Here is a 72,089-nt window from a genome sequence, read left to right as displayed (position 1 = left end):
TGTTTGCAGAAAACCTAAACCCCTTGATGGGCACCCCAGGGTACCTGCCACACTGTGCATGGTTGGAAAGAGGGGTACCTAACCCAACTACCACAAGTTTCGAAGTGATAGACAATCAAATTCAATATGGTACATTTGTCCAGGATCACACATTTTGCCCTGTTGCTGAAGCTTAATTCATTCTAGGGTTTCCATTTGCAGATTTTACAATTCAGCCATAGGAGTTACCTCCTCGTCACTCCAGATTTACAACAGAAAGCAGTATCTATTAAAGGGCTTAATGTTATCAGTGTGCAGAATCTAGTACATCTCTGATCAAATGCAAAGCATACAGATCACATTATAAAAGTACCTGGCAGTAAATAGGAAATCTTTTTAGAAACAAGTTGGGTGAACTGGACACAAGACAATTACAAAAAAAGGATAGCTAGAAAATTAGTATAACGCACTAAAGCAAACTACATCATTTAAAACTTATTTTTGTGTTGTGTTCTGTGGAACAAATATCAAGTGTACGGAAAGTGGGGCACTCTAGTTACACACTAATATCTGATTTAACACACACAAAACTACTTCAAAGGAAATTGTTGTTCTGAAAAGAGGCAATAAAATAGTTTTACACGGTATTAGAAAGACACAAAGCATGTCTAAGAGCTTGCTTTCAGTCAGGGTACAGGCTGCAAATGTCAAATTCAAATGACTGCAATCTGCTGTGTCTATTTTAGGACTACCCAAAAGCAAGCAATAGCTGTTCTGCAAGTCTCAGGCAATAACAAAAACATAAAAAGGGACGTAAATAGAGGGCTTTTGGTCAGCCCTTTTCAACTACTGGTCTACTCATCACTCATTCTACCGCCTATCACAGCACTGAGCATGGGAAAATGGTATCCCACTTCAGCCTTTGGCTCACTTACACTGTGAGTGACAGTATTTTGCCTAATCACATGTGAGCATCTACCTAAAAGGAAGTTTACTTAAGTGCCAGGTAAGTTAGCAATTATGTACTTTGATAACGACTTATCACTATTCTGGGAAGCCCACCGGTATTAAATAGTGATTTGTTTTTTACTGAACATTTTTAATACAAGCATATGTCTACCACATTAAGGTGGCATGTTTTATTTTCTTTCTTTCCTTTTTGTATTTTTGTGGCATACTCGTTCAATAAAAAATTAACCACTGCTCCAGCTTGCTGAGACCATACCTATTGGCTTTGGCAGTGTTTCCATATAAAACCTTCATTATGGTGTTATCTGAACCTGTAAGCGAAGAAATATGCTTCGTTAACTATACACAAATATTTAGTATAGCCTGGCAAGCACTTTGTTTTCTTCAAGTCAAATGTATGTGAAGACACACAGGCAAGACCTTCAGCATGGAAGTCATCTTTGCATTTGCAGAGCCAGGTGGCGAACAAACAGCAGCAGTGATGCACCCTCCAGCATTACGACCATTCTTTAGGACCCTACAAAAAGCACCCCTCTCTGCTCGGATGATGACACCTTGGAGAACTTATTACATCAACCTGCTTTTGCCCATGAGCTCAGTCCCCTGAAGACCTTTGGGAATTGTAGTCTTACAAATAGCTGTATGGACTGCAATTGTGGAATCTCCACAAAGCAGAGGTGCCCAGTGTCAAAATCAGTCCTGGAACAGTTTTCATACCAGACCCTCTCTGCAGAAAGACTTGACCAGAGTGGCACCATCATGATTGGATTATGGCAGCACATCCTGTTCTGTAAGAAGCCCTCCTTCATGCAGCCAACCAGGAAAATGCCTAGGAGCAAGAATGACCAGTCCAGCCCGCGGTTACGCAAGAACTATGCCGGTGCTAAACTGATGGATTGAGCACCAAATAAACATGATGTGTTGGGCTTACTGCACCAGCTGCTAAAACAAGGGACTCAAAACACCATGGTCTTGAGCTGTTCTCAGTCACAGGGGCCACAAAGATTCGAGCTTCCGCAGGGCCACTTCCAAGCTCAGCCTAATCCCAGTGAAAGTCCTGGCCTTGAAAGGCACTTCTTCTACAGCCACAGTGCAGATTCTCCGCTGGATGCAGTGATCACAGAACTAGGATTTATGCCATAAAGTACGGAGCGCGAGGGAGATCCAACATCAAATTGATGCGGTCATCTAACAAATGTTAAATGATACTTCAGTCGGAACAGAGGGCATCCGGCCAGGCTAACATGCAAGGCTTTATCAATGACTGAGTTCAAAAGACTGGGGGTCTTATTTAGAGTTTGGCAGATGGGATACTCCTTCATGATATGGTGGACAGCTCGACCACCAAATTACAAGGGATGTAGGCTCCAATGCACGTGCGATAGCCACAGTACTAAGCAGTGAGATGTCTCCTGGGAGTTTAAAGTAAGGCATCTACTGGGGCAAAGGAGGAAAGCTAGCCAATGGCTTGCCGTGTGAGGGGCGTGGCTGCAGCGAATCACCCAGGCGTGAGGGAGAACGCTTTATCCGTGCAAACAAGCTTTTCGTATTGTCCCCACCAAGCATTGTTCATGTATCCAAGAGTCACTTTAAGCACTGCATCGTACACTCATTGTTACTATTCAGAGGCACTCTGGCTGTCCCCCAAATACACTAGAATCTTGGACTGTGTCTGGGCAGTGAAAGAAGAGCTGGTCCATCAAGTGGTCTCTTGGGCTGCGGCCACCAGTGAAAAGAAAATACAGGAAGATTAATTGGCAAAACTAATGAAAGTGCAGCCGAGCGTGCAGTATACAGACATGAAACTGAAGGTTTCTGTGATCCAGAACATTGCTATTCACTCATAGGCTCTAGGGCTTCCGGGTGGGATCTAGTGACATTTGCTCATAACCAGCTGAGCAACCACAGATTGCATAACCTGCTTTCAAACTATTTTAACTCCATTTAGGAAAGGGGTTTAAAGAACTTGCCACTAAGCATTCCTAGGGATTTAAAATTTTTAAAAAAATGCTCAGGTGGCTCTAAGCTGAGGTCAATAGATCTGCTTGAGATGGTACTTACTGTTGCCTTTGAGTGCAGTGACATTTTTGTTACAGAAATTTAGAGCACGATATTTATGTCAGAAGATATTTGACATTTAGTTATTGATATTCTGTTATACTAACCCAACTTTGCAGGTTCATCAAAGCAGAAGAAATGCAGTGCATTGGAAAAAAGACAAACACGTCAAAAGAGGTGCTCTGTTTGCTACAGAGAAAGAACCTGCGTATATTTTTGAAGTTGTTAAAATGGGAACCTAGAAATATCAGCACATTCACATGCCTTTAGTGTCGCCTCAATGATGCAAAATAAGCACAATCAATCATGTACCTGCTACCTAAATCCCCTTAGCAAACAAACGTGCAATGTGCAAACCCAACAACCTCTAGTAATACAAAGCATTAGTTCAAAGAACCAGTGTTGCAATTACTCACGGAAGCAGAGCTGGAATCTCGCAAGAATTTGGCAGTCTGTGGGCACACCTCTGACGCGTCTGTGAAGACAATTCGGTGTGTCGCTTTCAAAGACCTGTCAGGCATCAAAATACTGCAGAAAATTACTCCTCACCTAAACCTGCATCCCTTAAATACAGACACTCTCCAGATGTCACGTTTCGCTGCCACGAGCAGTGCCATTATGAATGATTACTTGGGAAGAGGGAATAAGTGCCCGGTACCTCATGGTACCCACCCAGGGAGATGCGAGAAGTCCACGGACTGAGAAGAACGAGTCTTCATTATGTTTACCAAAGATACAGCACCCAGGTAATCTCTGTGACTGATCGAAACTGGACACATGACATTCATGGCTCTTTTTTTTCCTTTAAGAGATGGGGCTCATTGGTGCTGATAGTCCATGTAGTTTATTCACCGGACATGAGACCCACTGTAATCTTACCAAGGTGAGTGAGATATGGTCTCTCTGTCTATTCCAATCATGGAGTCCCACTCTGCAACTCTGGGCAATAGCTTGCTTAATCTCCACAACGGCCCCCACAACGCTAAGGTTGCCTGGCCTCCACCTTGGGGGTGCCCAGGAGTGGACGCCTCACAGGGAAAGCCAGGATGGGTTCCACAGTGGTATTCGTACAAGCGCCTTGAGACCCTTGCGGGTGAGTAGTGCGCTTTACAAGTATCATTTTTTCTTACCCCCTGGAATGCACCTCTATTCTCATGTCTCATGGCTGCTTGCCTCATTGTCTCACTGTGGTCACATGGTTCTGTCCTAGGGCATTTGTCCACTTGTTGAGTTAACTCAAGGACTGGAGGTCCATGTAGGGTAGGAGTAGGGGGTGATGAGCGGTGCAGGATGACAGGGATAAGGTGCCAAAGAAGTAGGAACGCAGAAGGTGTAAGAAGGGAGAAAGAGATTAGGAATCAGAAGGCTAGAGGGCGAGTAGTGCAGAAAGAGCATGGAAGCGCTGGAGGTTGCGAGGATCCCGTGGGAGAAAGCAGAGAGAGGAGAATCTAAGGGAGATGTCAGGAGGTGGAGGCTGGCTTTAAGAGAAGGGGGAGCCAGAAGATGAGAGGGAAGAAGAGACAGAAGTTCAAGGCATGCATGGGAAAAGAGAGAGGGCTCGCTGGAAAGAAGAGACATGAAGGACAAACGGAGAGGAGACATTTAAACCTCTGCAGCTTTGTACTCCCCAACGTTTTAGTCGGCAGAGATGAAGAAATTCTAAAGAGCACATTTATTTCCAGTGCATTCTCCTCCTGGGCATCTTTGAGGGAGTGGGAGGTATGAGGGCTGACCAAGCTTTGTTGGCGGTGGCCACCATGGTGGCAAAAAGAGACAAAGCTTGTAGATGGAGATCTTCTAATCCGCCCTCTTTGTTGCAATGGCGTCGGGGTGCATTGGTACACTCGTCTAGAAAAGCTGGTATACGAGGCCAGGGGGTGCCCTAAGAAGTATGCTAAGATCTGGGAGTAATGGTGGAACAATTTTAGGCTGGGTCCACTGTGACACCCGTATTGGAAGTTTAGCTGGATGGCGATACAGTGGATTTGATGCCTTGTCAGTGGAGATTTTGTTCTACCTTTTATAGTCTAACAGCACTAACTGGATATGGTGGATGTTTTCTTATCACGAAACCATAAAGTTGGTAATAACCAAAAAAAATTCAATGTATCCAGAAGGGTGAAATGGCAGTCCTTCATAGGTGATAGGTCATTAGCTCAAGCTTTGTTGAGGTACAGCATGAGGGTAGATGAGACAGCTTCAGGTTGGCTCCCAGATGATCTCAGTCATTCTCTCCCCAAGGTACATGATGACTTCATAATGTTCCATAAGGAGAGTGCACTAAAGCATGCATTTCAGTCACCACAAAGTGGCACTTATCCCATCCTCTCCTCCAAAGGATCTGATCAGCTTTGCCTTTGGGTGAAGGCCACTACCTGCTGTTTGTTATTTATATTTGGTGCTCAGTCATGCAAGAGGGCGTTGATGGAGAAAACACCCCTGGCCAAGAACGAGCCGGGTACATCACAAATACTTTCACTGCTGAAAGGGTGCACAGAATTGTCCTCTGCTATAATCAAGTTAAATTAATGCCCACAAAATTTAAATCAGCTCTTCACAGAAAGACACTTGGAGGCCATGTTGGTGAAATAACTGGAGCCATGGCTCCTCTTTATGTGACTTAATTGAGAGTGAATTCCTTCTGATATCCAGAGCATCTCTTGTTGCCCATTACTCGAAAGTCCCACCATAATCAGCATTGCCAAATTAGGGCTGCCAACAGGTCAGTTTTTCAAAGTCATGTCATGAAGCAACCCAAGCTATCATCTGATGATGGTGGAGAGCTACACCTCATTTGGCTGCCTTTCATTACTCCTCAATCAGGAGACAAGAAAAATATATATAAGAGAGAGCACCAGCAGCCCAACAGTAACGAGAAATTAACCTTTAGGTTGTGAAGATCCCTGTGGCATCATCACAGAACAAAACGATGTGGCCACGAATCACTGCATGGCCCTGTATGTTTGCAACAACAAAACGCAGAACAATACTCCCAAGCAGGATGGAGCCTGTGTTTGTAATGATAGCTCAAGGAACCAGGGTTGTGGTTGGGGGAGAGATCATCGAGTAGATAGGGACAAGGAGAACGACTTGCCTTTGAATTGTCCTCTCATCTTTTTATCTGTTAAATCTAGTGTTTTTAGGTAGGAAGAAGCTGATTGCCAAGGCTAAGTAGGGCCAAACCCCACTGTAAAAATACAAATATACATAATCTTGACATCAATTTCTAATGCACACACCTCATTCCAAAGGGGAAGGCACCACCCCAGAAACCACAAAACCCAAGCGGGGAGACATAAGGGGTGGGCAAAAAGGATGAATTAAAGAACGTCAAATATTATGCCCTAGCAGGCACTGACAGATGTGGGAGGTGGAGAGGGATTGGGCAGAGTAGTGGCATGTAGTAGATGAGCCCCCATCAGTCAGCCAAAAAGTTATCTGTTGCCAACTTTGCCCTACTGCCAGTCAGCAGTCTCCTTGATTTACAGGTAGTGGTGCAAGTGAACCTGGCGATACTGGAGGCCACTTGTGGACGTAGGAAGAGCCTTCAGCCTATGCAATGCCAAATAGGTTAGAGAGTTTCCATGGACCTCTCCAACATAGGTTGCTAACACGGTTCCTTCAGGGAGTCAGACATGCTGCCGTGAACACCTGAAAAGTACACCTGCTGGGTCCCCTTATTTCTTAAGGCAGTACTGGGGAGGTGGCAGAGTCATGTGTTACAAACAGCAGGTCCCACAGCCTGGTACACCAAGCAAAACTTAATAATTCAGACTTCTGGCTGCTTTGCAAAATGGTGTAACAGTATCCATCATCAAAGGGTCTCTGAACTGAAGCCTTCTACAGCTTAGGGCAAAGGAAGGATTCCCTACTACACTCCTGAAGCTCAGACTAACGCCAGAGAACTCTAACCTCCTCCTTGTAGTTGTGCTCCTCCTCGATGGTCACTTGGGAATTAAATGGCCCCCTACCCAAGCCTCGCAGTACATTGTCTTGTTTACTTTTGACCTGAAGTAGATTGGAGTCTCCCACTAACTACGGACTTTGGTTGTTTCAAACTTCTCTTCCTCCATGAGAGAAGGAGGCCAAGGAGACGGTCTTGACTAGAGGAAGAATAAACAGTGTGTCCTCAGCACACAACCTTCACTGAACAGGAGAATGAATCCTGACACACAATGCTTAATTTGATCCAGTCTTATGCTTTCTATGAGGTGCAAATTTGCCCTGGAATCTCTTTGTGTCAGTTACTGTTTGAGGTAATTTGCCTTTATTACTGAGAGAAGCCTGTCACAGTCTGTCAGAGTGTGTCACTGATTTAAACACAGTAGTCTAGTCTCTTTGTGACTTTGTCACTCATCAATCAATTAATCAATCAATCAATTGTAAGCATACTACTCACCCATGAGGGTCTCAAGGAGCTGTGGGTGGGGGGCGTGGTGAGAAGCTCCATTCAGTCAAACAGCCAGGTCTTGAGTGACTTCCTGAAGACGTTTAGGGAGGGGCACATCTGATGTTGATCAGGCGCTCGTTCCAGGTCTTGGCAGGGATGTAGGAGAAGGCTCTTCCTCCTGTTCTGGCTCTGCGGATGCGCGGTGTTATAGCGAGGGTCGGGTTGGTGGATCTGAGGTTTCTTTTGGGTACCTGGAAGGAGATTCTATCGTTGAGGTATTGGGGTCCGGTGTTGTGGAGGCATTTGTAGGTGTGGGTGGGTATCTTGAAGGTGATTCTATTTTCGACGGGGAGCCAGTGCAGGTTCCGTAGGTGTTTGGTGATGTGTTCGTGTTGGGGGATGCTGAGGACGAGTCCGTATACAGTGTTCTCTATTGTCTGGAACTTGTGGAGTAGAGACTTATTGATCCCGGTGTAGAGGGAGTTTCCGTAGTCCAGTCTGCTGGTTAAGAGTGCGTGGGTGACGGTCTTCCTTGACTTGAGGGGGATCCATTTGAAGGTCTTTTGGAGGTTGCGGAGGATGTTGAAGCAGCTGGAAGTGGCGACCTTGACCCGTCTATTCATGGGGAGGGACGCTTCCTGGAAGTTGAGTCTGGTGGTGTTAGGGTCCTTGGTGAGGGAGAGGATGTGCTGGATGTCATCGGCGTAAGACACTAGCTGAGGCCGTGCTGTCTGACGATGGTGGCTATGGGGGCCAGGTAGATGTTGAAGAGGGTTGGACTGAGGGAAGATCCCTGGGATACTCTGCAGTTGATTTCTGTGGGTTTGGAGAGGAAGGGTGGCAGTCTGATTCGGTGGGTTCTGCCGGTGAGGAATGAGTGGATCTAGTCGAGGGCGGTTCCTTGTATGATGGTGTGGCTAAACTGATGGAGGGTTGAGAAAACAGGCGGCCAACTATCGAGCTGGTGAAAGCCCAATAGTACGGCGAGGGGAGCCGGAAAACATTGCTATTTTGCTCGCAAACACCATAACTAAAAGGTGCCCGGGTACCGGCACATTGATAGATGTTTTAAACATGTGGTGTGAAAAACTCTCCACTGGGAACTCCTGCATGAAAACCACACAGTGAGCTAAATCACGAGGGAGGTCCACAGCTGTGGCTTTTCTCTTCTTTAAATTGTGTCTCTTGGTCCTGATGAGAGCCCCTGCATTGATTGGGGTTTGAAACACGTAGACCTTTTTAAGTTCCACTACAATTGCATTATATTTTACGATCAAGGTTTTGGTGCACTCTAAAGATAATTGTAGATCTTTAGTAATTCTGAAATATTCTTGTGTTCATTATATGATACGTTGCCTTGTATGTAATTGCGTGCACCGTCGAATTTAAATTTAAACCTATTAATGCTTTGCTTGGTGGTTGGTTGGGCCTTCTATTAAGTTGGAAAAGTCATATTGGCCCAAAAGGACTTTGTGGTGTGTGATTTGTGTGGTGTTTGGTTGAATGGAGAGGGAATAAATGAGACTGTGTGTTTGTAGTAATAGTGAGAGTGTTTAAAAATAATTGTGTATAGAAGGTATTTATCAAGTTTTTTGTAGTACATGCTTGTACATATCCCCTGTATGTGTTTCGCAACTGAAAGAAATTTTTGAATATTGAAAATAAAAGCTACTAATAAGCACATGGTTGCTTGGTTTGGAGATCCTTGCACCGTTCATTCAATTGTTCAAAATTATTATCAGTATTGGCATTCTTGTTGGTTTCTTGGTGTGGTGGAATCTGACAGCGAGTGTGAAGTGGGAGACAGTATTGAATGCTGGTGAGAGATCCAATAGGACCAGGGCCGTTGTGTGCGCTTGGTCGAGGAGGGTGCGGATGTCGTCTGTTATGGCTAGTAGGGCGGTCTCAGTGATGTGGTTGCTGCGGAATCCGGATTGGGAGGGTTTGAGGATGGAGTGGTCTTCGATGAACCTTGTTAGTTGTGCACTGACAGTCTTCTCTGCGATTTTTGCTGTGAAGGGGAGGAGAAATATGGGAAGGTAGATTTTTAGGTCAGTGGGATCGGCTGAGGGTTTCTTGAGCAGGGGTCTGACTTCTGCGCATTTCCAGTCCTAGGGGAAAGTGCTGGTCCTGAAGGTGTCGTTGATGGTGTGATGCAGTTCTGGTGCAATAGCAATGGCGACTCTGTGGTAGATATACGGTGAGCAGGGGTCTGTGGGGGCCCCCGAGTGGATGCTTTTCATGGTCGAGGCTGTTTCTTCAGTTGTGACCAAAGTCCAGGAGGAGATGGTGGGCTGGCTGGCGTTGTCGGCGGCAGAAGTGGTTGTGGAGTCTGGTGTCTGATCGTATTGTTTTTTTAAAAAAATGTTATTGAAAATACATGAGTCAGTAGGATCAAATCAATATCATACACACAATATACGCTGCGGGCTTTCCGATTAGCAAAGAGGCAAAGCAAATAACAGAAAACAACAGTGACAGCCTCTGTATTACCCAATACATAGAAGAAAGAATACCGATGTTGCAATCCTTAATTAATTAAGGTGTGAACCTGTAGCCCTATTGTACAAGGATCAAGGAACTCTACCGGCTCCGGATTTCATGTTTCACAATCCAAATATTGCGAGACCGTGCCCCAGACTAACCGGCCAAGCTTCTTTTTACGATGGCCTTTAAGGGCATATAAACAGTGCTCCATATTATATACAGAGAAGAAACGTGCCCTCCAGGCCTCAAATGTAGGCGGATCTTGTTGAAGCCAAAATGAAGCTAAACTCAATCTATATACAGCTGTAGCTAAAAATATTTAAAAAGCTGGATGTTTTTTTATTCCTGCCGCAGCCGAACCCATCTCTACCCCTAAAAGAATCTGAGTGGCAGATAATTGTATAGGGACACCAAGAATCTCTGTTAGAAATTTCTCCAACTGCGTTAATAAACCAGCTACAGATGGACATGCAAAAAAAATGTGCACATCATCAGCAGATGGGTGTCCACACGAAAACATTTGCCTATTTGATCACCAATCCATTTAGACACCTTGTCTGGGGTATAGTATAGATTAAAGAGTGATTTAAAATGTTGAGCTGACAGTTTTGTGGACAAGAATAATTGACTGGCCAAGTCAATAGAAGCCTCTATTTGTATATCCTGTCTCCCCAATTGAATCCCCCATTTACGATTTTGTTCCTCCAGATCATTAGCCTTAGTACTCAACATAAGACCGTATAGAGTGCCTATCTGTGCTCCTACCATGTTTCCTTCTATTAGAGGATTGGATTGGATAATACAGCAGTTATTCACCAAGTGGTGCCAATTTGTAAGTACTTAGCAAAATTCTCCCTCGGCAGCTTATACTGTTCCCTAAGTTGTTCAAATGATTTGAGACCCCTTTCTGAATACAGATCTCCCACCATCCTTATTCCTTTTGCTCTCCAGTCGTGAGCCACATGATCCCACAAATCTAGTGGCAAAAATGTTGTAGATACCAATGGTGTGTACCACGAAATTTTCTCGAAACCATACATGCTCCTTATTGCTTTCCACACTTTGTACGCTGCCCACAAAACCTTAATTCTAGTGCGTTTGTAGTAACTCCCATCTAGGTGTAAAAACAAGCAATTTTGAGCTTTCACTCCCATTAGCATCTGGTATATGGAGGGGCATTCCGCGATATCGAGAGGGCCAACCCCTGTTAACAGAATACTCATGCCTTGGATCATACAAGCATAGTAGAAAAAAGTAAAATCCGGTACCGACCAGCCCCCTGACATTCTCGGTAATACCATATATTGCTGATCCCGACGGGCTTGCCCCTAGACCACATAAATCGCATGCAAATAGCTTGGAGCTGTGCCAGGCTCGCCTTTGGAGTTTCTAAGGGGACACATCTAAAGAAATATAACATTTTAGGCAGTATCATCATTTTTAATAAATTGTATCGCCCTACAAGGGAAAGATGGAGGCATTCCGCCTGATCTACCCCCGATAGGAGAGCCTCCCAGTTCGATTTAACCAAGGCTGTTGCGGAGACCCTGAGCTTGACACCCAGATACGTGACCTCCTGGCAAACCCTTGGGTCTGAATACGTTGGCATATTGGTGCATAACAACTGAGTTTTGGCCATATTCAGCTTGTAGCCGGAAACTGCCCCAAACTCTGCAGCTAGACGTTCGATCTCCTTCATCGCTATGGTTGGTCTAGGTGTGACAACAGCAACGTTATCCGCATAGGCGAGGACCTTAAACTGGTAATTCTGTATGCCTATCGGCTAAATCCTAGTGCTGAATTCCAGCATTTTTAAAAAGGGCTCAATATATAATGAAAAGAGAAGTGGGGAGCACGGGCACCCTTGCCTAGTGCCCCTTTGTATGTGAACTGCTTCCGACTCGAGTCCCATGGTGCAAATACGGGCAACGGGTTGGCAATATAATGTCTGCAACGATGTAATAAACTCTGGCCCAAAACCCCGACGCCTCATTACATCCCATAAGAAGCACCATGAGACTCGGTCGAAAGCCTTCTCGGCATCCAATAAAATTAAACATAAAGCCTCCCGAGTTATATTGGCATAGTCAAAAAGAGTTATCACCTGACTAACATGGTTTGGCGTGCCTCGATGCGGAATAAAACCGTGCTGCGTGATAGACACAAATGGGGTAATGACTGAAGCTAGCCTATTAGCCAAAATTTTTGAAAAAATCTTCCCATCAGCATTTAACAGCGAAATGGGCCGGTATGAGCCAGGTAGGTTAGCAGGTTTATCTTTATTGTGAAACACGACTATGCATGCTTCAACCCAGGATCTTGGGGCAGCCCCTTTCTGCGCCATTCTAATTGTTGCTAACAGGTCAAGCTTCAATTCGAAAAAAAAGGTTTTGTAGATTTCCAAAGGAAGCTTGTCTGGACCTGCCTCCTTACTCACCAACAGTCCATTCACCGCTGCTTTTAGTTCCTCTAACATAATTGGAGCATCCAGTCTTGGTGCCTCATCCAAAGAAAGATCTGCCGCGCAGTACTGACGAATGAGAGTGGCCGCACTATCCTCATCATACTCATCTCTGCGATAGAGTGAATCATAAAACTGTCTAAACACCTCTAGGATATCGCTTTCACTCTCAATGGACTGACCATTCGAATCTAAGATATTATCTATTCGTTGGACTGCCTCTCTCAATCTTACTTTCCCGGGCCAGGCATCTGCCACTTGCCACCCCATACTCATAGTGCAATTGTTGTTTAATGACCATGTCCTCTGCGATGTAGAAGTGAAATGCACACTGCCCCCCCCCCCCCCCCTTGACTCCCCTGCTCCCTCACTCTATCTCTCTCCCATGTCAACCTGGGTAAAATCCAATATTTGTTACCTTCCCCACTCTTAATTTTACTTTGCATACCGGTTACCAGTTAGCTATATTAACAATCATACAGGTACGTTAAGTACTTTAGAGACCTCAAAGACACACTTTTCCTGTATGCCCCCAATAATCACAGTTCGTTACTGAACATCAGGTAATCAGTCAAACTCAAAGGGGCAGCAGGAAGAAAAAAAAGAACAGAAAAAGAGGAAAAGAAAAAAAAGAAAGATCCTAAGAGAGAGAGAGTCTCAGTAATCAAAAAGGGAGAGACAGAAAAAAAAATGTCCAACGCTGTATGACAATTGCTGGAAAACAGAATATTGACTTTAGTGTTTCTGCCCCATGTCCATATCATTTAAAAAGTCTTGTGCAGCGGTCCCAGACGTAAGGTATCTAGTTTGACCCTTAAAGATGATTTCTAGTTTTGACGGATTAAGTAGGAAGGCCTGGGCACCGTTTGCTTGAAAAGGTGTAATTAACTTCTGAAGTTGCCATCGTTCATGAACCGTTGCTGGACAGAAATAGGGGCGTACAAAAAACTCACAACCCATACCAACCAGTCTTTTCTCAGGTCGTGCCAAGTCGTAAAGCGCCTCTCGCAACAGATAATTATTCAGGCAAATTAAAATCGCCCTGGGGTATGCATTTTGATCAGCTTGTCACTCAGTCCTACGGTGCCGCACAACAAATGGAAAAGTGATCGCCCTGATCACCTCAATTTCCCAGTTCCAATCACTGAGTTCAGGAAAGGCTCCCTTAAAGAGCTGTCTGATCGTTGAAGTTGTCGTAGAGGCTCTTCATTTTCAGATGAAAGTAAGATCCGAGCTTGTCGCAGAGGTTCTGGGAATAGATGATGTCCGTGGTTTCGCTGGGTAGCTTGGTGAATTCATGGATGACGCTGAAGAGTTCCTTTGAGTTGCTGGAGTTGGCGAGGATTTTGTTGTAGAGGAAGGTCCTTTTGGTGAATCTGATGCATTGGTGGTATTCTGTCATGGTGTTCTTGTAGGTGGTGTGGTCCTGAAATGTTTTGCTGTTTCTTCATTTCTTTTCGAGATGTCTGCAGGTGTGTCTGGCCTCTTGGAGTTCAGTGCTGAACCAAGTGGCCTTCCTGGGGTGCTGGCTGTTGGGGATGAGTAAGGATGCATACTTGTCTGCGCAGTTGGAGAGCCATTTGTGTTGTTCTCTGGCTGCAAGGTTGGCGTCAGTAGCAGTGGTGTCGTAGTTGAGGGTGGAGTTGAGGTGATCCGCCGTGACTTTGCGTCAGTTTCTTGTGGAAGGCGCGGGCAGGTTTCGGCGGCCTGGGTTTGTTGATGAGGGAGTGTACGCAGTGGTGGTCCGTCCATAGGCGTTGCTTGGTGTGGCTGAAGCAGATGTTGTTTCCTCCTGTAAAGATGGGGTTGAGGGTGTGTCTTGTCTTGTGGGAAGGCATGGTGACGAGCTGTTTCAGTCCGATGTTGGCGATGTTGTTTAGGAGGGTGGTGGAGTTGGGTCGCTGGGGTTGTTGAGGTGGAAGTTCAGGTCTCTGATGAGTATGTAGACCATGGAGGCGATGGCGTGGGGTGCTATGAGGTCGGTGATGGTGGTGGTGAATGGAGTGTGGTTGTCAGGGGGTCTTTAGGTGAGGGTGCCGCGGAGTGTGGTTCTAGGGCTGGTCTGAACCAGGAAGTGAAGGTGTTCGGCGGCGGGGAAGAAGTCGCTCGAGGTGGAGAGGCGAATGGATTTCTTGTGTGTAATGGTGAGCCCTCCTCCTGGGTGGTTGGGCGGTCCTTCCTCTGGATTTGGGATGGCATTGGCGACATCGGGTCCGGAGGCGGCATTGGTCAAGGTTTCTGTAACTGTCACTGAGTCGAACACCTGATTTGAGTTGACCTCCTACAGCCTTGAATTCTGTCTGACCTGCCAGATAATGTTGGTCAACTTCAAAGCAAAAAGAACAAGGCCTTACAACAGGAACATAAATCCTTAAGAAATCTAGAGACGAGATAGTGACAGTCACCCTCCACAACTAACCTCAAATGTCTCTGAAAAACAAAGGTCACTATCCAAAAGACATATCTTCGGCAAGAAATCCAATCACTTTTGATCCCTTATAGAGTCAGCCAAGAACTGACTGAAGGAACTTTATGATCTGGTCGAAACTGACAACAGCCCCACCCTCACATCCATATTCACTAATTTTGAAAACCCACCAAAGGAAGCAGAAGAATTTCTACAGTTGTTCAACTCCAAAGTAAAATTGCTTCTGCGCCATGACATCCACCCTCCCCTGAGGTGCAAATCCAAAGACACCTGGTAAATATTTAACACCATTATGGACGAAGACTTAATCAAAATTATCATGAAAACCAATCCCTGAAACCACTTTGTGGAAAAAATCTTTGGTAACATTTCGAAAGTACTTTATTATCACATGCTCCCTTTCTGGACCAAATTAGTGAATCTCTCTTTCAGCCAAGAAACATTTGCTTAATTCATGAAAACCGGACAAATAACCCCCTCCTAAAAAAAAACACCTGCAGATAGTAATGACCTCAACACCTATCGCCTGATCTCCTACCTACCTTACCTCGCAGAAATCATTGAAAGATGCATAACAGAGTAGCTCACTAAACACATCAAAGATAACCTCCTAGACAAAGACCAACCCGGTTTCAATCAAGGCTCCAGCACAGAAACAGTTTTAGTTCAGGTGGTCAATGAGGTACAACGTATCCTAGACTCAGGAAACCCCTGTCTCCTGGATTCTTCACGATCTATTCTCAGCCTTTGACACAGTCAAACATCACACACTCCTAGACATGCTCAAAGATCGAATGATTATTGGTAGTATTGTCCTTAAATGGTTTGAATCATTCCTTATGGGCAGATCACACAAGATAAAAATTTCAATTCCGGATGGTGGTTCAGCTAGGTGTCCCCCAAGGATCTATACTTGCCCTGACCCTTTTCAACCTGTTCATCAAGCCGGTAATAGTCCTCCTTTAGAAGCAGGGATTCTCTATCATCTATATGCAGAGAACACACAACTGTATCTAAAGGTCTCCTCACCAAACTAAATCTCGCACCTCGCCATCACCCTCAACTCTGTTCAAAACTGGATGACATCTCATCACTTAAAACTGAACCCTTCTAAAACCACATTTTTTCTCCTCTCCCCTTCGAAATGATCTCCTCCTTTACAATGTTGGATGGGTACACTCAACATCCCAACCATAGTGTAAAGTGCCAAATCCCTAGGAGTCATCCTGGACAAGAAGGTAAACTTGCAATTTCAAATCAGCGCAATGGCCAGAAATACCAACTGCATCTTTTCTGGGGCATCTGCAACTACATTCCAGAGCACTGTCTGGAATCTCTCACCCATACACTGGTGATCTCCTAAGTTGACTATTAGTACTTCCTCCAAATTGATCTTCCCAAAGTACATCTTACCCTGCTGAAATCTATTCTACACTCTGCAACACGCTTCATCAATGGGGCCAAAAGGAAATACGTCAACACTCCAAACCTTCACACTACTACCTCAATGGTGACCTTCAAAACGGAATAAAAAGCCCTCCTCCTTCCATGATACTTTAACTTAGACATTGGAGCCTATTTCCCTACCATTGAGAACATGCTACACTCCATGCACAGAACTGCACTCCCTCCACTCCATCAGTGCTACCAAATGTTTTGGTGTCGTATATGCCTACTCTCTCACTGCTGTACAAACGTAGTTGCATAGCTATTGTATAACTTACTTGCCTTCTTATGTAATTTTGTAATTCTAGATTTTATGCAACCTAGGGGCACATTACGATCGTGGACGGACTTGCGTCCGTCCACGAGCCCTGAGTAGGACGGAACGTCCGCATGGGCTGGGGCGTTCCCTCTGTGCAATTAGGATGTGACCGCCACCCTGGCAAGGTGATGCTGTAATTCTGGCCCGCACCCCCATGGAGTTACAGCGCGCTCTTACAAGATACCACACATTTATGGCTACTCTCGATCTAAAGGTGAACATTAAGAAAACCTTTGTGATGGTAGTAGGGTCGAGAACTAATAACATCAAGCCTATGTATCTCGACTCACAAAAAGTAGAGACGACCCCTACGTATCCTTACTTGGGTATTACATTTTACCATAAATCGAAGTCCGCCATAGATTCTAGAAAACTGTCCCTTATTAGAACAACTGCTGCATTATGTAAGTTTGCGAATAAACTGGGCAGGCGCCCAACTGTAGAACTTTAGAAATATACAGAGCCAAAAGCATATCAAATGCACTTTATGGGGCGGGGGTTTGGGGACATGCCAAGGTCGAGGAGCTGTCATCCCGAGCAAAGAAGTTTAAAAAGATCTGCCTGGCCCACTTAGAATCTCTTCGACTTGTTAGTGAGGTCTCAAAAGTCACGGTTCAGCACTCAAATACAAACATATTTTAAGATCCAGCCCTATCTAACCTACAACTTTACGGGCTATGAGAGATTCTTGTTAACGATGTTTAGACTGGACATCTTCCACCATCTGGTCACTTTTCCTAAGACCAACATTTGGAAAAAACCTCTTCAGCCTTGTCCCTGTGATGACAGCTCACCTCAAACGACAATTCATATCATACTGTTCTGTAAGTTTTACAAGGAACTGAGGCATTATTGCCTTTTGCCTATCCTTAAAGTCATGGGCTTACGTAGGTGCCGCCCAGCTTATTTGGCACTACAATTCTTAGACGCTGAACTTTTTGCCAGACTGGTAGCAATATTTCTGAAACTAGTTTTTAAACACAGGCAGAACTTGGGCTCAATTGTTTATGTCAAAACACGCTGCGGTATGCTAGTCTTCTGAAACTTAGATCCGGGTGTTAGACTCTTGGATCTTAGATTGCGCTATCTCAATATTGCTTTTAGCTGCTTCTGAGTTCATTTGTTTAGCAGCTCGTATACGGGTGGAATCGTACAATATGCAAAGACTTAACATACAATGTGAACGTGTCATTCGTTTTTAGATTGTTTTTATCGGTTTTAGTCACTATCTTTTTAATCGATTTTTAACTGCAACTTTTCTATTTGTATTATAATGTGCTTTTATGGTTGTTCTCCATGCACCCGAATAAAGCTTGAAAATTTAATTGAATTGACAACAGAAGGCAAATTATTAATTATTGGTGTATAACATGACTCAACACATTGAACCAAGTCCGTGTGATGGGGAGTAAAATAATTTGTGATGAATTTATGGCCGGTGAGGGTTGATTATAGTATTTCTATCACTGGTTACAGCATTGAAGTGTTTTTATTTGATGAAATACAGCTGTGTCTGTAACTGAGCATGTGTCTGTAGTGTCTGTCACTGAGTGATGCCCTGCAGCATGTGTCACTGAGTGAAGCACTGAAATTTCTGTCAACAAGCAGCACTTGAGAGTCTGCAGCTGAGCAAAGTGTTGCTGAGTCTGTGTCACATACAAGGCCACCAGACTAGTGTTATACAGGCCAGTACACATCATCTCTGCTCTTGAGCCTTACAAAGGGAGATATAGAGACTTCTAATATTTGGGAGGATGGAAGGAAGTAGATGCCCCATGCATGAAGAATGAAAGAAATACAGAGCCTGGGAAAGGTGTGTGGCATATTGGCAAAGATGCTGGGTGAGGAAGAGCAGTGGAGAAAAGTGACAGAAAGAGACAAGGTGTGAGGGAGGGTGGGAGACGGACAGACTCGGACTGGAACAGAAAATAGGCCCTGGTCTTTTAAAAAAAAGGGAGAACCCTTCTATGAATTTGGATGTATAATAGTGACCAACATTTGTAAATAAACTACTCTGCACTTCCTAAGGCCTTGGTGGTCTCTGGGAAGCGAGGAAGAGCAGGGATTTATGCTTCATTCAGGGCAATGTGTTATATTATTAGGGAAATGCAGAAGTAAAATTACCTTCCCTATCAAACAGATAACAACATCTACCCATAGAATGCTATTGGATCGTTGTGGCTGCATCCGAGTGGATTACAGCATATGCAATGTCCTCTCCGCATTCCCTCATTCTTGCCCCCCTCTTTTCCGATCCCACTTTTCCACCTCTGCAGCCCCTCTTAGAAGTTTAAGTGATTGTCATTCATTCTGATTTAGATATTGGGATTCACAGATGTCATGCAGTGCTTTGCAGCAGGCAGATTAATATTCCAAAGTTGTTTATGATTAGTCAAATCTGTGAGCAGCAGATAACACAAGGATCACATTAGCAACTACATTAACAAGCTAAGAAATATCTTGTAATCAATATGGTGCTAGATGGACACAGATCAGCAGATACATTCACTCCCTTATAGACTAAGCCAGTTTACCGGTAGATACACGGGCCCAGAAGACATAGCTGGTAAGATACCTTGATGGTCAATGTTCCTGTTGTGGTTGGGTAAAAGAGGACAACCGCGAGATGACATTTTTGAAACTTGTTTCTGTAAATTCTACCTTGTATTCATTTAGGATGAATGAAAAAGGCAGCGGGTAGTCCCATTAAAACTGCGACAAGACTGCAGGCTATTAGCAGTTTTAATGGGACTACCCGCTGGTTTTTTTTTTCATTCATCCTAAATGACCTCCGCCTCTCAATAATATAGTCTCTGAAGCAATCTATTTGCAGATAAAACTAACAACACCAATTTCGAAGATTCCTAATCTTAACTATGCTCCGATCCTTAAGAAAGCCAATTCAACCTTGGAAAGAATAGATAATTTACATTTATCGCTATATGGCAGGAACAATGTGTTAAAAATGCTGATCCTCCCAAAATGTATATACTTATTCAGAACAGTTCCATTGGAATTCCCGCTTGATTTTTTTAAGCAACTGGAAAAAATGTCAGGCAGATTCTTATGGGGATATAAAGGCACTAGGAGAGCTTATAAAAAAATGATCCTACCAAAGGATAGAGGAGGATTGGCTGTTCCATATTTCTTATTCTATTATTTGGCAACCGTGTTACAATTCATATCCCCTTTGATTGTGGGCAACAAAACTCCCATATCACAAGCACACTCCCCATTGATATACGAACTAGTGCTAGGTACTGAAGCTAACAATCATTTCTTAAGAATAATAGAACCAAGCTACTACAAAAAAAAAAAAATTAAGATTCTATCTGTGGCATATAAAACATGGAAAATTATAAAAAAAATTGGTTGGAATCCCAAAGATTATAAGATATACTCCCTTAAACTGACCACACTGTTTACCCCCTATATTTAGAGATCCGGTGATGAAAAGGTGGAATCATAATGGTATCTGCTACCTGAGTGATCTATACGCGGCTAACTCTACTGCTATATCTACTTTTTCTGAACTTCAACATAAATTTAAACTCCCTTCCCATGATTACTTTAAATACTTACAGATCTTTAGATTTCTAAATTCGCTTTCTCTAAATGATCGACAAGGTCTTAAAACAATTTTGGTGATAGACAGTCTTTATATCAAAAGAAAAATAGGGTATGTCTATAATTTATTTATGACTTTTCTTTCAGATGATCTCCTTATGATTCAAGACAAATGAGAGGAGAAATTGGGAGTAAACGACCTTTTGATAAAAGAATCAATCTAGACAGCTAATCTCATTTTAAATTCTGGGCGATCACGAACTCAACATTATATGGCTATGTGTGATCTATATTACACACCAGCTAAAGTTATAAAATGGGAGGAAACTGTTGGTATAACCTGCAATCGCTGTAATCTGATTGGAGCAGATGCATTACACATGTTCTTTTCTTGTTCTAAACTAGTTGGTATAATTTCAGAAATACAAATATTTATCGAAAAAATTACAGGGAGAACAATAATCCTCTCTCCTGAACTGAGTCTATTTGGACTATCAATAGATTCTATAGAAAGAGAACAACAACACTTGATTTTTATTATGATGTCTGAATTTCGTGCATGCATTACTCAGGATTGGATCAATTCGGAACCACCATCTTTTTCTATGTGGAGGGCTCGCTTACTAGCCAAATTTAATTTTGAACTTGCTATATATGCAACAAAAGGAAGAAAAAAGAAACAATTAGGGATGAAAATCTGGGCTCCGATACAACAATGGATCCATGAGGAAACGACTTAAATATTTGCCTAACTTTATCTGTGTTAAAAATTCATTGCTTTCTCCTAGAAATTCTTCGGTTGTTTTTTTTTCTCTTTGGTCTTGTTTTTTTTTTCCTGTTCTTTTTTGGAGAACTTGTTGTTGTGAATTCTGGTTATGTAAAATGTAATGAAACTAATATGTTTTTGTTTGCAACAAAAAATCAATAAAAAAAAAAAAAGACTGCAGGCTATGGTAAGTGGCAAGGAGTACCAATGTTTACAATAGAAAGGATACTGCAAGGGGAACTCTCACTTGCAGTTTGGCAGAGTTTAAACTTCTGGTTTCACATCCAGCAAAGTGTCACCCTGAGAAACCTGGCAACATCCTGGACATATCTGTGAGTTTAAGGGGTCTGAACAATGGGACTGTAATCCTGACAAGCACTTTGTTTCTATTGTATGAGATGGTGGCTCTAGTGGCAGATGTCATCTTAGGAAAAAGACATCAGTGGCAGCGCCCAAAGGTGGATGGCACAGGGCATTACGCATTTCTTCTGCATCTCCTAGAATTAGACGGGCAAATCTCTCTCACTTAACTGAATAAAATACATTATAACACAGCAAGTGGGGTGGGGCATTAATAGCAACATTCCTACACTGTATCATTTAGTGAAATATGTATTTCCACTAAGTGCATATGAACCACGTGCCGGCCATTTACTCCAACACAGAAGGAGTCATTCTCTGTCTATTATTTAGAATCTAAAATCTATATTTAGAATCTCTACACCCTCTCAGGTTTTCCCCACTCTCACAGACTAAAGTCTGTGAGAGTGGGGAAAGTGGCCAAAGTCTCAACAGACCACATCCCAAAACTGACAAGATCCTCCCCTTCTCAACTGCACTGCACAGAAAAACTAAAGCCGTAGATTCCTCACTCAGACTACCAGTCAACAGTACAGGCCCTGGACCTGGGCCTTTTGAATGCAGGAAGTGCAGTCCTGGCTGCTCCCTACATCCATTGCTACATTTAAAATCGGTATTAAGTGCCGCTGCTCGCTTGGTCACGGGAGTCAGGATATCAGATCACATCACACCCATCTGAAGACCCCTCCACTGCCCCCACACTGACGTCTTGCTTAACCCACAAAGCATTATAAGTTTGCAAACTTGAATGACAAACTTTGACTCACCAGAGGCCTTAGAAACACCAGGTAGAAAAACATCCAAGCAAGCTTTTACTTGCCTGGCCCACAGGCTTTGGAACTCGAGCCTTGATCTTATTAGAACGAATTAGAACCTCATTCTCTAGCATAAGGATCTCAAATCTAAAACCCACGGTCAAGAGCCACGCACATTAAATCCAGGCTTTCTGCAGGAGCGATATGATTCTACTGATCCCCCAGAGAGTAGTCCTCAACACACACCCTAGAAGGGTGAGTGCTCATGGCTACTCCCTAAAGGGAGGGGAGTTGGGAGATAGAGAATAGAGATAGAGATAGAGAAAGAGAGTGAGAGAGAGAGAGAGAGAGAGAGAGAGAGAGAGAGAGAGAGAGAGAGAGAGAGAGAGAGAGAGATCCATAAGATGTACCGTAACGTCTGAGGAATGCCAGCTGAATGGGGTTATTCTCTGACTCTTCCTAGTTTGTCCCATCAGTTATTTTGCTCCCTTCATTCACCAGATGCAAAGGAAAGGAGCTATGTTCAGTTAAACATATACATACCTGCAAACCCCATTCATGAAAAACACCTCAAACTCTCTTATTAATATCATCGCAACTACTCGTCGCCTGCTTTAGAGTCACAGAAGTTAGTTCTCAATATTTCCTGGGTTCTGCATTCACCTCAAAAATCTAGTGCAATCATGTCTCCAGACTGCCACCTTTCCTAAATATTTTTTTTCGAGTCGACCTTTTAAATTCTGTTCCCTTCAACTTTGATCATGTTTTGACCCTGTGCCCTTTGTCCAATGTGACACCTGCAATTAAAACACGTGATACACTCAAAATGAAAACAAGACATTCTCATTAAATTCGGTTTAGCTACAAGTATTTTTTTGGCTTCTTTCAATGACTTTGAATTGCGGGATTAATGCGCTAACTTTAATTATCCCTGCCGGTGATCTTAGCACCTTTAAAGTTCTTTTTTAGGTCAAGCCTGAGCCAGCATCCAAGCGCTGCTCTGGTGATCTGTTGTAGGTAGAGTGCAGAGGAGAATCCCCGCCTATATTTGTCATTGGCTTGTGTGTTTGTCCTTCGTAACTGCTTGCGTCTGATTCCTTAATAGGCTTATTAGTCCCTCCTTTGTACAGCCATGTCGTCATTTGTAACCTCCCATGCCTACTGGCCCCTTTACTTGGTTGTTACACGGTATGTGTTCTATTTTCTTTATTGAGTTCCTATATTAAGCAACGCTGCCCCACAATGGCGGACGTTTGTTTCCATTGCCATACGTCTCGCATTATATTTAAATTGCGAGCCCTATGACATTGCAAATATTATTTCTTTTCAGCGCTCCACGCGCGCTTTCTGTTTTACAATGGTGACCCACACACACCACTCGTGATTACAGTCAGCGCAATGGCTGCTAAGCTTAATTTTTAACCAATTGCTGAACATTTCACCAAACTATAATGTTACTTTAACCTTTGGCTTTTTCAATGAATTTCTAATTTTTTTTTAACATAAAGTAATATTCAAGTATCATACTTCAATCAAACGCCCGCTGGGCAAGGCCTCTGCCTGCCTGTGTCTAGGGTTTGGCTGCAGGGCCTGCTCAGGGCATTCAGGCCTGAATCGAGGCGCTGTGGCCAACTCCACGCTGTACAAAGCCTTTGACATGAGGGGTTGGCCACAAGGCCTGGTCTGCAGCCAAGCTCTGGGGCCAACCCCCCCAAACAACACACAGCCGCAGCAGGGTTTTTTTTTGTTTTCCTTTTCCATGGTTTTATACAGCACGAACTTGATCCAGAGGTATCAGAGCGTTTTACATGAGCACCAGTTGCGTTGCATTTTAGGCACAGGGAGATTAAGTGATTTGCCGTGAATCAAAGCATGTTGAGCTTCCCTGTCGAGACTCGAACCCGGTTCCGCAGCTTCGAGATCAACTGCTCTAGCCGCTACATCACATCCTCTCCCCTAGGCCACAGACTGGGGTTTCCATGGCCTTTTTTTTAAGGAGGAAGGGGGCAGAATGGCCGACTCCCTAAACCTAGTATGGCGCTTGGGGATCTTACTTCTTACTTTATTAAAAGGTGGTCCCCCTTTCTGAGCATTATTAGGCCCCAGGGAACCTATTCCCAGGGCCATATTTTTATAAAAGGGGAGGGGTGCCATGTGGCTACCACCCCGAGTCTTATTAGGCCCTGAGGACCCCATCCCCTACGGCCACTATTAGAATTAAAGGGGAGGAGGGCTGCGTGGACCCTCTCCCTGACCCTTGTTAGTCCTTGGGACCCCAATCCCCAGGGCCGTTTTTAAAAACAAAGGAAAAGGGGCCACACAGCCTTCCATGCTTTGATAGGCCCAGGGGACCCATCCCCAAAGGCCCACTAATTAAAATTAGGGGGAGGGGCAGATGACCCCTTTTCCGGGCCAATTTCGTCCCCGGGAACTCCATCTCCCTGGGTTTGGAGTATTTTTAGGGGGAGGCGGGTATTGGGCCCCCCTCCGTGGGCCACTCTTGGCCAAGGGGACCCTGTCCACTGGGCCCAATCAAAATATTGAAGGGGAGGGGGCACACAGCCCCCTTTCCCGGGCCCGGCACCATATTGAAGGGGAAGGGGGGACGCTGCTCCCCTCCCTGGCCAATGGGGTATTGGATCCCCAGTGCCGAAATCAGCCCAGGTAGGGGGTCTATGTGCCCCCCCTCCACCTTTGCAATGTGACTATGCCTCAGGACATAGGGTCTGAGGCTACAACCAGCCCTGAGTGGGGGTCCTTATGCCCCACTCTCCCTTTACAATGTGGCTGAGCCCTGGGGGGCGCAAAAAATGGTCCAGGGAGGGGGGTATGTTGCTCCCTGCATGGAGCACTTTTGGCCTCGGGGACTTCATCCCCTGGGGCCTGTCACCATATCTAAGGAGAAGAAGGGCCCCCGGCACCCCTCCCTGGGCAGATTTCAGCCACGGACACCCTAACCCAGCAGGCTCGGCACTATATACAATAGGGAAGGGGGCATTCAGCCCCCATTTCCGGGGCCAATTTCGACCCTGGGGATCCCATCCCTCAGAGCCTGGCCAACAAAGGGTGGGTACCCAGGTGCTCACCCAGGGCACCCACCACACTATCAATGGGTGCAACAGGGAAACTCCCCAAGGCCCCGGCAGCTTCAGCCAGGCTCTCCGCATCAAGTGGGAGCTGGCATTGCTCCCGCCTGCAGCCAGAAGCAATTCATGCTGCTCTCTGCATGTGGGAGGAATCTTTTAATCTGTTTCCCTGACCACTTCATTGCAGAACGACCACCTTTAAAAAAATGCTTTGCATTTACAGATCCTCTGTAAATTCGCTGTAGCCAGTTTCCCTGCCCATGCCAGTGCAGCATTCTGGGACTTAGACTGCGACCCGTCCCTGGGAGATGGGGTCACTAGGGCCATAAATGGCCCAGGGAGAGGGGGGTTGCATCCTCCTCTTACATCTGTGCAGGTGCGGACTTGAAATCAGCCCGGGAAGGGATCCCCCTACCCCTTTGCACATTTGACTGGGCCCTGGGGGATAGGGTCCCCAGGCTGAAATTTTACTGGGGTCTGCATGCCCCATCTCTGTTTTTAAATAGCTGGGTCCCTGAGGATTGAATTCCTAGGGCCGAAATGAGCTGATGACATGCCTCTTGGATAGTGGTGAAGTTACTCAATGTCAAGGTACAGAGAATAGTTCCAAAAGTCTGTGCAAACTGTATGGCAGGAGAGAACTCTATGGTGTCTTAAAGAGTGTCTAGATTTTTAAGAGTTCTTTTGAAAGATTATCACCTTCTTATATTCAATTTTCAAAGAAGCTTCTTCATTAGATGAAACACACATTTCTACATCTGATAACTTATAAAATTAAAGGTGTGTGGTAAGTAGGGGTTGGTGAATATTTCTGCTCCACCAGCGGAGTTCGCAGAGTTTTGCCCACTCTACGCGGAGTTCTGAAAAACTCTGTGGAGCAGACTTTTTCCTCTCACGTGGCTCGCCACCATTAAGTTGGCAGTCGCGAGTGGGAGAATTTGCGCTCTTGACCCCCTCCCTTGAGATTTCTGAATGCGTTTGCTACCACTCACGTTAAGAAAGCTGCTGCTCCCACTGAGAAAGCTGCCGCTTAAATACAACATTTCCTCGAGCTGCAAAAAGAAGCAGCGACCTCTGGCACTCCGCGTGATGTATTTGTGCTGATTTTACATCACAAGAGGAACCCTTGGTGCTAAAAATCAGTGTAACATACCGGCCTCCAATCCACCACCTGCTCTTACCTGCAGCTTTCACGGGGCAGCAGCCGAGGAAATGGGCAGCAAAACCTCCTCCCCGCTCCCACTCACGGCAGCGGGGTTGCAACCGTAGGGGCCCCCACGGGCGGTGTGGAGTATTTTTGGCACTTCACGGAGACCCATGTAGTGTGCTTCCACAACCTCCACCTAGGCCATGGGGTGGAGTGAACTTTTATTTATTTCACTGCGGTTGACTACAAGGCATTTTGTATTGTCGGACATTTGCAGTGGCTGGCTTATTCGCTAGCTGGCCATAATGTGTTTGAAATTGGGTATACTACTGCACAGCTATGGCTCGGAACGCTACAATCATTAATTTGTCCCCTAGCCAAGAAAATGAGAGACGCCCCTTTACTTCTCCAGACGGCTCTCTGCTATTGGAAGCTAGCGCTGAAGTATGCCAATGTATCACCCCGTATGCCCCAAATATTCCCCTCAGTGGCTTTCCAACCCGGCGGGGAGTTCTATGGGCCAATAGATTGGAGCCTTTGCAGAAAGCTGAAGCTGTGACGGTGGGCTCCTTGTTCACAGATGAAATCCTAATGCCTCATGCCAAGTTTGCACAAACCCATGCAGTACCTACCACACTGTTTTTGACCCATGCCACAATAGCACTTTTTTACACTGACATTGGCTGGTGGGGCAACGAGAAACCCCCACCTTTCAACTATTACAAGCGCTACACAGAATGGGTCGCAGAAGCCCTTGGTCAGATGGTTACACCGGGGATTGAGGGAACATTTAGACTTCTCAATGGTCTCTCTTAGGCAGAAATGGGAGACAGACATGGGAAGGGCTCTCACGTACAAGGAATGGGTGGCGGTTCTAGAATATCCCAAACGAGTCTCTCGGAATGTCTGATTTAAATTGATGCAGCTTTTAATATTACATAGGGCATACTCAACAACAAATAGGGTACAGGCAATGTACCCTTCTACTTCCTCAGAGTGTAATAGTTGTCATTTGCCTGATACTAGATTAATTCATATGTTTGTTTTGGGCATGTCCCTCCTCGCAAGGGTATTGGAGTGAAGTTACTGCGGGCCTATGACAATTATCCGAACGCTCTTCTTGGCCCACTTATGGGCCTAACAACGCTCCCAAAAAGCAGTGGTATGGCACAGTGATATTGCGCCACTTTGCAGATCTTTCTCTAATATTAGCCAAAAGATTGCTCACACAACGCTGGAAATCCCACTCAGCGACAAGGAAGGGAGCACTGTGGGAGGAAGTTATCCATTGGGTCACAGCCCAAATTGAGACTCTGTAGCTGGAAGAATACACTATTTACAGCATATATTACAGCTGATTAGAGGGAGTGTACACCATGGCCCACCCTAACACATCTGACCACGTTACGTAGAATGGCTCACAGGGTATTCTTTACCCCTGACCTACTGGCCAGTTATCCTTCCCTTCCCCCCATCCCTTCCCTTCCCCATCATTCTACATATATATGACACACACATCTGGCGGCCTGGATAATGTAAGCACGTTTTTATTTGTTTCACATGGGAGAAAGGGGGGCTGGAGTTGAGCAAGTTGTTTTTAAATAACATCATCTATGGTGTATATATAATGATATAGTTAACAGCAATATCTGTGTCTACACAGAAAACATGCTTATTTTTGGGATATGAATATACGAACTGCAAAATTGTGACTAATATGCTACTCTTGTGAAAGTATATTATTGATTCCAAGGATGCAGACGATATGATATATGGATACACAGCATTAAAAGGAATAAAATCTATTTGAAAAAATAAATTCTTCTGTTGCTGTTATTGTGAACCAACATGGCCATTTTCGAGGTCAAATGTATTTAAAACCCTTTATCTGTTTCATAACCGTTACTAATTTGACCTTTCATTTGGGAATGCTGTATTGTATCAAGGTTGAGGGCTACTTTCTTTTCATTCATGACTATCACATCTCCTTAGGAGCATTCTTCAAATGGGATTAAAGTTCAGCTGGGCTTTAAGAAACATCCACATAGATGTCCTTGTGGTTTCTGAATCGAGACAAAATATGCTTAGGAATACGCAGTAGGGATGTTGGTGTTGTGTTGGTTCAGGAAAGACTTGCAAGGACAGGGGCTCACCACGATAGGAAGAGGTAATTCAAAATATGTGGGGCCAGGTTTCCATGGTGTTCAGGATATGGGAGAGGTCAGAACTCCTTTCCGAGGGCCATGGGGCAAGTAGAGGCTACTGGGACCATGGTGGTTGAAGCCTTTCCCACCTGAATACTCACTTTCATGAAAAAAGAGAAGTATTTTATTTCTACCGCATACCACACACAGGCAAAATATGACATTCACAAACCACAATACAATTGCCCCTTGAGGCCTGTGATCAGTGTTTATACTCCATTTACTATTCGTAATATCCAGGGTATGCTCCCGAGTCTCAAGAGTCCACTTTTTCATTCATTTAAAGTCAATAGTGTTCCAGCGCTACCCCGCTAACTTTAGCAACAACGTCTGCCTGGACCTAAAGGCCCAAAACCAGTCTTAACCCGCAACAGCATGCATGAAGAGTCTGGAGTTCCTGAGTGCACCACATACGCTCACAATGGCTGCACCTGAGTTCAAGTGAATCGGCTGCATGCTGCCCAGACCGCTACACTCAGTGGGTGCAGAATCTCCCACCACATAAACTCCTGCCCAATTGACATGGAGAAATCCTTTATGACATCCTCTCCTGCTGGCGGGGTTGCCACCCGCCACTGCACAAGTCTATGGCCCTCATTGTATGGCAGTCTTTTCCATAATGGCACCTCCTGTCATACGGGGTTGCCGTCCGCTACCACACAACTCTATGGCCTTACCGCACTGCTGCCTTTTCCATGACAACCTCTCCCGGTACCCAAGGTCACTGCCTCAGCAAAACACAGGGTTCAAGCCTGTTCGACACAGCATGATACACAGCTCACTTCACAGCAGTTCTTTCTGGCATATGGGGGTCGCCGCCTCCGTCCTGCACATGAGCAATGGTCCGATAAGTGTAGCAGCCATTTCCTAACACCTTGCACAAGGAGTCCACTGTACCTTGCTCCCTCCAATGCTCTCCTCTTCCTCAATAGGCACACTGGTGTTTGCAAGTGGGCGGGTGCTGACGCTGCAGGCTGTAGGGAAGGTGCTCTTGGATTCCCTGGGTGATGCTCCCTCACCCTCACCCAGCAGGGAAACTAGCAGACCTTGGCACTCAATCCTGGCAGACGTATTGCAGAGCATCTCTTTCTCACACAGCCAATCTGAATGCTTGGGAGATGATTTATGGATTCTTAAAATCTCTTCCTTAGAGTCCATTTCAAGACACCAAATGTTATTTAGGATCAGAGGGACACATGCATCAAGGTAATCATTTGCGATTACCAAATAGCAAATTTTACCGATTCGCTATTTGGTAATCACAAATGCCTATGCATGAAGGATTTGCAAATCATTTTGTGAATCCATAACATTCCCTAATAGCAAATCGCAAATTCGCTACTAAGGAATGCATTCCCATTCATTCCTATGGGCCTATAGGCTCATAGGAATGAATGTGAATGACTTTGCAATTTGAAATTACCAAATTGGTGATCAAAAATTGTGAATGCAATTGCAGGGTGCCACAGAGCCTAAAGCCCCACTGATGCACCCCCAAAAAAGATAAGCGTGCACAAGTGGTGGACACACAAGCCCTAAGGGCACGTGTGTGAGCCACATGGCAGTTTGAAAAATGCAATTTTGTGCATTTTTCGAAGGATTTACAAGTTACCATCAACTTGTAATTGATGGTAATTTGCAAATCCTTAATGCAAAGTCAATTTTTTCAGATGCTTCATGCATTGCATTTAGGGAATCGCAATGCATTCGCAAAATAGGTAATCACAAAAATTGTGATTACCTATTTTTTGGTTTGATGCATCGGAATTTTTTTTTTTACCGGTCGCAAATGGGCTGATTCTGAAAATCAGCCCGTTTGTGACCAGTAAAAAGCTTGATACATGTGCCCCTGAGTCTTTTAAGTTATTGGGGATCCATCTCCACAGTCTGTCACAGCAGCAGGGTCTCCAAAGCTGATTGTCCCACAACACAGGCCATGGGAGTAACTAGAGTTCACACCGGGATTTTAGCCCCAGTTATATGTGCATCAAAAGGTTAGCCAGAGCCCTTAACTGCTCTCTTAATGATTCTCCTATCAGCCCTATCTCCTGAAGACTGAGCCGTCATTGTATAATGGCAGTCGGAGTTGAAACCTTGGATGTCAGTGAAAAGGGCTTTCTGACCGACATCCAAATACTATTTATAAGTTGTAGTGGGAATAGTATATGTATTAATTTTAACATTTTGTGGTTTACTTTATTTTGTTAAAATTTATATTAATATTTTTTGGTAATTTTAATTTTAATATTGATAAATATTAATGTTTTAAATATTTTTCTAACTTTATTAAATTGTAACTTTTATTTTGTTTGAGTTTTCTGTCTGTAATTAAAATGTTTTTTTTTAAATATTATATTTTACTGGATATTTAAATATATTTTTTAAATATATTATTACATTAAAAAATAGCATAAATGATAGTACTAATGTGAATTGACTTAGTAATAATTCTAAATTAGATATATGTAACGAAAAATATGTATATTCATATATATGTTTGTATTACATTTTTTTAAATAATAATTGTCATATTTTAAAAAAACATTATGTATATTTTCTTTTGATTATGTTATTATTATCATTTAATGTTATATATATTTACAAATTGCTAATTTACAGAACTATATTAGTGAAATCGAATTTGTTGATGATATTTTTCTAATTTTAATTATAAGTGCAGGGAATCGATATTTTTGCATGTAGAGATATTAGTAGTCAATATTTTGTCAGTGAACCGTATAACCATAACCTGGTGCTTTTGAAATGTCCTTCGTTAGGTACAAAGAGGAAAGACTCTGAGAACATTCTCTGGTTATTAGTGTGAGTTTCTCAATTCTTCATTTAGAACATAAAGAACAGCAATAGTCGTCATGTGATATAGAGTGACGTTGATGCAAGATGGCGGACAGTGTAAACCCAATGCAGGTTAGCATAAGCTCAATTTATGATGCGCTTAATATGGAGGAAGAAAACAACCTCCGCAGGCGCCATACCCCTAATGCAAATGTGGGCCTGTTAGATTTGGGGGTCTCTAGTTGGCAGAGGCCTTTGGCAAATAGGGACACTTGCGTCTAGTCAGGGTAAGGGGGTACACTCCTAAAATAACCCCTGCTCACCCCCTTGAAAGCTTGGCACAAGCAGACAGGCTTATCTCAGAGGCAGTGTGTAAAGCATTTGTGATCACATACAGTAACCCAGTGACAACACTACAGATGGACACCACTTAAGTTGTAGTATACAAATAAGAATTTTTATATAGACTTATCACAAGACCATAAATGGCAAAATGATCCACAATACTGTTATCAAAAATAGCGATCTTCTTATGAATATTTGAATCAAAGCTCTTTACGAGTCGGTAGCCTCCTCTGGCTACTGCGATGTTGACACAAAAGAGTCTCAAAATTCCAGCTGACCGCACAGTACCTTTACTCGTTGCAGCAAGCATAGGTGTGTGAGCTGGATGTGGCAACCACCACAGTTGTGTTGCAAGATGGAAGCGTGCAGGGCGCAGTGTCCTCTCGATTCGGTGCAGGCAGCGGCTCATGATGTTGTCAAGACGGCGTCGTTGAGACCAAGGCTGTGCATTGCAGGGCGAGACGTTGCTCAATGCGGTGCTGGCAGGACCTGGCTTGGCAGTTCAGGCTGGACTGTTCCCATGGGGCACTGGGTCAAGACTGATTTGCATATGGCTGGGTTCAAACTGGAATGACATGGTAAGGGATTCTTCAAACGCCTTACGGACTGTTGCAGCGGGAGCCTTTGTCCAGCAGAGGAAAACAGCACAGCGCCTGCAGCTCGCCGGACCCGCTTCGCGGGTCCCGCAGCGCACCTACCGAGGAGGGGGTCATTGTCGCTTTCACGCTAATTCAGCAAGGGGCTACCAGGGGCAGGTGTACCAGGACCGGCAGGGCTGCGAGCACAGGCATGGACTCCGTGGAGCAGGAGTCCCTGCGCGCCCAATAACCATCAGCTGGGCTGCTCTCCCTGCCGGCCACGCCCGCCCGCCGCCCACGGATAAAGTTTCCCTCTGCCTCCAACCTGGTGGGATTCTTCAAACGCCTTACGGACTGTTGCAGCGGGAGCCTTTGTCCAGCAGAGGAAAACAGCACAGCACCTGCAGCTCGCCGGACCCGCTTCGCGGGTCCCGCAGCGCGCCTACCGAGGAGGGGGTCATTGTCACTTTCACGCTAATTCAGCAAGGGGCTACCAGGGGCAGGTGCACCAGGACCGGCAGGGCTGCGAGCACAGGCAGGGACTCCGTGGACCAGGAGTCCCTGCGCGCCCAATAACCATCAGCTGGGCTGCTCTCCCTGCCGGCCACGCCCACCCGCCGCCCACGGATAAAGTTTCCCTCTGCCTCCAACCTGGTGGGATTCTTCAAACGCCTTACGGACTGTTGCAGCGGGAGCCTTTGTCCAGCAGAGGAAAACAGCACAGCGCCTGCAGCTCGCCGGACCCGCTTCGTGGGTCCCGCAGCGCGCCTACCGAGGAGGGGGTCATTGTCGCTTTCACGCTAATTCAGCAAGGGGCTACTAGGGGCAGGTGTACCAGGACCGGCAGGGCTGCGAGCACAGGCAGGGACTCCGTGGACCAGGAGTCCCTGCGCGCCCAATAACCATCAGCTGGGCTGTTCTCCCTGCCGGCCACGCCCGCCCGCCGCCCACGGATAAAGTTTCCCTCTGCCTCCAACCTGGTGGGATTCTTCAAACGCCTTACGGACTGTTGCAGCGGGAGCCTTTGTCCAGCAGAGGAAAACAGCACAGCGCCTGCAGCTCGCCGGACCCGCTTCGCGGGTCCCGCAGCGCGCCTACCGAGGAGGGGGTCATTGTCGCTTTCACGCTAATTCAGCAAGGGGCTACCAGGGGCAGGTGTACCAGGACCGGCAGGGCTGCGAGCACAGGCAGGCACTCCGTGGACCAGGAGTCCCTGCGCGCCCAATAACCATCAGCTGGGCTGCTCTCCCTGCCGGCCACGCCCACCCGCCAGTAACGCCACTGGCAATAAAAGCTAGCACCATATCCGCTGCGCGGGAACGTGCGGGGGAGCGCCGGGAGAAGCCCGGGACAAGGGCGGGACCGTCTGTGGCCGTCAGAGGCCGGAGTAGGCCGGGCTGGGCCTACTCTCTTGGTTCCGCCGTCTACCCCCAAGAACACAAGCTGATAAACTACCGCATAGCTAGTATCACACCCAAGAAACCATGCCGTCCCCGGCAAGGGAAAGTACCCCCATAAGACAGGCAGGAACAAAAAACATGACCTTAGATAATTACTTCCCTCGGGCGGGGGGAGAAGGGGACAAGGAGAACATATTAAGCCGGCTTAGAGCGGAGCGGAGACGTTCTATAGACAACTTGAAAGGCAAACCCCTAGGAGATTATCCTCCCACACCTAGCGCAGATCTAACACTGATTGAAGACGTCCCAATCCTGCTTAGGGATGTCACAAAAATGCCCCCAGAGATACCAATGACTTCAACCCCAGTGAGGAGCATAAGCCCAAGTAGGGGGACGATTGATTTAATTTCCCAACCCTCCCCCACCATCAAAGTCTAGAAAAGCCAAACCTAAACCAGCTGCAGCGCAGGGGGTATTCGGGCCCCCCCCAAACAAACGCAGGAGGAAGGCGAAGGGTGCCCAGGTCAAAAATAAACCCAAGATTTCCCACTCTGACTTTGGGAAACCATCTAAACATACCACACCAACTGTGACAGTGGCGGGTGATTTACACCCCAAACCCACGGCACAGGACGGTGTGGCCCCCATTTTGACTAAAGAGATGGCTAGTAACATTGCCAATGCCACCCTTTCTGTTGCTCCGCTGGGCAACCTGGAATTCCTGCTCAGGTCACTTTTGCTACCTATTAGTGAAAGTATTAAAAAAGTGGAAATCAGACTTACCATTCTGGAGGCCACACTAAGCAGCATGAAAAACTCGGCCAATTCCCACGAAAAGGCTCTTAAACCTACTACCACCCCAAAAGCCCGAAAAGCGTACTACATCTTGCTCCCCCACAGGCTGCCACTGCGGCCACCCCACCACAAACTCAGAGGAATAACCCTGCCCCAAATATGCAATCTAACTTTACAGGACCTAGCCCCCCTGCAAATGTAAACACCATTCTCCCACCACAGCCCAAAGACAGTGTTGCACCCACCCCATTAATGAAGCCTCCCTCTAGGCCACGCAGACCCAACTTACCACCAGAGGCGAATGACTTTACCGTAGTCATGGCGGGCGTCCCCCCACTAAAGGAGGGTGAAGCCGAGGATTTTTTTACCTTAAAAAGTAGGGTGATCAAGTGGTTAAACCAGAACAGACCCTTACCTGTACATTTAAGTAATGAGATAATAATGGTCAGAAGGGTACCCTGGATAGGGAGAACACGTAAATCCATCATAGGGGACTGCATATTGGTGAGCTTCAGGGATACTGGAACAGTTGCTCACATATGCCAGGGAAGGAATAGATCACAGGTGACAACAATCCAAACACTCCATGTGTCTTTTTTCTTTCCACCTGTCCCGGCTCGTGTACATGGGACCCGCCCTTTTGACAATTGGGAAAGGGTGGGTCGAAGGGGTGTTCATCATGAGTTCAATCCCAGGCCATCATCTAACCGCCCAGAACCACCCTTCCACACATTTAATCGGTTCCACTGTCTGAATGGTCTTGAGGGGGTGGACTGACAAACAGAAAATTGCAGTTGGGACATTGGGGGTAGAGGTGCCCAAAATGTAGAGCAGGAGAAGCACAGCCATGTGTCAGCAGGTTGTGCCCAGAGCCAGGTGTTGGATGTATCCAGGGTCGCAGATATTGCACGCATAGGTGATGCACAAGGACCGGTCCTGGGGGAACAAGGGCGAGAACCACTAGGCGGGCCGCAGCGAAGCGGGGTTCAGGGGGGAGACACACTAAAAATCATTTCATGGAATATAGCCGGTTTGGCTGGTAAAGTTAATAACAAAGAGTGGCTGGAATACATCAGGAAATTCCATATAATATGTTTGCAAGAGACCTGGGCTCAGGAGAACAATTTCCATTTACAAGGGTATAAGTCTTTCTTTGTACCTGCCCAAAAATCAAGATCAGGGAGAGCCATGGGAGGTTTGGCTATTTATACAGACTTGAGCCTACCGGGAAATTATGCTTGCCTTGATTGTAACTCCCATAGGATCCAGGCAGTCAGGTTCACTGGGAAAGGCCTTAGATTTGTCGCTGTAAATCTCTATAATAATGAGACTGCGGGATCTAACACACCCCTTGTCACCGAACTAGATAACAGGTTGAGCCAGGTAATAACAGGTCAAAAAAACGGGCTCCCGTATGGGTTGGTGGTCATGGGAGATTTTAACTGCCATTTGTGCCCGGCACTGGTCCAAACAAACACAGATTGGTCCCGATGCCCTATGGAGAAGGGACCGCATTTCTCTCATACGCCGTTGGGCTTAGCATTTAGGACATTACGGTTCAAATATGATCTTGAACACACCATTAATATGGTAGGGACGCAGGAGGGTGGTACACTCCCCCCTACATTTAAGGGTAGAGGATGCTCTTCCTTTATAGATTATATCTTGGCCTCTAGGGCATTAATTATTAAGATAATCAGTGTAGGGATTGAGTGGAGTGGTTTTAGCGACCAACACCCCCTGGTTCTGGAACTGCTGTACTTGGCAGGTCCAAGAATTAGAGCCCAACCTACCTTCACTGAGAGAGCAACAGACCAGGGCAGGAGATTAAAATGGGCTAAAATAGATGGGGAAAAGTTTTACAAGGGCCTGGTGGACGCAGGGAAACTCGCTATTAACGATTGTCTGGACATTGAAGCCCACGGACCGAGGGTAATGGAAGCTTTCGACCAGATTGCTAAGCTGGTCGATGGTTTACTAAAGACCAGAGTGCCATTCAAGAACGACGGGAATCCCCGTTGGTTCGATAAAGAATGCTCCAAAGCCTTGAGGGAGTTGAAAAGCTGCCTTAAAACCAAACCAAGGGTCCCCCACAAAGTTAAAGAGTGCAGAGATGTTTATAAAAAGGAGACTAAGAGGAGGAAGCTTGCCTTGCAGGCGGAAGCATGGGCAGATATACGAGAAGCGGGGGAAAGAAAGGACCTAGCAGGTTTCTGGAAAATAATTAATAACCCAACTTTCCAGGAAAAAGATTCCCCGGATAAAGGGGCCAACATTCTCCCAGAGCAGTGGGTCAACCACTATAGGGGCCTGTATAATCATGAGCCTGGCTCCACCGTAGACTCACCGGGCAGTTCAATTGAGGCCACATTGGTGGAATTTTCCATCAAGGAAATTATTGCAGGGATTAAGGGTCTGACCAAAAACAAAGCACCGGGGCCTCATGGAATCCCTCCTGACCTGTTTTTGAGTAACATCGAACTCTGGGCCCCTCTTATGACAAGGGTAATAAACGCTGCTATTATTTACGGCCTTCCCCGGTCCTGGTCCACGGCAGTAATTGTGCCAATCTTCAAAAAGGGCAATAGGGATGACCCAAAGTGCTACCGCCCGATCTCCCTGATTGATGTGTCAGCAAAACTTTTGGGAAGGGCAATCCTTAATAGACTGTCCGAGTGGACCGATGAAAGAAACATCTTCTCGGACACCCAATATGGATTTAGGGCAGGGAGGTCCACTAGTGACCAGTGCCTGAATCTATATATGCTGACTGCCAAGTATACCATAGCTAGTGACGAACCCATTTACATGGGTTTTATGGATTTGGCAGCAGCATTTGACCACGTCAACAGGGGAAAATTGTGGGGCATGATGCTTAGCATGGGGATGGAGAGCGGTTTAATTAACATCTTGAGAGAACTGCATAGTGACACCACTGCCAAGGTCCGCTTTAATAGGGAGGGGGGACTCACTAGTTCTTTTCCCTGCAAGAGTGGAGTCCGCCAAGGCTGCATTCTTGCTCCCTTTTTGTTTTCCCTTTATATCAACAACTTAGAGCAGTTCCTGCTAGGTCTGAAGGCAGATTGCCCAAGGGTGGGGTCGCGCCATATCCCTGTTCTGCTTTATACAGATGACGCGGTTCTGATTGCACGCACACCGAGGAGTCTACAAACCCTGATTGATGGATTTGTCAGTTTTATGAGTGCCTTGGACCTCTCTGCAAATCTTAGCAAATCCTATGTGCTCCTGGCAGGGAAAAAAAACCACCTCTAAATTCACATACAAAATAGGGAGCCACATTTTGGAAGAGGTCAAAACGTTTCCCTACCTTGGTGTAACATTTGATGGTGCCCTGCGATTTGATACCTTGGTGGAGGAACGCTGTGGTAAAATGGTTGCATCTAACGGGGCAATTGCTAGCTATGGCAGGAGGCTAGGAAGATGGTCCCCGGAACAGGTGATAAACCTATATAGCTCTGTATCATGCTCCAAGGTAATCTATGGGGCAGAAGTATGGGGCTTTGTTAATACCACTAGCATCCAACGAGAAGAAAATAAATACCTGAAATCACTTTTGAGGGTTCCACAATGTACTGCTGGTTTGATTGCCCATAGAGAGTTAGGGAGACCATATATAGAAGATCTGATAAAATTGAGGCCCATTATCGCCTGGCTAAAAATTTGGGTGAACCCGGAGGCGACACTAAGCAGAGAAATCCTATCAGATTGCCTAAAGAGGGACAAGTGTATGCGCATCCCTTGGCTCCTTTATGTGAAGAATACCTTAGAGGAGCTAGGTTTTGGGAACCTCTTCTTTCACCCTGTATCGATTGTAGCCCAGAACAAACAGCATGTGGGGAGAATTTTCCTGGAGCGGAAAATCCAGTGCAGAGATGTGGCTGAAGGGTGTAAAAAGACTGTGAGGGCTTGAGGTTCCGTGACAATTTGAACCCGTGTTTTCAATATTGTCGGAAATACATAATATTGGTATCAGCGAACCGCAAATGATCCATTTAGCATATCCTGGTGTTTTCGCTATGCTACGAGCAAGAGTACTCCTTTTATAAACACATTTCTGATCTACCCACGGCATCCATCTTAGATCATGGCAGCCATTTTGTGTTTCTTGCCCTCACATACGCAATAACCTCTGATCACTTCATTTCGATTAAGGACACGTAGCCTTAGCCGGAGATTCACCTCTTTCATGACACGTGCACCCTAAACCAGATCACGCTGTAGCTACATGACTCGACAAAGGCTGCCTCCTCTGCCCGAGGCCAGCCCACCTGAACTGGTTCTCGTGTCCATTGTCCCGATCATGATTAGGTGGCCGAAGCCGGTAGCCTTGCCCATTTACGACCCACAAACATCTCTTATCCCGCTTTTCTATCTTCCACACCTGGCTCCGTTTCTTTCTTTCTGAAACTTTATTAGGGGGAGGTAACGAAATTTACGATGAGGCGGTCCAGCTCTTGAATGCAATATTGACAAGGGATTGTGATGAAAAAGTGGGAATTCCTCTTCGTAGATGTTTTGTATCAGATTTTATCAACGGTTCCTGTGTACGCCAAATATTTATTGTTTGTGACACAAAGGTTTTGGGAATGTACCAACATGTGAAGAATTCGCCTGAAGGCCAGAATGTAGTATATAAGGAGCAACCCTCTTTGTACAATTTGAACAGGCTCCTAGTTACTGCCCATGCGTAGTTTCTGTGACTTCTGTGTCCCTGCAGTAATAAACCTTTGGTCTTTGACGCCACCATCGAGAAGCCCGTGTTTCTGTTCATTTGCGCACCAAGGCAGGTGGAACTCCGGGGTCGTTGGGTGTTGTTCCCTGACACCTCTGGACGGAACCAAAAAGTCCAGAACTCCAATTGGCGCCCAACGTGGGGCGACGTCATTCGGTACCGGTCCAAAAGCCTGAAGAGTTCGAGAAGCTTCGTGTGAAGATTCCTGAGGGAGGCGCCCCACTTCATCGATCCCGGCATATCGCAAAAGTGGCCCGAAGTTCTCTTCCACGAGGGTTCCCGTTCAGGACGGCTGCAGTGGTCCGTTGCCTTGACCGTCGCCCTGTCTTGGACCCGAGGTGCAGCCCTTAGTACAGCGAAACGTGACGGGTTTCTCCTTGGTGACGTCTTCAGTGCCTCAGTTAAGTGTTAGTGGTTGCTAGCTGGTTACTCCGTGAGGGTTGTTAAAATCCTTTTTTGGTTCTTAGTTTGGTTTGGTTTCGTAAGATTATCATTGGTTGTTCTGGTTACGATAATCTATTTGGTTCAGTTTGGGTATCGATACATTAGTTCGTTTTGGTAGGCCTTAAAGTTCTTGGTTCAAGTGCACATATCTGTTTTGTGTTTTGTTTGTTTTGTGTTCCGGACTGAAAAATGGTAAGTCGGAGAAATTGTATGTTGTCTTGTTTTGGTTGCAACAGTGACTCACGATTGGAGGACTCATGTCTGGTTCCTCCGATTGGGACTCCCCTATATGATTTATATTGTAAACATGGTGTGGGTCCTATATCCTATAATGAGGTGTGGGTCCGCTACACCGAGAAAGACGGTGTCCTTAGTTGGCCACTGCATGGTAGTTTCGAACCCGAAATTCTTGATAATTTAGAAGCGAAATTGTTTAGGAAGAAAGCCCGGCCGGCAATGTTTGATTCTTTCCGTTACTGGCGAAAAGAATCCAAACAGAGAGAAATGAAGAGATTAAAGAAAGAGCAGAAAGAGAAAGAAGAGATGACTCTAGAGCAAGCAACTAAACAGTTGCAAGATAACGAGTGTGAGAAGGCCATAGAGGTGGCCATTAGAGAGCATAATTTAGCGATCGACAAGTGCTACCCTGCCTTGCCATCAAAAACGGCTAAGATACTAGAGGACCCCGAAAACGATCCCCTGTTGTCTTATCTGTTACGGTCACCTCCACCGTATGCACAAGGTGCTACGGCTCCACTTGTACCAAATGTTCAATTACCGGTTGCTGGACAACCTGGTATTGCTGCCCCTCAGAATCAAGTTCCTGTACCTCCTGTGGTTAATGTGAATGTTCCTACGGCTCCTCCTCCTCCTGGATTGCCGACTTCTATACCTGTATCTGTCTCGCTTACACCTACTGCTTCACAAACTATTTTTCTCGATACTCCTACTGTTCCGCTATCTGTTCCTACTTCCACTGTGTTTTCTACGTCTGCGAGTGTGTTGACTCCACTTTCTGTTCGTCGAAGAATCACTGATTCTGTGTCTAATATGCTGTCTCCTTTCTATAAAACTTTAATTAAGATTCCTACTTCCGATTCTGTTCAGAGACGTAGTCAGCATCCAAGCACTGAGGAACGGGGAATTTTAGATTCCACGGCTCTCAGATGGATATCGAAGAGTAGGAGATATAGTACGAAAGATGTATTAGATACATTTATGCAGTGGAAGGAACCAACGCAAAGGTATGTCTTTGACGAGATGTGCTCGTTGTTACGTGAGGAGATAGAGGAAGATGATATTGAATCGAATTTAGAAGACTTAATTAAAGTTCAGAAAGAGTTTGCTGCTGGTATGATAGTAGGTGAAAATATAGAAGAAGCGATGGAACTGATTTTAAGTTTTAGGAATGATCCATCTCTTCGTTCACCGAGAGATTTAGAGAAAGGTAAGACAAAGCTAAGTCGCCAATATCCAATGAGGGAGGTTCCTCCGATATGGCGCGATGCTGTGCAAGCTGATGCTATTAATGGTATTGCTGCCGCTCCGGCGCAATTCCAGAGAGTGTGGATACACATTCCGTGGAAGCGAGCCGAAGTGCTAGCAGTGAAACAGGCTTTACCAGATCCGCGTAAGAATCCTGCTGGATATTACAAGGAATTAACACAGACAGTTGAGGCTTGTATAATGAACTTAGCAGACATTGATATGTTATTTGGAAATGTAGTTCCGCAACCAGTGTGGGCTAAAATTCGTAGAGAGGATCATCAAGTTGCCTTAGGTGGTGATTGGGCAGCTATCACGGCAGCGGATGGTCAGCAAACGGGTGGTGCAAAACCTGAACCCCTAATTGCTAATCTTCCGGGTAGGATAATTGACTTAATGAAGACTCTGATGCCCGCATTGCGTGTTAATTGGGACAAGTTATCCGCATGCAAGCAAAAGAAAGACGAAAGTGTCTCCGACTTCTTCACGAGGTTCGAAGAGACTTTTGTAGATCATAGTGGTCAGGATATGAGCACTGAAGGGGGACAGAGACTGTTTGTCGATAAATTTGTGCATAATTTGTTACCTGAGTTATGCAATAAATTAAAGGATTCAGAGAGTGCGTGGGCTGTTTCTACAACTGCGCAAATACTTGCAACTGCACAATATTACGAAAATAGGGATAAAGAGGAAAAAGAGAAATCAGACAAGAAAACGAAAGATTTAAAGACTAAAGTTCTTTTGCAACAGGCGTATCCGCCTCGCACAAATCAGACTAATATGCAACAGGGTTCGTATCAGAGGACAGATTATAGTTCACCGAGGCCTCAATATCAGTGGAACCAGTGTGCGTACTGTAAGAAGGAGGGTCACTACAAGAATGAATGTCCGATCTTAGCGCAAAATAATGCAGCAGCAGCTCAGAGAGGTCGTGGTGGTTTTGTGCAGAATTCTAGAGGTCGAGGGCGAGGTGCTATGCCTCCACAGACGAATGATCGTCCTTCCAATCACTTTGATCAAAGAAATGGACAGACAGCCCAGCAAAATAGATCTCAACAATATCTTGTTGAAGACTATTGTGAAGTGGATGAGGGATTTCAGCAAAATGGGTACTAGGACAGCCATGGACAGAGAGAGGGAGTAGTATCAGTTCCAGTAGATCAGAGTGGGCCTTATGTCGCAGTAGCAACATCAGGTGTAGTCGAACCGTTTCTGTTGGATACTGGTGCCGCAAAAAGTTCTATCATTCATGCGAAACTCCCTGGCGCACCTTTGTCTGGCTCAACAAATGTTTCTGTAGGTTTTTCAGGCGCCCTTGTTTACAACCCTATATCTGGTCCTTTGTCTATTTCTGTTGGACTGTGTCAATTGAAAGCACCCTTGATTTTGACGACGGGTTGTAATGAAAACCTGCTTGGTTTAGACTTGTTAAAACGACTATATGCGACATTGTACTGTTCTCCGGAAGGGGTACAGCTTACATTGGGTAAAAGAATCACCTCTCCGATGTACTTGTCAATGAATGCACTCCCACCAGAGCTGCGTTCACTCCCTGATTCTCTTTGGGCGACTGGTCCTAATGATGTAGGCCTTTTAGAAATACCACCGTATGTAGTAACTTTGAAAGCAAATGTGAAGTTTCCAAGAATTCCGCAATACAAAATATCTAGTGAAGGTGAGCGTGCACTTTTATTAATTGTGCAAGATTTGATTAAGAAAGGTGTGGTTGAAGAAACTAGAGGAAATGTTTGTAATAGTCCTGTATTACCGATTTTGAAACGAACTGATCCCACAAAGCCTCCAGTATATAGGTTTGTTATTGACCTCAGAGAAGTTAATAAGATTGTGGTCCCACAGTTTCCTGTGGTACCAGATATTACTGCCTTGTTAACATTGATACCTGCTACAGCCACTTGGTTCTCAGTCATCGACTTGAAGAATGCCTTTTTCAGCATTCCAATAGCCGAGGAAAGCAGAGATATTTTTGGCTTCTGTCTGGGAGGTCGCAGTTTCAGATTTAAACGCGCTCCACAAGGCTACTGTGAGAGCCCATCTATTTACAGTCAAGCATTAAAGAGCCAGTTAGACTCCTTTGTCCTTCCTCCAGGTTCTGCTCTAGTACAATATGTAGATGATCTTCTAGTGGCTGCCGATGACAAGGAAACTTGCAAAGCAGCTACAGTTTCGTTATTACATCACTTGTCTAATTTGAATCACAAGGTATCACCTTCTAAGATGCAATACTGCTGCCAAGAAGTGACCTACCTAGGTCATCTCTTGTCAAAGGAGGGAAGAAAGTTGACCCCAGAGAGAATAAAAGCAATTACGCAAATGAGTGTTCCACGCACACAGAGAGAAGTACGTGCCTTTTTAGGTATTACCTCTTACTGTAGGCAGTGGATCCCGAATTTTTCTCTCTTAGCGAAGCCATTGGTAGCTTTGACTGGAAAAAATGTTCCGAGTCCGGTGCCATGGTCTGATGAATGTCAAGAGAGTTTTTCTGAGTTACGAAAAGCACTGTGTTCAGCTCCTGTATTGGGTACACCCGACTACAGTAAGCCATTCACGCTCTACGTTCACGAGAGAGAAGGTTGCGCGTTGAGTGTTCTGACACAGAAATTTGGTGATAAACAACGCCCTTGTGCGTATTTTTCATCAACATTGGATCCGGTAGCTAGAGCGTTACCTAGTTGTTTGAGAGCTACAGCAGCAGCTGCGGCTTCCATTCGACAATCTGCTGGTTTGGTGATGAACAACATGCTAGTGGTCATGGTTCCTCATGCAGTGGATACACTCATGAACCGAACCAAGACACAACACCTTACTAGTGCGAGACTATCTGGTTACGAGCTAACATTACTAGCGAGTCATATTCAGATTAAAAGATGTAATGTATTGAATCCAGCAACTCTGTTGCCGGCTAATCAAGAGTCGAGTGATTCCGAGCCACATGATTGTTGTTTTAAAACGGAGGAAGAGACAAAAGGACGTATCGACTTAAAGGATACTCCATTATCAGATCCAGATGGTACATTGTATGTGGATGGGTCATGTTTTAAACTGGAGAATGGTGATGTGACTGCTGCTTACGCAGTAACGACTTTGAAGACGATTGTGGAGACTGCAAGAGTGAATCAGAATTCTGCCCAAGCTGCAGAATTAATAGCTTTAACCAGAGCGTGTGTTTTAGCTAAGGGAAAGAGAGTGAATGTTTTTACAGATAGTCAGTACGCATTTGGCGTGGCCCATAGTTTTGGCCGTTTGTGGAGAGAAAGAGGTTTCATTACGTCCCATGGGACGAAGATTCAACATGGTCAGCTAGTTAACGATCTGTTGGAATCTCTAACCTTGCCGACTGAAGTTGCGATTGTGAAGTGCAGTGCTCATAAAGCAATCACGGATGATGTTGGTCGAGGAAATGCTTTTGCTGATGAAATCGCTAAACAGACAGCTAGAGACATAATGAGCAGAATGTATGTTGCTACGTCTGCAAGATGGATTGCTGAATCTGGAATGTGTGAGGATACAATGGAAAGTGTGAAAGAGATTCAGAAAGAAGCAACTGAGGAAGAGAAACGTGTATGGAGAGAGAGTACGGGCAAGTTAGATTCAAATGGGTGTTGGATTAATTTGACAGAACAGCAGCGTTGGATGTTGCCTAATGCGTATGTGCTTGCAGTGGTGACGATGGCGCATGGAGTAGCGCATATCAGTTCTAAAGGAATCTGTAAGATGTTGGCACCGGTCTGGAAGAATGATGGGATCAGTAAGTGTGCAGAGAGAGTGGTGAAAAATTGTATGGTATGCCTGATGCATAATCCTGGCAAGGGAACTACAACTCCTGCTGGTCACTTCGCTCCTCCTTCCTGCCCCTTTGAAGTGATTCAGTTAGATTTCATTCACATGGATCGCTGTAATAATTTGAAATATGTCCTGGTGGTAGTCTGTGCTTTTTCCAGGTGGGTCGAAGCATACCCATTAAAGGACAATACTGCCCTATCAACTGCCAAGATCCTTCTCAAAGAATATTTCCCTAGGTATGGAATGCCACGGATTGTATGGTCAGATAACGGAAGTGAGTTTATAGGGAAAGTTATGCAGAGTGTGTGTGCAGGTCTAGGTCTGAAACAAAAGTTCCACAGTGCGAACCATCCCCAGTCTGCTGGTTTAGTGGAGGGTTACAATGGCACCCTCAAGCTGAAATTAGCTAAAATACAGGCATCCACAGGTTTAGCCTGGCCAGACGCACTTCCTTTGGCTTTGTTATCAACGAGAGCAACTGTACATTCTAGAGTGGGGCTTAGCCCTTACGAGATAGTCTTTGGCCACCCGGCAAATATCTGGGGTGTGCCAAGGCCTAAGGAATTTTGCTCTCTAGAATATCCTATGTTGATAGACTATCTATACGACTTGACTGCTAAATTGAGTCTTATTCATCAACAGGTTTTCGATGCTTTACCAAAGCCTCCGGAGAGTCCAGGGCATCAGCTGAAACCAGGAGACCTAGTAGTCATCAGGAACTTCGCGAGGACGAAGAACCTTCAGCCGAGATTCGTCGGCCCCTTCCAAGTTCTGCTTGCAACAAGAACAGCGGTTCGTGTAGCTGGACGCAAGCATTGGGTGCAAGCGTCCCATGTTAAGCGTGTCCCTTTGCCACTTCCTTACGACGACTGGGTGAAGAAGGGAATTGGTGCCTCCGAGACTGAACGCACCCCAAAGTTTATCCCTTTCAGCGATGCCGAATTGATTACTGACACTCCGAAATCTGACTCTCCTCCTGAAAAGACTCCTTTGAACTCTGAACATTTGTCTCCTGCATCAGAAGAAACTCTGCCATCTGCGAACTTGAACACTGCAACAGCTACTAGTGATACGCTATTTGCCGATCAAACAGTACCTGCGAAGCAAAGATATAATTTACGAAACCGTAATATGGACAAATAAAGCAGGCAACTGCATATTGTGAGATTTAGAAATTTTGAACTTTTGCATCCAGCCAGGAAGTTTGCTATTGTTTTATTATTTTTAAATTGCCTTGCCGTCTGGGTAGCCGTAGGGTCGTGGCTGTGTGCCTAGTTGGATTTGCAGGGGTCTGACACAAGGTCGATCTTTCTGTTAGTTCTGGGAACTCCCAGGGCTGATAGAGGCATTTTCATCTACGTACACATCATCAGTGGTCGCGAGCGGATTGTAGAAGATGGAGCTTCCTGCGCTGCAACGAGAAAATGTGATTTACGTTCGCAGAAACAGACTTTACAGAATTCTTCACAGCAAATGCTTTTTGATGCAATGTGCCATTACATTTCTAATTGTTTTGATAACGTTGGTGGGTGGAATCGTTTTTGGTATAAATTTGATTTATGTGCCAGTAACTACAGTACCTCCCCTTAATCCTGTTACTTCTACTGTTTCCTCTATACACTCTTTTCATTCGTTTCCTGAACATGAGCAAGCCCGACGCTCAGAATTCATTAACAACACTTTTGTACAGCTCTTGCATCAACACCAACTGGTAGTTAACACTACAGACTGCTGGGTGTGTGGCTTGATACCCCACACTATGGATAAAGGCATTCCCTATCTGGTTTTGCCTTTCAGCTACAATGGATCATTTCAGGCCCTTCAAACCATCTTTGCTTATGCCCTTGAAACCTATCCTCCGCGCCCCCCACGTTCCACAAAATATAACTCTGCCAACAAAGCTTTAGTCCAGGGAATTATTGACATGATCAAGAACGTCAATAATACTCCATCATACCCTAGAGACGAACTGCGAGTGTATTTAACTTGGAATACTTCAGAGTATCGCCTTAGTTTAGGAGAAAGCAAGCGTAAAAGCTCAACTCCAATCTGGGTCGTAACTCACCGAGGTCAGGTCTGTTTGCAAGGTAATGGGAGAAATCCAAGAGCTCAGCTAGGGAGGAGTGAGTGCGTTGAGACTTATGTGTTTCCGGCTAACTCTTCCCCTGCCTTCCTTACTGCTAGGGGTACCTACTTCATCTGTCGAGACAGAGCGTATACATGGTTGCCTGCCGACTTTTCAGGTTCATGTTATATTGCTCGATTGTTGCCTCCAACATACACTGCTTCATCTGACTACCACAGAACCAGAGTAGCGAGAGGTGTCTTCAGCAAGGAAGATACCGCTGGTCAGGAAGCTGGAGACTTCTTCAAAGGCTTCCTTCCGTTCTGGGGGCCTATGGCCAATAGTAGAAACATACGTCAGCTAACACGGGTAGTTGAATCTACTATTACCGAAACTGCTGGTGCCCTTAGCAATTTGACAGCTGAGCTTCAGGCGGATAGACTAATGACGTTGCAGAACCGTATGGTTTTAGACGTTATACTTGCAGATCGAGGTGGGGTATGCAGAATGATCCAATCGAGCTGCTGTGTCTTTATTCCTAATAATGCTCCAACAGTCTATGAGGCGATCTCTAAGCTACACAAGATTTCCGACTCTATACACGTAGACAAGGGAAACTGGTCCTTCATGGAGTGGTTTTGGACTCTGATCTCAGCGTGGGGATGGAAGGTTCTAATGGTCATCGGTGTCATCTTGGTATTCCTATTCTCATGCTGCCTGATTATCCAGTGTGGTCCTGCTCTGTGTAGCCTTTGTGCTGCAACCTGTTTTAGGAAACCACCTGCGTTTGGAGAAAAGGCACGAGAAAGGATGATGATACAACAACATGTCACTGACCTGATGAGTATAGAACTAGATTCTGACATAGACTAAGTAATTGCCTATGTAAGGGCAAAAGGAGGGTCTGAGGTTCCGTGACAATTTGAACCCGTGTTTTCAATATTGTCGGAAATACATAATATTGGTATCAGCGAACCGCAAATGATCCATTTAGCATATCCTGGTGTTTTCGCTATGCTACGAGCAAGAGTACTCCTTTTATAAACACATTTCTGATCTACCCACGGCATCCATCTTAGATCATGGCAGCCATTTTGTGTTTCTTGCCCTCACATACGCAATAACCTCTGATCACTTCATTTCGATTAAGGACACGTAGCCTTAGCCGGAGATTCACCTCTTTCATGACACGTGCACCCTAAACCAGATCACGCTGTAGCTACATGACTCGACAAAGGCTGCCTCCTCTGCCCGAGGCCAGCCCACCTGAACTGGTTCTCGTGTCCATTGTCCCGATCATGATTAGGTGGCCGAAGCCGGTAGCCTTGCCCATTTACGACCCACAAACATCTCTTATCCCGCTTTTCTATCTTCCACACCTGGCTCCGTTTCTTTCTTTCTGAAACTTTATTAGGGGGAGGTAACGAAATTTACGATGAGGCGGTCCGGCTCTTGAATGCAATATTGACAAGGGATTGTGATGAACTAGTGGGAACCCCTCTTCGTAGATGTTTTGTATCAGATTTTATCAACGGTTCCTGTGTACGCCAAATATTTATTGTTTGTGACACAAAGGTTTTGGGAATGTACCAACATGTGAAGAATTCGCCTGAAGGCCAGAATGTAGTATATAAGGAGCAACCCTCTTTGTACAATTTGAACAGGCTCCTAGTTACTGCCCATGCGTAGTTTCTGTGACTTCTGTGTCCCTGCAGTAATAAACCTTTGGTCTTTGACGCCACCATCGAGAAGCCCGTGTTTATGTTCATTTGCGCACCAAGGCAGGTGGAACTCCGGGGTCGTTGGGTGTTGTTCCCTGACACCTCTGGACGGAACCAAAAAGTCCAGAACTCCAGGCTCATCACCAAGTAAAAAGCGTGGAAGGTATGGAGCCATACTTGTTTCTTATGCATAATGTACAGGATAGGTTCCTGATGTGCCGATTCAGATTGAACCTACTCCCATTCATGTTGGCATCACCAGCGGGGTTTGTTACATCAATAGAACAGAAGGGGCCCTGCGGCTGCGACAACAGGTCTCCGCAGGACTCCCTTCATTTAGTTTTACTCTGCCCTTTTTACTCAATGCCCCGGCGTAAATATCTTGTAAATATTTTGAATAAAGCTAATCTGGTCCACGCTAGGGAGGCACTAGTTTTCTTACAGAAAGCTGAGGACCCATTGATTCTGTGTAGCATTATGAACTTTATTAAGGTAGCACTACGATTAAGGCTCACTAGAGGTGAAGATTGAAATCTCTTTATTCTTTTTTTTTTTTTAATTTTTGAAAACCTTTATTGAGTCAGAACACACAGCTATTCAGCCTGACATCCCGGAGGCGAGGCAGCAGGAATAAAAGGAGAGAAGTAGTGTCAAACAATTGAACCATAATCGTCGAAGGTTGATTTTATATTAATGAAGATAACAACAAGGCGCCCGCGGGCGCGAAAGTGGCAGTGCGAATAGCGTGACGCTGGGTGTCAGGGAAGGGTAGGGAAAGAGGCAGGAAAACGCGCATCAAGGATCAGGTACAGAATGGGAAGGAGGAGGGAGGGGGAAGGTGACAGGAGAATATATTACAATAGAGCTCAGTTGGCGTCACAGGCTAGGGGGAAACATCATCATGCTGGCTGATCGGTTCAGGCGGTAAGCACACATCTCCCCTGTATTCATTCCATGCTCCCCAAATTTTAGACCAAGTTCGAGGCCTCCCTCTGGCCACATAGACTGTCTTCTCCCTGAACATGCACCAGTCCATGTTGGCCTTCCACTGTACCAGCAGGGGGGCCTCGGCCGCACCCCACCTCTGGGCTATGTCCCTCTTAGCTACCATGTTCCCAAGGGTAACCCACCTAGTCTGTGCAACGTTATGGTCGGACGGCTCCCATACGTTCAGAAGGCACCGACGGGCCTCAGCGCGGGCAGCCACGCCAGTCACCTCCTCCATGACGCGGTGTACTCTTCTCCAGTAGGAGGCGATCACCGGGCAGTCCCAGAGGATGTGCAGAAAAGTGGCAAGAGCTCCACAGCCCCTGCGACAGAGGCCGTCAGGCGAGAAACCCATGTGCATCAATCGGGGCCCTGTCATATATACACGGTGCAAGATCTTAAATTGCACGAGGCGAAGACGGGAAGAAATGGCCACCTCCTTAGGGGAGGAAACTGCGCCCTGCCAATCCTCATCGTCCAATTCGAGGCCATCCGCCACCCACTGGTCTCTCAAGCTAAGGAGGAGGTCCATGCGTGCATTGATTAATTTTTTATATGAGAGGGAGATTGCGCTGTCCGGCATGTGCCCATCTAGTATCCTGTCTTCCAGAGGGGAACTCTCGGGAATGACGCCGTCCGGCGGAGACGCCGAGAGCAGCGCGTGTCGCAGTTGAGCGTAGCGAAAAAACTCCGTCGCGCTCAGCTGGTATTCAGTTTGTAACTGGGGGAAGGTCTTAATCGAGCCCTTGGAGAGCATATCATCAACCCTGCTGATGCCGATAAGGTCCCATCTATCAAATCCCTTGGTGTGCCATAGTCTACCCAGGATGTCGGAGTCATAGAGGGGAGTGAACCTCGTGAGTCTGCTCTGCCACCCTTGTGCCTTAGTAACCGTTCGCCAAGTGCGGACCGCCGTACGGGTGGGGCCCGTCAACCGTCGGTCAAAGGACTTCGAGTATAGGGCCCGATAATAGTTACCATCGCCCATCAGCCATCTGTCCATGGCATAGCCGGGGCTCTTCACTGGGCCGTAGAAGCCGTGATTGAGGGCGGCTAGCTGCGAAGACCAATAGTAACGGCGCACATCTGGGAGGGCGATGCCCCCGTCATACCAGGGGAGTGTGAGTTTGTGGAAGGCAACGCGGGGTCGACCGTCCCAGAGGAGGGTACGGAGAAGGCCCTCAAGATCATGAAAGTAGCGCGCCGGGACCGGGTCCTGAGCGTTTTGGAGCGCGTATAGGAACCTGGGCAGGGCCATCATCTTGAATAGAGCGGCACGGCCAAGAAGGGAGAGCGGCAGTTTACGCCAGCTGTCCACATCACGTCGTAACCGCTGAAGAGGAGGAAGCAGGTTGTTGTCATGCCTCAACTTGGGATTACCAGAAATGTAAATGCCCAGGTACTTGAAGCCGCGCGTGGCAATCTGAATACCGCAGCCCCTGGGGAGACGCGGAGTATCCCCCTTGAGGACATACAGGGAGGACTTGGCCCAGTTGATAAGCAGGCCAGAGTACCGTCCAAAGAGTCTGATCACGTCACAGGCCACAATGAGGGACCTGCAGGGGGAAGTCAGATAAAGCAGAATATCGTCGGCATACAGGGAGACCCTGTCTTCAAAGCCAGGGGCCCATGTAATGCCTCGTAGGTCAGGATGCACACGCAGTAAAGCTGCAAGTGGTTCAAGGGCCAAGGCAAACAGGAGGGGGGACAGGGGGCAACCCTGTCTGGTACCCCGACGTAGGGGAAACGGCGCCGAGAGGCGACCGTTGACCGCAACGTTGGCCATCGGGTCTGCATACAAGAGCTTCACCCAGCTCACAAAGACAGGCCCGAACCCGAGTTTGGACAGCACCGCCCAGAGGTATGGCCATTCGAGCGAGTCGAAGGCCATAGTGGCGTCGAGAGACGCCAGGACAGCCGGCTCTTCGAGAGTGTGGGCCCTGGCCATGACACCATGAAGGCGACGTAAGTTGAGGGCAGTGTTTCGGTGGGGGATGAATCCCGACTGGTCGGGGTGCACGAGGTCGCTAATGACGCCAATCAAGCGGTTAGCGAGCAACTTGGCGAGGACCTTGGGCTCCACGTTAAGGAGAGAGATAGGACGGTACGATCGGCAGACGTCCCGTGGCTTACCCTCCTTGTGGATGACCACGATGGTAGCTAGTCGTTGATCCAGGGGGAGAGAGCCCCTCTCAAAGGACTCCAAGAACATTTTACGGAGGTGCGGGGAAATCGCGTCCGAACGGATTTTGTACAGTTCCACCGGTATGCCGTTAGGCCCGGAGGCCTTTCCGGTCCTCAGGGAGCGGATCGCAAGGTCAATCTCGTCAGCGGTGATGTCCCTATCCAGATCCTCTCTCTCTTCCTCGGAAAGGCAGGGCAGGTCAATATCCGAGAGGAAGGCCGACGAGTCCGCCTCCAAAAAGTCCGAGGCAGACTCATAGACCCCCTGAAAGTAGCCAGCAAATGAGTCAACGATAGCGCTGGGGTCCGTAAGGACCACACCGTCGTCCCCGAGGAGTTCAGGCACCACACGGCTGGCCATCTCACGTCTGTCAAGCCAAGCCAACAACTTCCCGGCCTTATCGCCCACGTCGTAGATGCGGCCCCTCTGCTCCTTGGCCAGGACGAGAGCGGCATTAGTGGCCAGGGCGTGATACTCCGCTTGTTTCAGCGAGAGGGTATGAAGGACAGAGGGGTCCGGCTCGGGCCCCAACTGGGCCTCGAGTCGCAGTACTTCCTGCTCGACAACCAGCATGTCAGAATCCCGAGTCCGGCGGGTCTCAGCGATGAGCGCCTGGGCCTCGCCACGGAGCACCGTCTTGAAGGCTTCCCAGAGTGTAACGGCCGACCTCACCGAGCCCACGTTCTCGGAGAAGTAAAGGTCAATAGCTTTGGCCAGGAGGGAACGGGTTTTAAAATTCCGGAAATACCACGGATTGACCGCTGCCGGTCGTTCCGACAGGACCACCCCAAAGTCAAAGGAGACCCATAACGGGGAGTGATCGGAGATGCCCCTCGCCAGAAAGCGGGCTTCGGAAACTGCCAGTGCATCCGAAGCCAATGTGAGGACGTAGTCAATGCGCGAAAGACTTCCGTGTGCACCCGATAGGAAGAAAAATTGACGAAGCGTGGGGTGCAGAAGTCGCCACCCGTCCACCAGACCCATGGACTCAAGAAAGGACGGCAGCCACATCTGCGGGCCACGTAGGTCGCGGGGCGGTTGGCGATCAAGCAGACCGGAGCAAACTGAATTAAAGTCACCCCCCACTATCAAACGGCCAGCCGGCATAGACAAGATGGCACCACCAAGGTCATGAAAGGTACTAGATTGGAGCCCCGGGGGGACATACACAGAAAACAACGCGAGGGAACGCCCTTCCCACCTACCAGCCACGGCGGCGTACCGCCCCCTATCATCAATCAAAGTGGTATCTATCTCCAGGGGAAGGGACGCGCGCACAAGAATCCCCGCCCCCCGGGAGCCGGAAGAGAACCCCGAGTGTGCCACCATTTTATATCCCTTACGGTTCAGAGCCTTGCAGGCGTTGCCCACCAAGTGTGTTTCCTGAAGAAGGACAATATCTGGCATATGCCGTTTAATCAGTTGTATCACCACCCCTCTCTTGATTCGGTCACCCAACCCGTTAACATTCCAACTGAGGATTCTTAACATCCTACCCCCCATCCCCCCGCTGCCCGCCCCACCCAACACCCAAAGACACCCGCATCAAGAACAGTACAGAAGCACCAATGTCCCATTGCCACACAAGAAAAGGAAAAGAAAAAACTACACAAAACATAACTGTACCCAACAAACCCCCCACCCTGCACCCCTGCATTAGACTAAAAAGCCCCCCCAACCAGCAGTGTGCCTGTCGCCCCATTAACTACTCTACAAGAGACCCAGAGGAGTAAGGAATCCCCGTGAAATCGTCCCGCCACCCACCCTGTAAATGAAGGAGAGAATAATAAGGAACAAAAAACCAGTCCGGCCGTCATTCGAGGCGGGGGTAGCATCAGCTCCTAGTTCATTCTTGCCGCTCCGCTCCGCCCGAGGCGCCTCCAACTTCATCCTCTTGCTCATCACGCGTAGGCGAAACAGTGTCCAGCCATTCACTGACATTTTCAGGATAGTCAAAAAAGAGGGCACGTCCCTTATGTTCAACACGGAGTTTCGCAGGGAACATCATGGAGTACTTGAGACCCATGTCTCTGAGGCGTCTTTTTACCCCCGCGTAGCTCAGTCGCTGACGTTGTACCAGCCTGGTGAAGTCCGGGTAGAAGTGCACCTCCGCATTCTGGTAGTGAAGTGGTCCATGCGATCTGGAGGCTTGGAGGATCGCGTCTCGGTCTCTGAAGTTGAGAAGGCGCGCCACAATCGGTCGCGGCGACGCTCCCGTTTTCGGCGGGCCCCCCGGTACACGGTGGGCTCGCTCCACTGAGAAAAAGTTGCTCAGTCCAGTGGGCGCCAGATGAGACTTAACCAAGTCCTCCACAAATAGGTCAGCTGCGTCATTTTCGGACCCCTCCGGTACCCCTACTATGCGGACGTTCTGCCGCCTGGCTCGCCCCTCAAAGTCCTCCAGCCGCCTTGAGAATAGGTCAGCAGTCGACCGCAGATTGCGGACCTCGGTCTGCAGCTCGGAAACGTCCGAGGTCAGGCTGGCGGTCTTGATGTCGAGGGCTTTTACACGCTCATTAGTCTTGCCCAAGTCGGCCCTGATGAGGGTGATATCAATAGCCATGGAGTCCACTTTATGAGTCAGGGTCTCGTGCTGCTGCTGCATGTCGGCACGGAGGCTAGTAATGGCACCCATGATGTCCACGAGGGTGGGTTCTGATCCATCCGGCGGGTTAGTCGATGGGGTCCCTTTAGAGACGGCCCCGGATGCAGGTGGCGACTTGAGATTCACATATCGCTCCATGCGATTGTTGTGTGTTTGCGACTTGCCCCGACCACCTTTATTCGATGCCCTGTCCGGATCTCCTCTGCCCGCCATGATGGGTACGGGAGAACAAAGGCAAGGTGGCAACAGTTCTGGGTCCACAGCCGAGAGGCAGACGGATCAGGAAACCAAGACCAGGGAGACGAGGGCTCAAGCAGGAGCGCGGTGTCTTTACCAACGAAGGCGGCAGGCGGGCACTACGCAGTTCGGTCGTGCGAAGTGACGATGTGACGAGGTCCGGAGGGACAATGGCACCGTCACGGAGTTCAGCTCGACGTAACTTTGCTCAGGATCCACCGATTCGGAAGCCGATTGCAGCCCCCACCTCAGTAGGCCACCAGCATTTCAATTCCACCAACGTGGACCAGGATTTCAGGCAGGATAATTGCGGTGGGTCGGACGGTCCACGGAGCTCCGAGCTTACGCGGCCATCTTGGTCGCCCGCGAAGCTCCTCCCCCGAAATCTCTTTATTCTTATTTTTAAATGTTTAACATGGCTATACTGTTGCAGTTATGTCTTGTAAATTCATTGTACAAAGAATTCTGAAATGTTTAATGACTTTTTAATATGTAAATATGAATGTGCTTTTATGGTGTTTTTTAATCACCGAATAAAGATTCTTTGAATTGAATTGAAAATTGACATGGTAAGCAAAAAACGATGGATTTAGGCCCAGATCTCTGTACTGGGGTGAATGTATGACATTGTTCTGCATTCTGTCCATCAACTGTTGTTTTTGCATTTATCACCCCGAGTGTGACGGGTATGCTCAGAAGTGAGTCCTGTGCTCTCTATGCCACTGGAATCAAGCTATCCAGGCTGAGGAGGGCTGAAAGTCCGAAACCAGTCCTTGGATGCTTGTTTCCAGTCCAGGGAGGACCTGGCTTGGCAGTTCGGACTGGACTGTTTCCCTGGGGCACAGGGTCAAGACTGATTTGCATATAGCTGGGTTCAAACTGGAATGGCATGGTGGGCAAAAAAACGATGGATTTAGGCCCAGATCTCTGTACAGGGGTGAATGTATGACATTGTTCTGCATTCTGTCCATCAATTGTTGTTTTTGCATTTGTCACCCGGAGTGGGACGGGTATGCTCAGACATGAGTCCCGTGCTCTCCATGCCACTAGAATCAAGCTCTCCAGGCTGATGAAAGCTGAAAGCCCGAAACCGGTCCTTGGGTGCTTGTTTCCAGTCCAGGGAGGACCTGGCTTGGCAGTTCGGGCTGGACTGTTCTCATGGGGCACAGGGTCAAGACTGATTTGCATATGGCTGGGTTCAAACTGGAATGGCATGGTGAGCAAAAAAAACATGGATTTAGGCCCAGATCTCTGTACTGGGGTGATTGTATGACATTGTTCTGCATTCTGTCCTTTAACTGTTGTTTTTGCATTTGTGACCCCGCGTGGGATGGGTATGCTCAGACGTGAGTCCCGTGCTCTCCATGCCACTGGAATCAAGCTCTCCAGGCTGATGAAAGCTGAAAGCCCAAAACCGGTCCTTGGATGCTTGTTTCCAGTTCCGGGAGGACCTGGCTTGGCAGTTCGGGCTGGACTGTTCTCATGGGGCACAGGGTCAAGACTGATTGGCATATGGCTGGGTTCAAACTGGAATGGCATGGTGAGAAAAAAAACGATGGATTTAGGCCCAGATCTCTGTACTGGGGTGAATGTATGACATTGTTCTGCATTCTGTCCATCAACTGTTGTTTTTGCATTTGTCGCCCCGAGTGGGACGAGTATGCTCAGACGTGAGTCCCGTGCTCTTCATGCCACTGGAATCAAGCTATCCAGACTGATGAAAGCTGAAAGCCCGAAACCTGTCCTAGGATGCTTATTTCCAGTCCAGGGAGGACCTGGCTTGGCAGTTCGGGCTGGGCTGTTCTCATGGGCCCACAGGGTCAAGACTGATTGGCATATGGCTGGGTTCAAACTGGAATGGCATCGTGAGCAAAAAAAACATGGATTTAGGCCCAGATCTCTGTACTGAGATGAATGTAGGACATTGTTCTGCATTCTGTCCATCTACTGTAGGTTTTGCATTTGTCGCCCCGAGTGGGACGGGTTTGCTCAGACGTGAGTCCCGTGCTCTCCATGCCACTGGAATCAAGCTATCCAGGCTGATGAGGGCTGATCTGCATCCCCATCTCTCTATTTAGTCCTGTGCTGACTCACCCTGTCTCCAGGAATCCCCCAGCCCCTGTCACTCAAACTCCAGACAAGGAGTCCGTCATATTACTTTTATTTGAATTCATTAAAAATCATAAAAGGGTATGCAAACCACCATATTACATTGTTAATTAGGTTGGGAATTTTTGACAATGCAAAAAATAAGTGCGTGACACAATCAAGTACTTGAACAGTCGTCGATAGTTAGATTTAAAAATTATCAGATTGCATAATAAAATAATATTATAAAATTTACGAACAATAAAAAATAAGAGATAGCAGTGCTATTTGAAGATTAGGCAGGGCGTTCAGTTCTGGACTGCTCCCGTGAGTTTTTTTTATTTTTTTTATCCAGTTCTTTTGCCGCCGTTTTCCAGAAAGTTATAACTCTACAAGATAGTTGAATTGACAAGCCTCCAAAACATTGTATGACTGCCCCTCTACATGTCCTTGTTTGTGCCTTCAGTAACTCCCGGAGCAGTGTTTTTCTGATTTCTAGTAGTGAGGGGCAAATGCATAGAAGGTGCAGCAGTGATTATTCTTCTTGTCCGCAGAGTCGGCATTCTTTGGTCGGCCAGCTACATTTCCATTTCGGAGTTAAGTCTTTCGTAGGAAAGAGCCCAGCCGCAGGAGCGTCAGGTAGTGCTTTTTGTGCTGTGGAAAGTGTTCAGATAAGTATGCTCGAGGCTTCAACGACTGACAAGGAATACACAACCTAGCAGAGGCAGGCTTAGATGGTTAACAAGAAAATACCTACTTTCTAAAGGTGGTATTTTCAAACATAGAATGTTAAAACCAACTTCACTAAAATATGTATTTTATCATTCTGAGTTCAGGCATACTAAACTCGAATTTCTACCTGGTTCCCTCAGTCTGTTAAGATTATGAGATGTAATAGTCAAACTGCCCAGTCTGACCTATGGGGAACAGGTAGCCTTGCAATAGTGGAAAAACGAAAATGGCTGTAATTCACTATCAGGACATTCCACACACATCAGGGCATGTCCTGCCTTTTACCTACCATGCACCCTGCTCTCTGGCCTACCATAGAGGTGACTAATATGTAGATAAGAGAAGGTTTAGGGACTGGCAAGTGGGTGCAGTGACCCAGCCGACACGGCAGTACCGGACTGCACAAAGGATCTGCGATAGCAGATCTGAGACACATTTTACGATGCTGCTTCCCTGAGTGGCACAACCAGTGCTGCAAGACCACCAGCAGCGTTTGGTTTACAAGCCCCGGGCACACTCAGTGCACTATACGAGGGTCTGACAAGTAAACCAAACAAGTCAATCATGGAGTCACTGATTCGCACATCAATTTACCATAGGGAGCACTCGCACTGTGTCACTGGACAGCAGTGGCACAGTGCCCAAGCATCTAAAACCAGCAAAAACACGTGAGGCAACAGCAAAAAATGGAAGGGAGACCCACGCCCAGGTGACAGGTCTAACAGGGCCCTTTAGCTACAGTTGGGTAGTAGTATACAGGAAGAATGATGAAAGCCATTGGCTTATATTCCATTTGGGTAGCAGTCAGAGTTTGTCATTCTTTGCTGTCATTCATGGCCAGCATTGGCAATATGGTTAAGGTCTGTTTCACTTTCTGGCTGTGTTTTGTTCCTAAATGCGATACGAAATTATTATTGGGGTCTGTGGCAATAACACCTTGGCTGCTAGGTGTTTTCCCCCCCCGTGCTGGAAACTGCACTTAGGCTGCACTCATGACGAGCTCAGCTCGTCATCAGCACAGCTCAACTGTGCATCATGACGAGCTGAGCTCGTCATCAGCATCGAAAGGGTTAATCTGATTTTACTCTCATTACAGGCTGATTCTTCGGATTGTTAAATGGCTGTTTTCTGTCAGTTCATTTAATGTAGTCTTTTAAGACTTGCCCATGCATAGGGCTCCTTTCTTTAATCAATTGGAAGAGGTTTGGTTGTTCCAGGTGGTTTTTGGTGTGTCAACTTGACATGCTTCACTTTGATGCAATGGGTAAGTGAAATTTGGTATGCCTTGCTATTCCAGATGTTTGTCTAGCTCCTGGTTGCTGACGCTGGCTTTGTGCCAGACAGGCCTGATTTACAGGAAAGATGGAGCCTGGTGCTGAAAGATGGATGGTTGAGACCGTGCTCTCACCCCTCACTCTGGGCATTTACAGGACGGTTACTATCAATGGTGTAGCAGATGTAGTGGCACCAGGGCCCAGGGTTGGGAGGGGTGCACTGAGCTCTAATTATAACTATTTTTTACACCTACTTAACCAGGGTCTACATCACCCATTTTCATCCTTGCATTTAGACCCGTGGGGTTGTTGGTATGCCACTGCTGAGGTTAAAAGGGCACCTTGGGGAAAATTGCATCTGAAACCCAAGGAAAGCCGTGGAAGGGGTCTGCATTTAGAGTACCTTAAAACAAGCCCCAGAATGGTGAATGGCGTGGTCTGACATATGATGTTCCCCATAGGACCACTGATGAGCTCTTACTTGCATGGACCTCCCTTTTCCTCCGAGTTTCCAATTTACCTACATGCCAGGTGTCAGGTGTTTTTGTTTTTTCTGGCCTTTGCTGCCACTTTTCCCTGATCCAGCTGGGGACATCACGTTCAGGGAAGTTGCCTTCAAAGACTGACACTTGCCCTCCCTTATTGTTTCTTTTAGTACATTACTGTCTTTTCACTCCTCTTTTCAGGATTGAAGGACTGAGATTAGTTGCCAGTTGGACCCCCTCTGGTGCTGCATCCAACCACCACCAGAAGAGAATAGAGTTCTCAAGTTTTCCCAGTTCCATGCCTGAGTAACCCATCATATTCATGACTTTCTTTGCATTTTGGAATTTGTAGTCTTGTTTAAACCATTACAAAGCCAAGATTACAAGTTACGGAATGTAAATAAAAATCTGGACTGGATGATATGCTCTGACTTGGACCTGGGCAAATTGACACTTCTGTGAGAAGAGAGCAGACCAGCTTTTCAAAAGTCCTCCACTGACAAAAAAAAAAACATTTCACCTTTTTGGCATGACAGCTTCTACATTCCTTATACTTTTTGATAGTGCCATTAATACAGGCTCCATTTGGCCAGTCTATAAGCAGCACAGGAACTGTGGCCTCTCCTGTACAGGTAATATGTAGATGACGGGTCTCTTCTAGGTCTGAGAACAATTTTAATGAAGCTGGAATAATCTGAGTACTTTCATTAATTATGCATTGCTCTGGTGATACACAATTTCTGAAGTTTCGTATTTATGGTAGCTTGAGTAATTAGGAGTAATATTCTGGCAAAAATCAAATAGCAGAAGTACAGGAATAACAAACTAACTGACAGCGAGCATCTGCTGGCTACTGCTGTTCATTCCCTGTAGCATTTAGTGCTATTTTCCCGGTGAAAAAATCATCCTTGGCCAATTTTGGATGTAGCAATGCATTTTGCTCTAAGGAAATAGAGCTAAATGCTGGATTATGCTTCTCATACAATTACACAGAATTGCAAGTAATTTTGTGATTACTACAAGTATTTACTCTAGAACAAATTATGTCAGTTACGCCCACCTCCAGTCCATTCACACCCCTTCCTTTCAGTGTTAGGAGGAAAATGAAGACCCTTTCTGAAGTATAACAAGCACATGTAGACAGTCAACGCTTCCAAAGCTCAGTCACCATGGGCAACATGTTCAGCAAGGGCCTCGGATTTCATTGAAGCTGAAAAAGATGGGTTTGCAGCTGTGCAGGTGCTCACGTCTGAATGCAGGTGAATCGACTGGTAGGAGCGCAGGAGCCGGGGTCTAGTTATCGATGATGCGATCAAGTAATGATAATGCCCCTCAATGGTTGTCGAGGTAGTAAATTAGATCAGTAATCAGTGGTCAAAGGTACCCTCCGGACCCTGGTGCCACTGTCCAATACTTGTAAGGGAACATAATACAAAACCCAGGGATGCTTAGAATTCAAAGGGAAGGAAGGCTAGATTGGCTCTAGAAGATGGTGCAGTAAGGGTGTCACAGGCCCTAATAAAAGCAATGAATATGGTCCCAATTCCTTGCCCAAGTAATAAAAAACATTTACAATAATGATGCAGGGAGACTTTCAGAACCCTGGTGCCAATCTGCCTGCTGCAATATTGATAGCCATGCCTCTTATTATCAGGCCAGATTAGTCTGCTTGATGCCTTCTTGTGCTACATTAGGCATTCTGACCTTAAAGTGAATCTTACTTTGCATTTAATGTCCTCTTCATGCATACTGCTAATACTTGATGCAACAACCTAAGATATGCATGCAGGCGCTTGATCTGTGAACCTGAAGCATGTCTGCAGAGTATGTTACATACAAGCTGAGATGGATGCTAAACGCAAAGGGCAGATTTCATACTGTGTGTAGATAGCTCTTACATTCTGGATTACTCCACAGTTTTAGTGTTCTGGATCCTGGAAATTGTTGGATGACATCATCAGGTAAGTCTTAGCAAAGCAAGATAATAGATGAATGCAGGGCCTTACTAGTGAAACAGTCAGTGCTTAATTTGAGCCGGTGAGTTCCGTTGTACAGCACCGGCACTCAATGATCTGCACCGGCACTCTTTATAAGCATCAGTTAGGAAACATATTAAGTTATGGTGGGTGCGGGGAATGAGATTTTGGTATCAATTTATGATCGAATTAATAATTTATCTCATTCGTGATTTTGGACCGCTAATATCTGTCATTGAGTAAAAGACAACTCCCACATAGGTTAGTTAAACCCCATTAACTGACGCCACTCTGAAGAAACCACTTACAACTGATAAAGTTTTAAGGTTTTTTATATAAAAGTCAAATTTGAATGCGAATACAATCTTCTCAAGATAAACCTCAAGGTATACAAAGAATACAAAATCAGTTCCTTAATCAGCAATTTAAAGCTTTGATGTGAAGTGATTCCTTTGCGTCATCTACAGAAAGATAAAATTAATCAGTTAAATCTGTCCCTACTCTATACTAGGTGACATCCCCCTTTCGCAAGTTCCTTGGTACCCTAAAAAGGTGTCAGCAGTTTGACTTCCAAAGAAGTTCAAACTCTCTTAGCCTCTAAAGGTAACTTAAGTTTAAGAAGCAGTACCCTCTCTGCCTACCCATCCGCTCTTCTAAGGGTCCTCGGCCTACTGCTCCCTTGCGCTCTGATCTCTCTCAGCGCATCTGCTCAAGGCATCTACCCTTCTAACTTGCCTCTCGCTGTTCTCTCTCTCTGAGCTCTTCGCTATCTTCTCCCCGGGGTGCTGTCCCTAAAATACACAATCACAGTGTGGGTGGAACGCCCCTTGACGCCCACCTCGGACTTTCCCCGATGATGTCAGTTTCTGGCTCTTTCCATTGCTTCATCTCTTTGCGTCGTCCGTTAGGTTGACCCTTCTCTTTAGATGTCATCTTCATCTTCTTGTTGTCGACTTTTAGTTGACACTTTCATCCAAAGTCAAATAACCTTAAACAAGACCTTAACATTATAACGGTGGTTTTTGACCCTTCTAGGTCCTGTGAATGGTCATTCAAAACAAAGCTCAAATTCCAATCGCCTCCTCTCCTGTTTAGGTAATAAACTTCGTTCGACATTTGTCACTTTAAATCTAACAAATGCTAGACTCTTCGGCTCGCACCATCATGTGAAGACTATTCACGACTCCTGTGAGCCCACTAAATTACATACATGGACTACACTCCTGCGAACCCTTTGGTCATCCAGGTTATAATCACAAATGACCTAAACTTCTTCTAGCATTCCTACAACTTCTTCTACACAGTATAACCTTTAGCATACATTTAAATGTGAACGCTTTTAGCAAATACTTTGCTCATGTGTGAATACATTTACATAGAATACAATTACGTAGAATATAACTTTAATACATGGAATATAAATTATTCACATTGGTTATCGTCGTGTGTATGCTTCTTGCACATTCCTCCATGTTACATTTCTCCATGTTACATTTCTCGCCGTTTCTGCCTTTAAGCTACACACGTACATGAATTCTACTCTGCACGTTCTACTGTTCGTAAGCACTTCTACATTAGCCCACTACATATACGGCCTTCTAAATCTAATACATTCTAAGGTGAATATAGTTATACATTTCCTATACCACGTCGTCACTTTCCGTTGACTTTTACACTATAGACATCCACTTCACGTTACGATATACATTTCATCCCCACTTTACACAATATTCCTACGTTTATAATAGATGTGTCTAAATATGACTACGATATACATTCCATTCAAATTGCGCTCTCTCAGTTCCCCCCTTTGATGACTTTTAGGAGTCATCACTAAAAGCAATTTGAATACAATCCTTTTAAACCGAACTAGTTACATCATTTCCTCTTTTCATCATTTCAAGTGCTCTCAAACTTTTATACTGTTGATCTTGTAAAGCAGCCAATCTCCTTTCCTGCTCTCTCATAGATCTTTGTAACCGGTTCGTCTTATACCATTTATATAGTTTCACAAATCCTAACAATGAGATTATACAAATTAATACTATTAATACAGGTTTTAATATGTACCATACTATACTTTTGCCAAGGTTGGCAAACCAACTCCCAACCTTTCCTACTCCTTTACCTACTTTTTCCCAAACATTTATTTTTGTCAAATCTTCGATTTCTTGATGGATCTGTGTAATGTTTCTTATAACCTTCTCAAGTGGTTTTGAATTATCAGGAATATAAGTACAACATTCCTGAACCTTCAAAGATTTACAAACTCCGCCTTCTTTTGCTAATATCACATCAAGAGCAAGTCGATTCTGAAGAACCATTGCTCTAATCGATTGCATCTCACCTTCTATTAACATTAATGACCTTGCAGTACTTGCAGATAATCTATCTACGACTGTAGCTAGTCTCCTGATCATAACATCGTTAAGTATTAAACCCAACATAGGAAACATTGCTCCAAATACGTCTCCTACTATTTCTGCATCTCCTACTTCCCTTTTCGTTCTTGTCGAAGCCTTTCTTTCTATAACCGCTAAATCCTTTGCATGATATATTTTGGGGAAGACAATTGCCAAGTAACACGAACCATACCAATTGTCAGGCAGTTTTACATAGGCATTTCTCCCACATACAAAATATACATTAGGAATCACTTGCATTTCCTTCATGAAATCTTTCGTATAATACTCTAGTCTAAAAGCATGTTCGCAATTTACTTCACCTACAAATACACTCTCATAATATGTCTTGCTTCGAGTTAAACATAACTTTCCTTTCTGCGTTCTATCCAATGCTATTGGACCATTGCTACCTTTCTTTTTATGTGCCTTCTCTTCTTCGGTCCAATCAGTTTTCCACTGTCCTGACATTTTTAGAATCTTCTGCCTTCTGTATCGATCATCTACTTGTCCTATGAACTTTTTCTCAATCTCTGACACTTTGCAAGTCAGATTATTTCTGCGTGCGTATGATGTATCTAACGTATCCCAAGGAAGGAAGAACTTTGCTAGTCTATCCTCCTTTTTGTAATAGTCCCACTTATTCATTTGCTTATAATTCGGAACTTCAGGCAGTACCGAATCATAATTTGAAAAGTAGTACTCAAATCCTTCTCTACCATAAAATATACTAAGCAGTAAGCTACATGTTATCCCATAAGTCAATGGGAGATGATGATATCTAATGCCTTCGTCTACAGAAGCCGGTAATTGCATACAAACATAGCAATCTTTGGCCTCCATGGCATCGATATATTCGTACAATAATTTGGCATATGCGTTTGACCTAAAGTTTCCCTGTGACTCGTCTACGTGCAATCTACGAGTTTCATCTGCTAGTAACGCCTTTTCACGAATAACCTTGCTCTCCTCCTTCTTTCCCTCCAGAGCAGGTTTCAAAGTCGTTACAATTTTTACATCTGCTATTTCTTTATCGGTTTCATGTCCTATTATGTATGATATGGTCACTACTGTAATTATGAGAAATATCACTATCGCTATAAGTGTACCTACTATACATCTAGCCCTTCTGTTTGGGTTGCCGTTCTCCATGTTGTCAAAACAGCGTGACTCTTTCTTTTGCGAAAAAGTTTCACAGTTCAGTCCTTAGTTTGCCTTGTTTTCTTCTCAGTTTGTCTCAGTGCTCTTTTATCAACAAAGTCTCTTTTTCGCCACAATGTCTCTTTATTTTTAACAACAGACAACCCTAACCCTTCTCCGTCCTCTAAATGTAACCCCTAATTTTATTCTTCTTTCCACTCAGCGCTAGGTTATCTTCTTCTTTACAACTTATATACAAAAGTCTTTAAGCATCAACAATTATTCTCGTACCTGCAGCTCTTGCAACAAGTTCCAATAATTCAAAACGAATGACTTTGTCTTCTTCCTCTGATATTTGATGACCAAATGTTGGAAATTGTAATCTGTTCAACACTAAACCCTTGATCCGACTCAAATATGGGGGTATGGGAAGTGTGAAAGTCAATAATCCCTCAGTCTCGAGTCCAGGCGTCAACATCCATATCTCCACTGCCACAAATGGATCGAGATCGATTATTTTCACACTCTTCACTCTCCCAGATTTCTGTCCCCAAGACATCTGCTAGATAAGTCCACTCTGGGGTGGCGTACCTTCTGCAGGGCACACGTACCCTCCTCGACCTTCGTGGACTCTCAGTTCCTGAGTCAGTCGTTTCTTCCTCCTGATCCGATTCTTCAGCGATCGGGACAAGAGTTCTTTCCTGCTTTTCTTCCGAGCTTGGCCCTTTCTTTCTCTCCAGCCAACTGGCTTCGTCACTCCTTGTCTTTCTGCTCCTTGTTCTTGGACCAGTCTCTTGGTCACTCTCAGCTTGTTCAGTTTCCGATTCAGTTTCCCAGTTACTGTCTTCTCCTGAGGCGACTTCGGTCTCGCTAGTGTCCTGACCTTCGTCGACCTGTTCTGTCACAGTCTCAGCCTCTTCGATCACCTCTACAGCTTGTCTTTCCCCCTCTATGGCTTCTCCACTTTCCGCTGGATTTTCATCCGAGAGAGGAGCTGTTTCTTCTTGAGGTGTTGGCACTCTACGAGTGTGTGAGGCATGTATCCAATTTGGCAGGCCTCCACACTTCACCGCAGTATTTGTGACAAGTATGACTTGAAACGGTCCTCTCCAGCGCACGTCTAAGCAGTTCTTCCTGACATGCTTTTTCACCAAGACCCAGTCTCCAGGACTCAGGTCATGGCACAAGTCTTGTGCTGATGGAACCTCTGCAGCCTGGACCTGGAGGGACACAGAATTAATGGCATCAGATAGTCCCTTGCAGTAATCCAAGATCAAGTCGTCTGTGATGTTCACTAGCGCTGCAGTCGGAACCGATGGCAATCTCATAGCTCTCCCCATTAGCACTTCATGTGGAGAGAGACCTGTTTTCCTATCAGGTGTGCTACGTATGCTCATAAGAACCACTGGAAGTGCGTCTGGCCAACTCAGGGATGTCGAGGAACAAACTTTAGCCAATCTGGACTTGATTGTACTGTTGATTTGCTCTACAATCCCTGAGGCTTCTGGTCGATAGCTGCAGTGTAACTTCTGATCAATATTCAAAGCTGAGCACAACATTTTCACTATTTCGCTATTGAAATGAGTTCCTCTGTCCGATTCCAAAGAGGATGGCACCCCAAACCTCGGTATTAACTCTCTAAGTAACAGTTTCGCTACTGTAAGTGTATCGCATCTACGTGTAGGGTAAGCTTCAACCCATCTAGAAAATATGCAGACAATCACTAAAACGTATCTGAGTCTGTTACATGGAGGCATTTCTATAAAATCAAGTTGCATTCGATTGAAAGGCCCCCCAGACCTTCCTATGTGACTCAATGTAACTGGTGTTCTCTTTCCCACGTTTAGTTGCTGACAGATCGCACATCGCTGACATACTGCTTCTGCCGCTACTCTAAACTTAGGATTAAACCACGTTTGTCTGAATACTCTCACCATGGCATCTCTACCTATGTGTGCTGATCCATGCAATTTCCTTGCCATTGGACTAACAAGTTCATTTGGTAAAACTGCTCTCCCATCGGCAGAAACCCAAAAATTCATCTCGCTTTTCTCACAACCCGCTGTTTCCCAGCCCTTTTTCTCATCATCTGGTGCATTCTCTTGGACACTCCTTAACTCATCCCACGTATCTACCGTGTCTAATAACATCGTCAATTCAGTTCTTTCTTGAATTCCCCCCACTTTCACATCAGTGTGAGAATATCCTTGTTCAGCACAATAACGTGCTACTTCGTCGGCATAGCGGTTGCCTTGCGACACAAAGTCTACATTTTTAGTGTGCGCGGCACACTTGTCAACGGCTATGGCTGACGGACCTTGCAATGCATCTAACAAAAGTCTCACGAATTCTCCATTCCTAATGGGAGAACCCGAGGAGGTCATGTAACCTCTTTGAGACCATAACTGCCCATAATCGTGAACTACCCCGAAACCATACTGGCTATCGGTGTATATGGTGACTCGAAGTTGGTCGCCTGCTAAGCAAGCACGAGTCAAAGCAACAATTTCAGCTACCTGTGCGGAGTGTACTCCTTCCAGGCAAGCGGCTTCTACAACTCTGGTAATTGTGCAAACTGCATAAGCTGCTCTCAGCTGACCAATATCGTCTCTTACGCATGAACCATCAACAAAGAAAATTTCATCAGGGTCAGTCAATGGCTCATCTACGATATCGGGTCTCGGTTTGGTGCATAGTTCAGTCACATCGAGGCAGTCATGGTCTGTACAAATCTCATCATCCACCTCATTTGGAAGTGGCATCAAAGTAGCAGGATTCAAGACGGAGCATCTTTTCAGGGTCACATTCTCGGCAGCCAGTATGACTTGCTCGTAGCGTGTGAGCCTGCTATTCGTCAGATGCTGAGTCTTAGTCCTGGTCATTAACAATTCCACAGAATGCGGTACATACACCACTAACTGATGTCCCATCACCACGCTTTCTGATCTCTCAATGCTGACACCCGTTGCAGCTACGGATTTGAGACATCCGGGCAACGCTGCGGCTACTGGATCTAATGTAGCCGAAAAATACGCCACTGGCCTACGCGCATCTCCGTGGATCTGAGCTAAAACTGCTAAAGCGCATCCCTCTCTTTCGCAGCAGTAAAGCAAAAATGGTTTTGTATAGTCAGGCATCCCTAAAGCCGGGGCGCGACATAAGTCCTCCCTCAGCTGCAAAAACGCCATCAAACAGTCTTTGTCCCATGGTACCGGATCACTCACTCCTTTGTGCGTCAGTTGTAATAACGGTTTTGCCTTCAGTGAAAAATTGGCTATCCACTGTCGACAATAACCGACCATGCCTAGAAACATCCTGACCTCTCTTTGTGTTGTAGGCGCGTTCATTTTCATAATCGCCTCTATTCTGTCTGGAGACACCTTCCGTTTCCCCTTTTCAATCCTGTGGCCCAAGTATTGCACTTCAGTCTGACAATATTGCAATTTACTTGGAGACACCTTGTGCCCGTTCTCGGCCAAGTGATTTAACAAGGTTATGGTGTCTACTCTGCAAGCTTCCTCTGTTTCTGACGCAACTAGGAGGTCGTCTATGTACTGGACTAGAACTGAGTTCTTGGGCAGTACTAGACTTTCAAGATTTCTCTTTAAAAGCTGGTTAAAGATCGATGGGCTTTCTGTATACCCCTGTGGGATACGACACCATGTTAAAACGCGATCTTCCAGCTTAAAAGCGAAAAGATACTGGCTCTCTTCATCTAAAGGAATCGAAAAGAAAGCCTGGCACAAATCTATCACGGTGAACCATTCAGCTTGGAACGGTATCTGAAATAATATCACTGATGGATTCGGTACCACTGGACAACATGAAACAACAATATTATTAATCTTTCGAAGATCCTGCACTATTCTGTATTTTCCACTAGGTTTCTGCAAACCCAAAATCGGTGAGTTACATGGACTACCCACGATCTCCTTCAGTATTCCCTGTTTAATCATGGATTCGATCACAGGCTTTATTCCTGCAATCGTCTCTGGTGTCAACTTGTATTGTGGTGTTCTGGGATATTCAGCATTTAGTCTTACCAAGATCTTTACTGGTTCTACTCCTTTGATCAAGCCTATTTCTTCCCCAGTAAAATCCCACACCTCAGCTGACACTTTCTCCCTCAAGTCCTGTGGAAGCTCCTCCACTGTCAGGGTAGGATATAATTCCACGCATTCCTGCGACTTCATGACTTTAAAATCGGCATCTTCATCGTTGGTCTGTACTTCTACTCCTTCAGGTGTGCAATGTATTGTGCAATTCAGTTTACACAACAGATCTCTTCCTAACAAACACACCGGGCTAGAATCACAGATCACAAACTGATGTTCGTCACTGTAATTCCCTATTTTCACTGACACTGGTTCTGTCAGAGGATTCGTCATCCTCTTGTTTGCGACTCCTACTACCTGAATCATTTCTCCTGATATAGGCAGACCTGGGACTACCGCTGATCTCAGCGTGGATCTAGTGGCTCCCGTATCCACCAAAAAGGTCGTAGGACATCCAGCTACTTCAGCCTCTACGTATGGTCCTCTCTGATCTACTTCCAAGGCTGCTCCTAAAGTACAATCTTCGTTCCTATTCATTCGTTGCCCTGTAAGAGGATCAACGTAGTAGCATTCTTCCCCTCCTACGAACAATGGCATTTGTCTGTAGGTTTTCCCTCCATTTGCAATGCGAGGCGGTTGAGGAAACGGGGCTCGAGGAGTCTGAGTCCCCCCTTTGATAAACTTTCCCTTCGGGACTGTTGCTCCCTTAACCACGTTATTCGGTACCTCTTCCTCCTCCTGTTCTAATTCCCCTGTCTCAATATTGTAAGGACACTCGCGTCTCCAATGTCCCACTTCGTTACACTGATGACACCTGGTTGTCCTTTTCAGTGTCGCGATATCCATTCTCGGTCTCGGTCTTTCTTCCTCATCTCTATTCTGATTGTTCTGTTTCTTTGCCTGCGTTACTGTTCCCTGCTGTCGCTGTCCACCCTTTCCAGCTGCTTGCATCTGTACTAACATTAACTTTTCCTTGAGCTTCTTTGCCTTCGAGTCTATCTCATCGCTACAGTACCTTGCATACCTCAGAATCTCATCTAAAGGTTTGTTCTGCCAACAGATCAAATGCTGTTGAATCATTAGGCTTATGTCTGGTCTCAATCCGAGAACAAACTTTGACACAAACTGTCCTATATCCTTAGGATCCATTACGTCCAACCCACTGTACTGCTTAAATGCTTTCAATAGTCTCTCATAGAACTCATGAACTGTCTCTTTAGGCTCCTGAGTTGTTCGATCTATCTTAACCCAGTCTATATCCTGCACTGGCACTTTCTCTTTTAGCCATGTTATTACTCTCTCGTATTTTTCCATGACTCTGTCTGATGGACCACCTGTCTGGGTATCTCTCTGAGGCTCACAAGTGGGCCATTCAATACTAAGCTTGCATGCTGTCCACAAATCTCCGGGTACTACGATATCGAACAATGTGTTCAAATCAATCCACAGTACCTTAGAGATCTTCACGAATCTCTCTACCTGCTTGTACCACTCTACGGGATTTTCTCTAAGTTTCGGGAAGGAATTAGTGAAGGCCGCTAAATCCCCCCTACTCCATGGTACATGCACGTAGTTTCCGTTCGCGATTTCTCGCAAAGGGAAAGCTTCCATTCGCATTAAGTCTGTATCTTGAGACTTCACAAGTGTACTCCGTCTGACAGATCCTTTCTTGGACCATCTTTCCTCCCATCTATCCAGATCCCTCCAAATTCTAATACACATGACCAATTCCCTTATGTGTAGTCTTAGTCCAATCGTTCTGCGCTCATCTAAATCTAGATCCGTGCAGTTCAGCCTATGATTGGCCTGCAAAGCCTTAGTTCGTGATATGTCTATCATGTACTTATCAGCTAATTCAGATAACTTTTCGTGAGCTGCCCTTGCTTTTCGAGTAACATCCTTGGATAAAAACAGTATCTCATCTGGAGAGTACAGATCTAACCTCTCGATTGCCACTGTGCCGTCAATTATTTCATCTAAGTCTGATTTTAAACTCATTACATCTATGCGTCTTGCTTTTATTTCGGCTTTCAGTACTTCAGTCCTAGGTTGTTCTCTTATATCCCTCTCTCCTCCACTATGCGCCCTACGCCTGAGCACAGGTGAATTATGAGGAATCTTTCTTCCATCTCTTTGTTCCCACCTCTCTAGATCCCAAGCCTTTCCATCTTCCCTTGGGGTGTGGTGGAACAATGCTCCTTCCTTCAACCCTACATTCTGTCTTTTGGACTCAGTTTCTCCGGATACAAGATAAGATCCTCCGTGCTGTTCTAAACCACTGTAACTCGCTTGCTGTCTGGTATCACTTAACAGACGATAAGGTCCTTCATGGCTCTCCATGCTCCCGCGATCTCTTTCGGGATCACCGGATGTATGGCGAGACGTTTCGCGACTCCCTAAATTCTCATGACTTCGTCCACTATCACCGGATGCATGTCGAGACGCTTCGCGACTCTCCATGTTTCCGTGATTCCAGTGTTGCACATTTTCATCTGGGGCATGGTGTGTGCACCTAAAGGTATTCCGGTATTCTTGCGTCCTACGTTCCCCTTCACTGAAGGTGACGCGAGGTACTTCGCCACACCCTGCACTCCTATCATCGCACATTTGCCTACTGCCGCTAATAGTAGGGCACTTATCTCTTCTGCTTCCTTGACTCCCTCTCTCCCACTCCGGGCTGCTTTCGCCAGCTCCACAATGAGAGAGGACCTTGTTATCCTGGTCTCTCCACTCTGCTCCTGTTTCTAAACTTTTATTCCGAGCCTCTTCGGCAGTGTCCCATTCTTTCAGATATTCCCTTAATTCCTTATAGGATTTCGGTTTTGGTCCCCTCAAATCCATCGATCCTCTTTGATCCCCTTGTTCTATCCAGGGACCCGTCGCGGAATCTAATGGGGTACTCCGACTCACTGGTGCTAATCTCTGTCTTTGAGGATTCATCGTGTCATTCCTATTCTCCATCTCTGCCCTTTCCCTGTCCCATCGTGCCTGTTCCTCCTGCTGGACCCCCTCTGGGTTGTAGATTGACACTATAGGGCCTATGGTGACAGGTACTTGTAAGGCGTCCGGCATTTGGTACGACCTTGCACATTGCGTCTCTGGTGCCTTCTGGACCACAAATCTTCCCACTACTCTCCGTTCAGAACTAGCCTGGGGTATTTCCTCACTCTTGTTGGAGTCCCACTCTGTTACTGGGATCGATTTATATTCTCCCCATCTAGCTTCGTCCCCTTGCTGTAATATGGGACTTGCGGATTCACCGCTATATGGAGGTGGTCTCTCTGTTAACAGCCTCTCTATCAGATCCTCCTCCGTTTCGCT

The sequence above is a fragment of the Lissotriton vulgaris genome, chromosome 7 (assembly GCF_964263255.1).
Source record: "Lissotriton vulgaris chromosome 7, aLisVul1.2, whole genome shotgun sequence".
Classification (NCBI taxonomy): Eukaryota; Metazoa; Chordata; class Amphibia; order Caudata; family Salamandridae; genus Lissotriton; species Lissotriton vulgaris.
The sequence above is the reverse complement of the archived record's forward strand: the minus strand, read 5'-3'. Positions refer to the sequence as shown.